The sequence below is a fragment of the Acipenser ruthenus genome, chromosome 9 (assembly GCF_902713425.1).
Source record: "Acipenser ruthenus chromosome 9, fAciRut3.2 maternal haplotype, whole genome shotgun sequence".
Classification (NCBI taxonomy): Eukaryota; Metazoa; Chordata; class Actinopteri; order Acipenseriformes; family Acipenseridae; genus Acipenser; species Acipenser ruthenus.
In genome coordinates, this window is record NC_081197.1 from 32,904,426 (window position 1) to 32,976,514 (window position 72,089).

Sequence of the window (72,089 nt, forward strand, 5' to 3'; positions counted from 1 at the left end):
GGTTACTATGGAACACATATAGGAACCCATATATGTGGTAATCAAAAATTGCTGTGACCTTTGACCTGTCCTTAAGGTCAAATGCAAAACTAGCTTATGACTCCTTACAGAGTGCAGGTAGTGTAATGGTTACTATGGAACACACATAGGAGCCCATGTATGCTCTATTCAAAAAATGCCTTGACTGTGACCTCTGACCTTAAGGTCAAATGCAAAACTAGCTTATAACTCCTTACAGAGTGCAGATAGGGTCACTGTTATTATGGAGCACATATATGAACCCACATGTGCTTTGTATAAATTGCCGTGACTTTTGACCTCTCCCTACGGTCAAATGGAAAACTAGCTTAAACTCTTTACAGAGTGCAGATAGGGTCATGATTACTATGGAACACATATAAGAACCCATACATGCTCCATCAAAAAATGTCTGACTTTGACCTTTGACCTCTCCATAAGGTCAAATGAAAAACTAGCTTATAACTCCTAAGAGAGTGCAGATAGGGTCATGGTTATTATGGAACACATATAAGAACGCATATATGCTCTATCAAAAAACGTCTTTGACTGTGACCTTTGACCTCTCCTTAAGGTAAAATGCAAAAGTGGCTTATAACTGCTTAGAGAGTGCAGGTAGGCTCATGGTTACTATGGAACACAGATAGGAACAAGAATGTCTTGGAAGCCATCAAGTTGATTGCAACTTCTAGTTATTATTATTATTGTAATATAGAGTGCCTTTCATGTTTTTGCACCTCAGTTAACTTAAACAGTAATTTGGATCCAGGTTTTTGTTATAAGATGTCAGTGTTTTTGCTTTTTAAAAGTCTGAAAGTTTTTAATAAAGTAGATTGAAGGGAATGGGGAGGATATGAAGGCTAAAGCTCAATGACCAGGTTAAAAAAAAAAAAAAAAAAAACAACATTATATTTCTGTTTGTGTCCACAATCTCTGTTCCACAGGACCTCTAAACTTCAAGAAGTCTGCAGCTATTCAGTGTTAAGTGGTCAGTGAATGGGCGAAAGAGAGCTGGTGTGCTAATTAAACAAACATGGGCTTGTTATTTAAACAAATAAACTGGAGACATGTTCACAATCCATGAGATAATCAGCAGTATTGGTTTCTAATCTATGTAGATTTATTTTAGATTTTATAACATGTTTCGAATTAGATGTACCCTTACTAGAGTTTATATGTTCTTTTCATTAAGCTTATCTTGCTTTAGATGTTAACAACTGTTTACCCTTAAGCTGTGCATTCTTGACAATTCATTTTTGTAGTTCTAAGAAGTTCTAAATTAAAGTTCTAAGGAAGTAGGGATTTAAAAAAAATATATATATGAATGAAATAAAAACTGACTGTTCAAAATGGTTGTGAAATGAGCCATGTATTTATATATGTCTGAAAATATACCTTTACAATTGGTTCATAATGTGAATTTACTTAAAATATGTGAAAACAGTAACACGACAAAATATATATTGTAGTTAGTTCATCCCTTCATTTAAACAACGGAGAAGAGATAACCCGTTTAAATAGCATCGTTTTAAATTTATTTACACACACACAAAGATTATACTTAACCACCCCATCGGTATAATGTAAACTTTTCTCATTTGCCAAAACAGCTTCACAATTTAAGACGTGATAGGATATACTACAATAATATATAGGGGTGTCTGTGTTACATACATGGTTGTGTTTTATTCTCAAGTTCTTTTTCTGGTTTTAAAAAGCAAATCAAAATATAAAAAATATACACAAATGATATGTACAGGACTTAAATTATATTCACAGTTTCCATACAGCACTGTATTTAACCTGTCCTCACACCGCTCCCACCCCTTTATAAAGTGGTGCATTCTTTTCTAAAACTAGATTGACAGTTGTGCTTTATTCCCGACGAAGAGAGGAGCGAGGAGAACAGTTAAGTGAGGAAAATGATTTCCCACTCTTGCTAAATGCAGACATTATGGGCTTGAAAATGGGGATTTTACTCGCCTGGTGGCTTGCTTCTCTGTGCTTAACAGGTACGTCGTTATTGTTTCTGTTTTCTTCTGGTACAGATTGCACATATTTGGTTTAGTTGTTATTATGTGTGTTTTATGTATAATTATAGCCAATGTGTTTTGTGTTGTGTTACACGTAATTTTATTTGTATTTGTTTTGATTAAGATCATATTCATATCTATTTTGTATTCACCTTCATCTTTTCAGCAGCGTGTGATGGTCTTTTGGAGTTTTGTGATTGCGCGTGTTAGTGATTATGCTTCAGCCTAAAGTTTGAAAACTTGCACTGTAGGGTAATGACTGTTCACGGAATTTAACGAAACAGGGCGAAACATAACTGAATTAGAACTGTGTTATGTGCATTGTTATTATTATGATAGTTGATAGGAAGCACATAACGTCAGTATCCATTCGAATAACCTGTTGCGGACATGAAACAGCACATTCATTTCTACAGTCTGAAGCAGGTTGACAACGGAGCCGTTAAGTTTTTCACAGCCTTGTATTTGTGTGACGTGCCGGAATATGATGGAAGCGACATTCCTACATTTGATACAGACATGCATTCTGATTCCTGCATTTTATCCAGTTAAAATATATGTAATCTAGATATGCAATACAGTGTGCATGTGAATAAGCGAATGTTAATGTCCACGATTACAGTAACTAATATATTTAAGCTATGAATACAATTCTACAATAATAAAATACACGTGTAGCGTATTTTTAAAAATCAGTTTTATGTTAAATTAATTTGCCGTGTATGCAGTTATGGAAGATAATTTGTGCCAAAAATAAATGCATAAATAAATGATAGATGTAATTTATTTCGATTTTTATTTATTTATTTATTTATTTATTTATTTATTTATTTATTTATTTATTTCGTTATGTATTTATTTATTTCGTTATTTATGTATTTATTGCGTTATTTCGTTATTTATTTATTTACTTCGTTATTTATTTATGTATTAATTTATTTTGTTTGTTATAATGTAATTAGTACATTTTTATATCGTAGTCTTCCTTCGCATAATTTTTACGTCTCGTGTCAAAAACTTGTGATTGGTTTGCGTACGTGTTCTTCTTCTTGCCGTCGACAAAAGTTGCCCGTGTGACCAGGCCTTAACAGTTCACAGTGACGCTTAATAAGAAAAGCGGGGAAATTCAGGTTTGGTGCAATATTCCTGCCCACCGACATATTTGTGGAGTTATCAAGATTAAATGAATTCTGTTACCTAGTACAATTTCCGGACATCCTTTGTCTAGACAACGAACAGTAACACTTGGACGAAGGCAGTGCTTTCAATACTATTTGCAATTGCTTCAAAGCGGGTTTTTTTTTTCTTATTCTTCAAGTGCATCATTTATTTTATCGATAAAATTGCGTAAATAGTTTTTAAAGCAGTATGAAGTTAGCAAATGTAAGGACGCTTCATTGTTTTTTTTAAGTTTAAACTTGCAATATTTTAATACTGTACTTGGTATTGTTATTCTTAGCATTAACATTCAAAAGATATTTATTTAAAAGTAACTGTGCCAGAGAAGCATTGTTGTATCCCTACTGCTTATTCAAAACTATTAAAAAAATAAATGCGACAGATACTAAGATTTCTCAGCTCTGTGGGTGGTGTAAACGAATATACCAGAAAGTCGAGTCAAAAGGGGAAATGCCACTCATTTGCTCGATGCAGCAGTCACCTTACACAGAGAGCTTTAATTGTAACTAATTAAAAGCATACCCCTAGGATACGTTTTAGTTAAAGCTCTGCCTTTGGCTTTTAGCTGTTCAGTTATCTAATGGTAACACTGGATACAGTACCAAAGCACATCAATAACGGTCAATACCCCAAGCCATCAATAGTATTAACGTTCCTTAAAAAAAATTGCCCTTTTTTGTGCACTTGCTTCAGAATCAAGCTTAGTCTTTTAAAAAAACAGATGTAACGCTTTGTACCGCTCAGTGATGTCAAAGCTGATCTCAAGTCTGTATCTGTTTTGTAAAAGGATGGTGTGAAACTAATAAGAAAATCTGAAAACCTGTAAAGTGTAATAAAAAGTGCATGCTTGTGAGCTCTACCGGTTCTTGTTTAGATTTCAAATAGCTGAACCCATCTGTCATGCTCCAAGGAGTCCTGCATTTCTAATCTCATTAGCAGGGAGGAGCTTCCATTGCCTTCATCTGGCTTGAATGGGTCCCACAGGCAGACGGTGTGCTGCCACCAGGACCCCAGCGGGGCGGGACAATCGCAAAACAATGTAGATTAAACTGAGGGACAAAGAGATCCTCAGTTTTGGCCTAAATCAGCTAGCAGTGGAAATCTCAAAGTGAAGGAATCACCAGGCTTCACCTGGTCTCAAGCCAAGCTCCTTGTGCCAGGACTTGGTTGTTTGTAAATACATTTTGTGTTTTAAAGAAGGAACCTTTAAAACACAAATATTCACATGTATTTTAAGCCTTTCAGTTTAGAAAGAAGCTTAAACAAGATAATAAAAATCAGAAACTATTGATATACACCTAGTAAAATACCGCAATCAAGACACACAAACGTTTTGATGATCGAAGCTTGTTACCTCAATGGCTGGTTATACAGTAGATTTCATTTTATAAAGATGAAAAGTTTCTTGGACCATTCTATCACTGACCTAACAAAGATGAGCCATGCCTGCTGTGAAGGTTTACAAGCCTGTGAACCTTTGTATTTAGTTTATGGGTTCCTCCTCCATCCTCTGGAAATGCTAACCAACCTCCATATTAGTTATGCACAAGCTGTGTGCTAAATGTATCTGAAGTTTTGTTCATAATGATAAAATACAATACAGCATTTACAAAACAAAAAAAAAATCAGGCATACACATAAATATTATAATGGAAGGACAAACAGTTGAATATAAGTCGTAGTTTTATTCAGGAACGTCATATAAATGTATATTCTTTTTTTTGCTACTGGGTTTATTTTACTCAAAGGTTATGGCACAGCGGGTAATAAAAGTACATCCTTGAAGAAGGTTGACCAGCTTTTAATTAAACATACAAATCAACTTGCTTTCAAAACATCTCATGCTCGGCTTTGCAAAAACAGCTCAGCAAGAGGGCTTTAAACAGCTAGATGTATTAAAAAAACAAGATGTGGAGAGAGCTAGGCAGAAGAAATGGCTTAGAAAGGGAATTTTACTGCGGATCGTGCGCGTGAACGAATTGGAGGATTCAGAAATGTAAGCCACTTACACACCCTTATGTGATTCATCTCAGCTGGAGACGTAATGTCACACATTCATCTTTTCTTACTAATTCTTATCATAATTGTGCTATCAAAGCATTGCTTTTCTATTTGACTGATTGCATTTTTTATTCAATTTTTGACTTTCTTTCCTCAAAAGTTTCACATCTTGTTATATAACAAAAATTGTGCAACAGAAGATGTGTGCTCAGCTTAGTGTCTTGTATCAGCTAGTAGCCAGCACCACTCCATCAGGAGTTCATTAGGCTGTCAGTGCACTGTGTGTTAAGTTTTTTTTGTGTTTTCTTTAAAAGTGTTTGATACCCTTTCATCTCCAGGGCAGCAGAGAATGGCAGTTGATGATAAATAATTGCAAAGTAAATTTCAGGAGTGATTCATTACCAGAGAATAGGGTGCTTCATTAAAGCCAGTCTTAGATATAGAAATGTCTTAAAAGTAATTTTGGGAGAATGCACTGTACTGTATTTGAACTGTATTATAAGGCATTATGATGATGTGTGAATTTTTTGTATTGTCAGAGTATCAGTGGTGAGGTTTCTTGCTGATTTGATTGGATGTTTTTCTAAACTGTGTAAAAAAAGGGGTAACATTTTGCTAATTAATGCTAGTTCAAGCGTTTGAGTAAGGACCTCCTTCCAATGTAGAGTGCCAGCAGTTGCTTTGAAGAAGTTTAATATCCCTGTTACCATCTCTCTATATATTCTTGTGAAGGTTTATGTGACCGAATTGAAAGTTCCTGAAATAAACCTGTAATTTATTCACAAGTTCAAATCGTGTGGTTTCCAGCTTTCATTCATTTTGGGGAAATTATAATTTCAGCTCAAATTCACACCACACCACAAGAAAATACACACAATTAAAAAAAAAAAAAAAAAAAAAAGTGAAACAGACAACAGCAGCACCCTGCTATTCATTTCACTGTCAAGGATTTATTTTTCATTCTCAAAGGAGGAGCACCTGATGATGATGATTATTATTATTATTATTAGGATGGTGTTTTATTAATTATTTTTTATAGGGTGGTCTGAAGGCATCCAGGTGACGGTTCCTGAGCAGAAGAAGTTTGCGATGTTGTTCCAGTCCGTGGTTCTTCGCTGTCAGTTTTCCACCTCCTCCAGTCAGCAGCCCGTGGTGCAGTGGTGGTACAAATCCTACTGCCACGACCGCACCAGGGAGTCGTTCAGCTTCACAGACTCCTTCACCCACCAGATCCCAGACCAGGGCTCCACTTCCCACCTGGATTGTAGGGACAGCAGCAGAACAGTCAGGCCTGTGGCGTCTCGCCAGGGTATTACATTCACGCTGGGGGAGAATTACAAGGGAAGAGACATCACCATTACCAACAGTAAGACCATTCTGAGATCTTTCTTTCTGTTATTGTAACAATAACCAGCAGTGTGGAAAGTCAGTTAAGAAGTTCTCCCATACAGATTTCAAAGAGCAGCTGAGTTTAGAAATGTACAGTACAAACGTGACCCTTTATTGATGTGATGAAAGAACAATAATATACTGTTGTTTGTTTTCATTTTTTTTTTTTTTTTTAAATAAATTAGGAATTTCTGTGGTGCCCATAGTAGGCAAATAAACAAGAAAAGCCGGCACGAATCAGTTGTTTCTTACACATTAATAAGGAGCTCCAGTTTACAGGAGGAATGTGTGAAAGGACTTGCCTATCTAAAACCACGCAGGACAAGGAAAGCAGTTCTGCAAAGAAAAGAAAAACAAAACAAAACATGTTCGTTGTGCAGAAAAAACACCGTTTACAGTAATTGTGTCACACGGATAATCATTTTAATTCATATTGGTTCTCAGTAAGAGTGCTTCCCTGAGTTAATTACGCTGAAAAACTATTTGAATTTTATGTCACATTTCCAGGATGGCTTACTCACCTATCCTCTCTCAGATACAACAGGAAATGCTGGAGATGGCTTCCTGCATAAAGTGTAAAGCAATTCCTATCTGTGTTAAAAAATATATAAATATATATATATATATATATATATATATATATGTAAATATAAAAATGATTCTAAAACAATTTTGAAAAAACTTATGACTGCTTACCAGCTCCGAAATTAAAAGGCTGTGACATCTATTTCTGGTTTGGGATCTTTATTGGCTTTAACTTTGTTCAAATTACCAGTAAAAAAGAAACATATGTTACAGTTGGACTGTTAAGTAAATTACCAATTTTTGAAAGTTGGCTGATATATTTCTTGTTTGATGCTTTAGAAGGCTTTTAAAAAGCTTATCCAATTAGTTTCACAGCAGCCTGTTAAACGTTACCTAATGCAGTGGTCCAGCTCATCCTTGAATACATTGGATCAGAAACAGGATCAGAAACATGCGCAGGTGATGCACATTTGTATTATTTAAGTCACTATAGAAATGGCAATATTACATTTTCTTCACGTTATATATGTATGAAAATAAGTCAGTGTAGGGAAACCAAGTCTTGTAAAACTGCTTGGACATCACTGACCTGTGTGACAGGGACCCAGCACACAAGGACATTTTGACAACATTTTGACTGCATGTGCTCAGGGTTTTCATTCGTTGCAATGAAACATTTTTAAACTTTTTTTTTTATTTGTGTAGTTTTTTACCTCACACAGTTTGACATTTTAGGTGTGTCTGTCTGCCTTGACGAAGCACAGAGAATCCAAAGTGTCCTGATTGTACACGGCAGGGGGTGACTGTTATAATGAAGATCTGGGTTGCTGTGTGGGGGGTGGCAGTGCTGTAGTCGAGGGTATACTCAGGTAAACAGTGTTTACCCACTTTCAATTTGGGCAATATAGTGTTTACCCACTTCTCATATAAGGGATACAGAGTTTACTCACTTCTACTCTCCTCTGATGTGCAAATCCTGGGTTAAAGACAAGATATTGTTCATGTTGTGTTATTAGGCACACTGGACCTACAGGACGGTGCTAGTAGCCTTCATCCTAGCCTGTGAAAGGACGCTCACAGAACTGATCAGTGAAGCGCAGCGTCGGCTCTGTGACTGTTCACGTGAACAGCATGTAAAAAGGTAAAGGACTGTATGGGCGGCATATAGTATATTCAAACGTATGAATATATAAAAATGTATATCAAATTGTAAAAATACACAACCTCCATTTCTCTCCTGCCTCTGATACAGCCTTAGAAAATGAGTAATATTAGTCAATTGTTAATTAGTTGTCAAAATGTTTTGTCTGTATTAAAACTACAGTTACATTTATATACAGATTTATGTGTCCTTTGTTTGCTTATTAGGATTAATTTTCTTGTATTTTATTTTTATGCCTGTGGCAAAGTGGTGATTGATTAAAGGTGCGTGCAGTGCAGTGTGGAGTAGTGGTTAGGGCTTTGGACTCTTGACCAGAGGGTTGTGGGTTCAATCCCAGGTGGAGAACACTGCTGCTGTACCCTTGAGCAAGGTACTTTACGTAGATTGCTCCAGAAAAAACCCAACTGTATAAATGGGTAATTGTATGTAAAAATAATGTGATATCTTGTAACAGTTGTACCTTGCCCTGGATAAGGGCGTCTGCTAAGAAATAAATAATAATACACAGACAATGATTTTTCAGGTGCAAGGGTGTTTATTGTTTTGTTATACAGTGTCCAGAGCCTTATGGCGAACACCTGTAAATAATGAATGATGGAAGTGATACAACGGCCAGACTACAGGGGTCGCTGGTGCGCTGTGAGCCAAGGACACCCTGGCCGACCTAATTCTCCCTCCCCCCAGGCGGCACTCGGCCAATTGAGTGCTGCTCCCTGGAAGCTCCCGTCCTCGGTTGGCAAAGGAATAGCCTGGACTCAAACTTGCGACATCCAGACTATAGGGCACATCCTGCACTCCACGCGGAGCGCCTTTACTGGGTGGGCCACTCAGCCCCTATAATCCTCGGGTTTGACCCAAAACCAAATAACAAAAAGTCCAAGTTCTTTCCTCACCCACACGTAACACAGAACACAAAGACAGTGTTTATTTAGTGTGTGAAACTAGTGCTTGTGGTGAAAAGTACATTTGTGAAACAGAAGTGCTGGTGTCCGGGTTTATTGCTGGCCTGTGGCTGCAGCTCCGGATAGTGTTTAGTAGTCTTGAAAAACAAAACAAAAACAGTTTTTACTCAACAGTACAAAACAAACACAACAGTCACGTTATTTCCCACAGCAGCCTCCTTCAAGGTTGTTCTAACCATTTACAAAGGAACAGATCACTTACACTATGTCCCCTATTTATACCCTCGCTCATGACCCCTCGGTTAACGAGCGCATCCGCTCCTCCAATCCTCAGATGCCACGCCGTTTACCGTCTGGGTCATTGAGTTTTGAGTACTGTAGCTTCGCCCCTTTCCTAAATGACCGACTTCCACCTACCCTAAGGAATAAATTGTCGTGCTATTTAGTTAAGGGTACTCTGTTCCTTTTACACAGTGCCCTCACAGGTCGAGAGGGAGATCTAACACCAAGAATCATTCGATCTCTGTCACAATGCCCAAGGAGACGTAATGTAATTTATGAACCATACATAGCAGACCTACAGTACTATGCAGCCTGGAATCTTCCAACATGTCAGCTTTGGTCTGCTATTAACATCTCCATATTAATTTATAGTACTGTAATACTAAAAGAAACTAGACTTCTGTGACATCTTTCTCAATGTCTTCAGACTTTCGACATTCTACATATTTCCTTTCTGTCAAATACAAATTTAATATTGAATGTTGTCAGCATACAAAAAAGATCAATGGTGGTTATGGCAAATAAACTGTTTATACATCGTGATAAGCTCTGCATATAGATAAACCAGCACAATAATTTAAGGTCAGTTATTAAATAAATACGGTTCATGGTCATACCATGTTACGTCTCTTAATTTTTATATAACGTTAATCTACAATTCCAATTAAAATGAAAATTAGCTTAGTTGCTTTGCTACTTCCTTTGGGAGTATGGGTTTTAATTGTATTTCCTATTCAGATAATCAGGACACCCCCCCCACTGGAATTTTCTATAAAAAAAAAAAATTGTCCTCCTAAGAAACTGATACTATGGTAGCAGAAAATGGAGTTGACTTTTTTAGACTTCTTTAGAGTTGCTGACTTTAGCCCCTTTAGTCTGTGCTTTGGATTTGCAAGGGCTTCTAAGTGGGTGGATAGAGCTAGACTGTGGTAAGGATATCCTATAAAAGTACATTGTGAATTGGACATGCTTTATGTTTTTTAACCACAGCTGGAAGCATTCCCTATTGTGAAATCCATTTCCTTTTCTGTAAATAGTGTTGTTGGTACGTGCATAACAATAGATTGGAACTAAAAGAAAGAGAAAAAACGCCTTCCTTTCCTGATGTAGGAATGTCTTAAAGTTGTAGGGTACCATCATTCTTATATTGGAATGGGATGTCAGCCAGAAAAATGGTTGTACGGGGCTCCCGAGTGGCGCATCCGGTAAAGGCGCTCCGCGTGGAGTGCAGGATGCACCCTATAGCCTGGACGTCGCCAATTCGAGTCCAGGCTATTCCACAGCCAACTGTGGACGGGAGCTCCCAGGGGGTGGTGCACAATTGGCTGAACGTCGCCCGGGGGGCGGGGGGGGAGTTTTAGGTCGGCCAGGGTGTCCTTGGCTCACCGCGCACCAGCGACCCCTGTAGTCTGGCTGGGCGCCTGCGGGCTTGCCTGTAAGCTGCCTGAGAGCTGCGTTGTCCTCCAACTCTGTAGCTCTTGGGTGGCTGCATGGTGAGTCCGCAGTGTGAAAAAAAGCATTCAACTGACGGCACACGCTTCGGAGGACAGCTTAAGCATACGGGATTGGAGTGTCATCAGCCAATCAGAATGAAAGAAATTACCAAGATTTTAAAAATGAGTATTTTACTTATAAATGTCCCTGCTAGACTTTCTAAGACATTACAGGAGTTTGTGACCGTGGCAAAAGAGTGGCATCACAAAAGGCCAAAAGCAGATAAACCTTCATTCACCCCCACCAATCATAGGCCACAAGCTGGATTCTGTTGGCCCTTACATCTGTTTCAGATTTTCCATTTACTCTTAACTTACATTTATTTTCATATTGAATATCCCTTAATCTGAGTTATAAATAACTTAAGTGAAGGGGAATTTCAGCACTCAATAAAGGAAAGTAGAAAGTTCCCTCAGAGGTTGCAAGCTCGATTTTAGGTTGGTAGGGGTCCACATCAGTATGCTGGGAGCAAAGTGAAGTGAGTTCTAGTGGTCTTAGTCTACTGTTTCAGCACAAACATCCCAATCAGATTTGCCTATTGACATGTTGGTAAAATGAAATCCAACCACTGTGTAATATGTGATTTGTTTCCTGTTCCAGATGGTGATCTCCGAATCGGAGAGCTTCAGTGGGGTGACAGTGGGGTGTATTACTGCAAGGTGGTTACTTCTGATGACTTAATGGGACAGAACGAGGACAGAATGGAGCTCTTAGTGTTGGGTGAGTAATAAAGAAGTTAAGAGACTAATCACTGAGCTGTATACAGAATGAGATCAGTTTTATTGTCGCCCTGTTTTTACCATTTTTTAAAATGGAAAAGCCTGTGACACATTTTCTGTAAACACAATTTAAACCAACAATGCAGTCACTTGCTACGTCACGCTTTTTGATTTTCCTGGTCACATAGCAAAGATTGTGCTAATGTGTGGCACAGAGTAAGCTAATTTATCCCATGACCAGGCACTAGCACAGTGATCGAGAGGCAACCCACTACTTTAAAGGTGTTCAGGTGTTCTAGTAATTGCCTGCAGCCACAGTAAAATATATGTCTTCAAACTGAGCTGTTAATAAATGTTGAGTGTATATATTCATGCCAAATATAAAGCACTTATTCGTCATGCAAGATCCATTTGGTGAATGACAGTGAACTGTGGTGTTGTGCTTTTGTTCTTGTATCACAATACAAATGGTACATATCTCTATTACGATACGATATATCAAGTAAACAAAGTATCATGATTCATTGATACACGTTTAATCGATACACCCCTAGTTTGGAGCCAGCTCTGTTTCTTGGCTGTGAAATTAAGCTATATATTTAATAGATATTTGAATAGATGTATATTTAAATGTGGCTAGTATGCCTACATTTAAGTTTTCACATAATGTATTGATGGCAAGGGTTTCTTACAATTGTAACAAGCTTTAAACTGTGACAATTTCCACAATTCAAACCTCAGCTACCAGCGCTGTCATGGCAACAGCCTTGTACAGAGCTAGGCCTTTGATCCTTTCTAAGCAGTTCCTTTGTTCTGCTTTCTGCTCTTCAGTAAGCTTGCAGCCAATAAAAAGAGAACATGAATGAATTAATTGGGTCTGCTGACTCCTTCAGTAAATTAAAGGCTGTTGTATATGTTTTGTTTGTTATATTTTAAAAAGTTTACACTGAAGGACTGTTGCACAAAAAAGAATGAGAAAATGCAGGCTTCCAATTAGTAGACCATGCTGTTGTCATGGGAACCACAAGACTATGGGAGGACCTGTATGAAACAAGTGTTGTCCTTAAAACTGTAGTATGCTATAGTGCAAACACATGTGATTCATTAAAGTAGTCTGTCAAAGAAAAATTACATTTTTGTCCTGCTTATGTTGCCATTTAAATGTAGTTTGGATGTAATCTCTTACATATTGAAGGGACTAACACACATTTGTTTATTTAGCAGACACCTTTATCCAAGGCAACTTACAGAGACTAGGGTGTGTGAACTATGCATCAGCTGCAAAGTCACTTACAATTACGTCTCACCTGAAAGACGGAGCGCAAGGAGGTTAAGTGACTTGCTCACGGTCACACAATGAGGCTGAAGTGGGATTTGAACCAGGGACGTGCTGGTTACAAGCCCTTTTCTTTAACCACTGGACCACACAGCCTCCACATATCTGATGTGAAATGAAAGTGGAAAAACCATTTGCAACAGTTGCATTGCATTGTCAAGTGTAAAAACGGAGACACCCTTTTACTGTGATTATTAGCACTGTCAGATTCCTCGTAATTCTTTTATGCTCTGAGCACACTCTTAAACTCAGGGGGGACATCTAAGGATGACACAGAGATGGTTTGGACTCCTGTAAGTGGATTGTTTGTGCACTGGCATACAATATATCCAGACAATTGAAAATCACACAGACCTATTCAAGTTTGAAGTTTTAACGAATCAGAGCAGCATTAGTACTCCTTCGGTTTCTTAAATGCTTAAAAATGGATTGAGTGGTTGCAGCTGATAGGCAATCTGGGCTATCCAGTGCCTTTACAAATTTAACAGCGTTAACACTTCAGTATAATTATGGTTATCACATATTTCGCCCTTAGGCCAGCCATGCATAATACTAAAGCGGCCACTGCTAAATCCTAAAGCATCCAATTTGTCACTCTCTAAAGCTAAAATATAATTCCAACCCTATAGCAATGCTTCAGTATAAGTGAGATATAAATTCAAGATTATGCTTCCCTTCCAATATATGGAAGTTTTGTGTAGAATGTAAGTAATGACAAGAGCTGTCTTCAAAGGCAGAGGCTTCTGAATACAACCAAATCCTCATAGAATGGACCAAACAGCTTGTGCTAGCAAGTTGAATGATACTTGACGGGTCTTCCCATGGCTTTTATAGAACTTTTCCTCTGCTTCATGTGTCAGAAGACTTAATTAAATCTAAACATTTGGTCTATTTTGGCAGCTGCTATCTTTAAATGAATAATATATTTAAAAAGTCCCAGCAATTCCTTTAAAATTAATTGTTTTCTACCTTTGTAATCTCTAAAATATATGAGGTAATCTTCAAACTGATAACATATTACCGGTACCAGAGAGAGAGAGAGATGTTTTTAATGTATAACACCAGCTCTGTTTAATTGCTCCAACCTAAAATATATTTCCCTCTAACAGCAAAGACATGCTTTTCAGTGTGTTCTAAACAGGCTGGCTTTATTTAATGTAAACATGTGCTATGTCTTATAGTCACATGCCCAGTTATTTTTATTTAAATCCAAGCTATAATGAACATGGTAAATGTAAAGATTTCATCAGAGCTCGTTATTATTGAGCTTTACAATTTTTAAACTTGGCTTCTCTACCTAAAAAAATCCCCTGCTTCAACAGTTTGTTAGCTGGAGTTCCGGTTTCATGCAAATTCATTGCATGAAATCATACCTTGGCCGGATTTAAGAAACTGCTCGAACCGGTATCTCCGAAGGTCTAGTACTGCCTTGCTCACACTTCTTGTTAGTAAAATATAACAGTTTATACACAGCCAAAAGCCTCGAATGGGAGACACGGCAGACCAGAAAACCAACTTTGAATGTCTAATACTGCTTTGTTCAGGCAAGCAGAGCTGAGGGGTACCCCTTTTTCAGTAAGTCCACTGTGTACTTAATGCAGACTTGTAGCTTCCAAGGTTATTCAATTTGATCACAGTTTGTACTGATTCTTTCACTTGTAAACGTTAACAGTTTCTGTAATAAATACTTCTGTTTCAATTAGATTGGAATACGTGTGTATTGCTTAAAGACTGCTTCCAAATCAAGGTTACCTCTTTTTCTAAATAAGAAACTTGACTGTGAACACACTCTCAAGCCAATTAAATTAGATGCTCGTTTTCTTCCTTTACATTTTTTCTGTTACAATAAAAGGTGCAACACTTCTTTTTTAGTTTCAAATGTAGTCCTGTCCAAAGGTTGCTTTTACAGACTTCTTCCCAATTAAAATCACTGCTTTTCTGATAAGAACTTTCACTGTGAACACTTTTCTAATTTAATTAAATTAAATGCATACTGCTTTTCTCCTCAATGTTATAAGCCTTGGCACGGGTAGTTCTCAGACAAGGACAGCTTAGCAGCTCATTTCACAGATGTTTTCTGGTTAGTGTGACCCTAGTCCGAATACACAGGATTATACAGACCTTACAAATAATTTCTTCTACTGTTTTACTAGAAAAAGGAATATACAATTAATTTTAACATAACTATAGGTTTATACAGAGTATATTATAACATTATCCTGAACAATGTATTTTAACAATTTGTTTACAACATCCAGTTCATGTCAAGCAGAACAGCTCTTCCAGCAATATTCAAATTCCCTTTCTGGACATCACAGGTGTGGGTGACAGTCTTTAAAAGCCTGATACCTGCAAGAAACGTAACCCTTGTTAGCAGGGCTCCCATCTTTGCATTCTCATCTCCATCATCAGTGGGGAAACTTCAAATAAATTAAGCTGGTTCTATCAAAGAGCCATGCATCTCTGCCACATACACCTTTCACTCAAAGGTGCTCACACCTTGTACAAGGGAGGAAGGGGTTTTTAGGGTCACATGTGACAGCACCAAAAGCAACAGGTCTGTATTGTTTTTTTATACTCATTCCTAAGGCTGTATTTTGTTCACGGTTATCACGGATTTCACGATTTCCTTGGAATATACACATTGTCGTGTAATATGTAGCTCCCCGTGAAAATTCCCATTTCTGAAAGTGTAAGTATACATATTTTATATCGCTTAAAAATAAACATAACAAACGTTTGCCTTATTGACGCACTACCTGTTACATCGCAGTTGGGAACCTAGCAGTTCCTGTAAATGACTGAACAAGATTTCTTTAAAATGTCTTTTAATGAAAAAGACACCAGCTGCATCAAAGATTGGAAATATTTCTGCTAAAGATCACTCTGTCCAGTACAAGCTGGGGACATTTCATGTGTCTGTTGTTATTTTTACATTTGTTTATGTTTTTATTTAGTTTGATAAGTCACTTATGTCTTTAAAAGGTGGACTAATCATTTACTGTTTTTCAGGTAAGCATTTACATATTTAGGAACTCTTGCTTTAATAAATATTATGTTTATTCATGAAATATACCAATTTTTTTTACTGTGAAATGCCGTGAATTTAGCAATTTTCTAGCGTGAAAAAAATACAGCCCTAATCATTTCTGTTACTTATTTTTGACACATACTTCTGTTCTGATGGAGCACAATTTTTTGTTATATATTTTTTCATCAAATGTATTCGCTGCAGGAATTTAAATGTAGATATTTTCACAAGAATTGGGTGAAAATGCACTCGGCACATCACTATTAAGATGTGTGTAATGGTTATTATGAATCACATGCTTCTTAACTCTTCTGAATTCTTCGGATTTCAGAGTAAGAATGTTTTTTCTTCTATAAAGTAATCTGAGACAGACTAGGCTTGATGCAGCAATCAGAGAACGAAGGTTTCAGGAAGTTGCTGGTAGTATAGAAGGCCTGCGGAATACAGCACCATTTTTTTAGGGATTGAAAGTTGACATTGATCTATCAGGGATCAATCAATCAATATGACATTCTTTGATATACTTTTGTTTTCTGTTGTTTTGCCCATTGTTTAAATAGATGCGTGTTGAGTGTTTAATGGATTAGAAGGTTGATTTAATTGTGGAAAGAAAGCAATTTTCGGGGTATTTGTTTTGTTTTTGCAGCATTTGGACTAATTCCCATGTGAAACATTTAAAACCATCTAAAAACAAAACACATTGAGAGTGATTAAGAGGGCTTCAAATATATAACTTAGTTGTTTGCTTCTAGTTTTACTGCTTTAAAAAATAGGAGTTAATTAACCACTTCAACTCCGGATGTAAAAATGAAACCCCTTCCCAGGTACCAGATTTTGAAAATAATAATAATGTTTTCAAACCTGTAATTGCTATAAAATGTTAACATATGATGAATAAAACACAAATAAATGACCTAAACTGTGTTTTTCATTAACCCTTTATGCTGCTGTGTACTACATACCCATATTCAATATATATTTAACAATGAAAACAAAAACGTTGCTAATAATGACAATAATAATCAGTAAACAGTAATTATCAAATAAAAATCAAACAACATCAAAACGTGTGCCATTATCGACTGGCTCTGTGCCATTTATTAAGACAACAGGGTTGCCTTCGCAGCCACTGCACATTTTTCTTGTGTCTTCTTTTGTTTTCATTTTCGTAGCAGACCCTGTACCTTTTTTACGGTGTCTGCTTCGCTTGTGTTGGAGGGATAGTCACAAATGCGTGTACACAGCTATTTTGCGCAGGCATTGTGATGGATCTGGCTGCCGCATTGCCTGTACCCAGTGCTGTGTTTTGATAGTATTTCATTGCAGCACTGCCATTTCAAACCAAACAGCATCCCGTTTGCAGCTGGCTTACCTGTAAAGTAGCTGCATGCTCTTCTGTTTGTACAGTTTGTACTGTTCTTGGCTCCACATCCTCTTCATCATCATCGCTTAGTGATAAGTCAGCATCACTGTCGCTGGTATCGAAATCCTCCCAACCAACTTCACTCCTGTTGCTCATTATATAAAGACCACGTACGTTGCCATGTTTAGCTTTCGCTAAAAACTATATCAACTAAAACTAAACAAGTAAAACTAATAATAAAACAAAAAATAATAATTTAAAACACTATATATATACTTATAAAAGTTGAATGGCTTCCTGCTATATATCTCAGTCTTCTAAACGCCCACAGCTAGATTGGAATCGCTACATGACACGCAATTGGATACAAATGTCACCTGACCCACCCCCGACTTTCATTGCACATTCCACAGTACTAGCACTGCTTTAGAGAATGAAACCTGAAACGCTAGACTGAGAAACCGATCATAGAATAGAATGGGAAACTTGACGTACGCAGGTACGGCATGGTACTGTAAGTGGGTTTTCATTTGATGTACGTGCGTACGTCATGGTGTTGAAGTGGTTAAGTAAACGCTGCAGTAAACGCTTTGAACATATGTCTCACTGGCCCAGAATTTGTTGGAGAGTTGTTTAGCTTTTTATAGAGCCATGTCTAACTATGCTACAAAATAAGCAAGCAATGGGAAGTAGACCTGAATCACGTTTACTAATGTATGGTACTTTTCATGACAAGGGATGGGCTGGGCCGCCAGATGTACAGATACGAATTCTTTATATAAGTGTTAGATAGCAGTTTAAAAAAAAAAAAAAAAAAGCTTTGAAGATGGATTTTATGCTCAGTTGTTTGTCCTTTAGTTGTTTGGCCATTTAGTTGTACAAATTCTGTATGTAAATGTGTGACAACATAACGGCACTGCGTAAACCCTACATCACATTACAGGTTACAGGTAAATATTTAATCTTAAAAACTAATATAGTTTGGTTCAGAAGAACATAACACTCCAGTGAAGCCAGCTTTCAGTGCAGGAAATGTTCTCTCACTCCTGAGCTCCCCCAAGTGTGTGTTTCACAAGACCGGAGGCTGGAGGGTGGGACTGGGTTGGTCAGTTCTTAGCAGTCTGCATGGTATCCAGATAAGGCTGATTTCAACACAAAACATGTTATATAACCACAGTCTCTCAAAACATCCATGTTTGTCTCAGTTTTACAGAAACAAACTTTAAATACGTGGGGGACTTTAACTGTGATAAAGGAACAGTAAATCAATTGATAACTACAAACACTCAATCAAGATTAAAAGGCAAAACGTGTCAAGTAGACAAACACTGACAAAGTTTTAACTTTAAATTTTCTTACAGATTTACTTATACATGACTATTTTTGAATACTATCAAGTAAAACATTTTGGAAATGTGCACTGATACTCAAGCTGAGGAATTATAAATGTCCCTTCCTTGGAAATAGATGCAGGATAGATACAACCCTGCAATTCTGGCCAAGAACATTGCTGGCAGTGCTTGTTTGTTTTCAGCAGGTTTCTTTCCTGTCGTCACCACATATTTTTAAATGTACACGTGATTTCTTAGTAACACTGTAGTTGGGCCCTGTGCTAAATGTACCTGTGATTTTGTGAGCTTTAGATTAAAACTTTCAAACTTAAAACTGCTCTTTGTACTGTAGCTTGGCAACTAGTGACAACTGTAATTGCTAACTGCTTCCCAAAAGCTTGCAAATAAATAAAGTATACCTTCTGTACAGTGGTGGTTTGCCTGTCTGATGATACACCTGACTATAATTATGTAAATGTCTATAATTACGTAACATTTCTGTTCAAAATAAATGTCTGAACTGAGTAATTTAAAGACCAAATAACATTTTAAAGTTTGTTTTAGTTGCACTTTTTTTGTAAGTACAGTGATTATAATGCAGTGTAGGTGGCTTTCATTACAATGCTTCTACAAAAACAAATCCTAACTAAATTAAAGGAAGGTCAGTTTGAGAAAAGCAACATCTTGAACAGTACAGTATGTGTGTCTCCTAGGTGTATTTTTGTTTTTAAAGGTAAGGGTGGCAGTATTTAGACAAGTCACTGTTTAGATCAACTGAGTAGAACCTTCTGTCAATGACTGCAATGTCTGCATTCTGATGATTTTATGGATAGCATCATTACACAAGACAAAAGTGTCTCATATTAGCAGTTTATACAATAGCATAGTCTGCTACAGGGCCCATGTGTGACCTATTGGTGGGCCTAGAATTACTTATTATCATTTGGTTCTTTAAACTGTCATTTGTTATTGCTCTGTGGTGGATAGATTTTCCAGAACAGCAGCTCAAAACTTTATGGTACCACCCCATTACACTATCGTTTCCTATAGTATACTGCAGGACAAACTACAGGAAACTATGGACCATATTTTCAAAGCATTTCCTCCATTCTTTAATTAATTCCTATTTTTTGAAAGGAGAAAGAAAATCATGTTAATGTTACAAAATGAAAAACAAAACCCTTTGAGAGATCTTAAGACGACTTGAAATATATAAACTTAGTTGTTAGGTTCTAGTTTTGTAAAATTAACAGGTGTTTTTACCTCTTTAAAAAATAGGAGTTCATTAAAACCTGGCGTAAACTCTTAGAAATCAAGGCCATATTTGTATGGGATAACCACACCATGGAATTCTGTTCAGATGCTTTTTGCACTAAAATATATAAACTTAGCATTATTGAGACCAACTTTGTTTTCTTTATAAAACTACAATACTGATGCATAGTAAATTCAAACAAAACTGCCTTAAATCATATCAGCCAGTGGAAACGAGGAGACTTGGCAGGTATGCTTTCTTTCATGCCATCCTCACTTTTGAAAGCATTTACTGATGAAGTATATCAGGGGGAGGATACAAATGTTTTGGACTGGTTGGTAATAGTGATAATGTGATAGTAACACCAGAATTGTCAAGACACAAGAAGACAGTAACAGAGCCAAACAAAATGAATCATTCCAAATGGTTCTTACCCTTGGAAACCAACCGAGTCAATGCAGCTACAATCTGGCAAAGAAGTTACAAGCTAAAACAATACAAACGGGACAGAGAAACTATAAACATCCTATTTTAACCCTGTTCATCTTACCAATGGAAACAGTTATTATGCGAAGGAGAGGGACATGCTGTACAGTATTTACTCTCCTTTCCCTGACGTTCCTAAATGTCTTGGAACCTTTCCCAGTCATACTAAAACTTGGGAGATTATCTATTTTATCCCCATTGCCCATGTTAGAGAAATGACTACAGTAAAAGGAAAGTAAATGGTCTCAAACTCTACACTGTAGGCCTACTGTATAGAACAGTTTAACTGCATGGAATCTATTTTGTTATCCAAAATAAATGGTTATTATAATTTTCACTGCATTTACAGTTGAACTAGTTACACAAACACTTATTTGCTGAAATGACTAATTTAGAAGAGAAACACTTTAATTTGATACGGTTTCTAAAAGTGGGAAACTTTAGAGCTACATTATCAGTTAACTTTGGTTAGATCCATACAATGGTGAGATTCATGATAAGGAATTTACCTTGAAGATGCTGATATGCTGTAACCTGTAGCCATGTCCATTTATTTGTATTGTTTTTATTTTTTAGTATACACTTGTCTTGGTGCTCTGCCTGACTCATTTGCAAATGAAACATTGGAATGTCCTTTTGCTCAGTGATCCCCAGTTCACTCCACGAGCTCTGGCAGAGTTCTGATTTTAGTTTCAGTAACAGCAGTGGCAGGGCCTCACCTGCAGTGACTGCATTGCAGAGTACACACTGTAACTTAACATTTTTCAACCATAAAATAAGTGTTCCTTTTGAACCATCAGCAGACTTTTTTGTTTTCAAACTTATTTTTATTTATATTTTATTTCATCAGGTTTTTGACACAGTACATGATCATTTTTCTGGGATGGAAATAAGACTTGCATGCGTAGTAGTTTGATTCATTCCTGGTTTTACTAGGAGTTTAATAAGACACACCTGAGCTTGTTACCTATAGACTGTGGCTAATCAAGCTTGTAATATTTACATATTAATCTGCATTCTGATGAGTAGTACCGCCCCCCCCCCCCCCCCCCCCAACCCCAACACCAACACCAAAGTGTTTCACTTGGACTGGCCCGTCGTGTCCCGGCTCTGACAGATCACTTGGAATGGTAAGGGGGTTCGGAGCAGACCAAACGAGCCAGCTAGATCGGGGGTGCCGGTACCATCGGGCCAGATGAACTCCAGCCGCTGCAGCAGAACGCTGAAGTAGACAAAGAGTTCCAAGCGAGCCAGCTGCTCCCCCGGACACACACGCAACCCTGGAACAAGCAGAAACATGACTGAGAAACACTGCAGGAGAACAGAGGACCAGGAGAGGAGGCCATTTCATACCCTCACCCCTCTCTGTGTGAAGAAGTGTCTCTGGCAGGACAAAAGCCCTGCTGCTGTAAATAGTGTGTGTGTGTTGGAATGTCAGGTTGGCAGGGATGGGGTTAAATCTGTCCCTGCCAGCAATCACAGGTGTGACCATTCCCCAATTAGGTAATTGATTCTAATTGGGGAGTGGCCAGATGTAAAACGGAAAAAATCCTTTATTTGAAGGAGTTTGGGGTTTGGTGTTTGTTGCTATGACTTTTGTAACGTTGTAGTGAAGGCTAATGCCCAGCCTGCATGTAGTTATTATTTAGTTTAAACAGTTTATTTTGGCCCTCGTGTGCTGTTTGTTTTGTGTACTTGTTAATGTACGTGTGCACCTGTGCTTAAACTGCAGCTTTCTGACTCTGGGTCACTTTCCTGCCGGTAACCAGCTTGGGCCATGACGCTATCCTGTTATAGTCTCCTACCCTCTGTCTTAAGTCTGTCTCCACCTAATTTCCAACTGTATGTCACCTGGTCCTGGTTTCTGTGATTTTTAGTTTTGAACATAAAATAACACTAAAAGAAACTTTGTAAAATTGTAAGGGAATGCATGTAGTCTCATTCTCTTTAAAGTTTTAGCACATCATAAAGTAATGGGGACCTTTTTAATTGGTTACAAAAAAAATGTTTAGGTTGAAATGGGTTTAATCCTAAAGTTTAGGGAAGTAACAGAATCCAACATCTCTATATTGGGGTTGCAGGATACCTGTGCCAAAGGGTATGAAGGTCTCACGCTTGCAGAAACGGCCCTGGTCATCCAGGAAGTTCACAGGCTTAAACTGATCAGGGAACTTCCAGTGGTCCTTGTCACACAGCATGGAGGACAGGTTGCAAAATACCTGGGTCCCCTGCAGCAGAAAAAAAATCTATTGATTAAAATCACAGTTATCTGGGGCTCTCTGGTAAAGGCACGGGTGAGATACAATCAGGGGAGTGGGGGTTCCAGATTGTCTCCCCTGGTTGGCTCTGGCACTCCCCGTAGGTTAGGGAGGCAAAACCTGCAGGGACCGTCTCTCCTTATTGTGCGACAGTGGCCCCTACGGACCAGGCACCTGGTGAGCTCGGGCAGACACCTGCACGGCTGGCCTTTATATTCCAAGGTCTGGTAGCTCACATCCACTGTGTAGCTCCTGGGTGTAAAGAAGCAATTGGCTTGGGAATCTAAATTAGGGAGAAAATTGAGGGTAAAATAATTAAGGCAGTTCAGTCTCCGTGGCCTCTTACCTTTGGTAGGGTGTATCCGCAGAGCTCCGTATCTTTTGTCACTTGTCTGGGCACGCATATGGGGGCAATGTTTCCCACTCGTTGGATCTCGCGGATCGTGGCCTCCACGTTTGGCAGCCTGTCCTTGTCTTTTAAGGACGGTGGCCGGTCATACCCAACCTCACGCACTATCTCCTGGTGACACCTCTCTGTAAGGAGTGGTAAAAAAAAACCCTTATGACAATTTACCCAGATTAAATTTGCAAGGTGCAGTTTACTGTGCTTTTCCATGTCACGTCTAACCATGGTTCACTAAAGTACAGCATGCTTTTGTCCGTGTTATTTGTCCCCATTCATGGAAAATCCTTTACTGTGCTTTACTACAGTTTGTAGTACAGTAAATAATAAAAGGAAGCTCAATGACACTTATAAAAGTATACATTAGTACATTTGCAGGTTGCCCATGCTTTCCCCACAATTACACTATGCATTTACCATAGTTTAAAAATACATTACCATACCTCTCTGGGTTTACATGGCTTACCTATGCTTTACCATGCTGTCACTGTGCTTTATTACACCTTGCAGTGCCTTTACTGTAGGAGACTTTTAAAAGCGAAGGAAAACCATTATTATTCAACTTAAAATGTATAAAAACTAAAAAAAGATGGATGTGCACAGCTTGTATGTTTTGTACATCTGAAAGACAAAGCTAAACACCAGTGCTTTTAAAAACAGCAATAAAGCAAGTAATACAAAAAATATAATTGAATTAAGTTTCTACCTTGCACCTCTGGATCCTGAGACAAGTAGAGCAGCCCCCACCTCAGCGTTGTGGCGGTCGTGTCAGTCCCCGCCAGGAACAAATCTGCAATGGTCATGAAGAGATTCTCTTCAAAGAACGTTGTCTCGGGATCTGACTTTTGCTGTGAAAAAAAAAACCCACAGTTTTGACTAGAGGTGTGCTGTTACTCGTTACTAGATACAGTACAACGTTGCATATCCGACCCCCTGTGGACTGGGGTATAGGCAGATAGATGAAAAAGTCGGATGTGCGAACATCTATAGAAAAAGCATTTATAAATCCATAAACAGGTTAGTGAACAAAAACAACATGCAAACTGCTTTAAACATGGGGACATTTTTTGCTTTAAAAGTAAGCAAAAAATTAGGCTAGAAATACAGAGTTGCTATGCGGTTTGCTATAAGACATCTCCACGCAAAGCTTTTAAAAAAAATAAAAATAAATACAAAACAAACGGTAAATGTACAGTAACCTGCAACTGATGGTTTCTTTCTTAACTCTAGAAGTCCCTGGCTCCCTGGTTCTGCTTTCTTTCACTCTTTCACAGTACTTTGCGCTCTTTCTTGATAACAGCTGATAAGCAGCTCGGTTTGAATATTGCTTCGGCTATTTTAAACAAACGACCGGTAAGCATTGCGTTTATGAAGCTTGCTTTGTTTAATTCAAATGCATTTAAAAGCTACAACACGCTACCAATATCTGCAAGCGTGCACTCCATCGTATAAACACATTGCACCAAAAAAAGCTTTCTCGACTGGTATATTGAAACGTCACTGCTACAAGCAGCTGACTGACACACGGACACAGCCCGCCTGTCAGAGGGGAACGCACCAAAAGGCTGATTGCTATAACACTTTCTTTCTGTTTCCATCGCGGAAGCTGCATTTGCTGCCAATGCCATTACTCTCGTAGCCTACTTTTAATATTTATTCATTTATTTAGTGGGGCGGTTAATTGATCAGGGCGGTTATGTGACGGTCAGATATGCAACGTTCCACTGTATTCGGTAAATCAGTTCATTAGCATATCGATCTCAAAACCCGAAAAGTTGTCCTTCTCTCATCTTTACAAAAGAGGACCAATCAATGGCAAGTCACTTCTGCAATGAGTGTTTTAAAAGCTGATTGGAAGATTACTTTTCGTTCATCCTGGGTGCTAAAATTTCAGCCTCGGTACAGCAATAAGAATGTTGGTGCCCTGGATTTTTTATGGAAAAGACTTCTGGTCGAAACATTTGTCATTGAATTTCAAGGATGGTATAGCAGTTTGCATAGCAGCTTCCCATTGCATAGCAGTTTGACCCATTTCTGGTTTTTCTAGTCTAATAAGACACACCTGAGGTTGTTACTTACACACTGGGATTAATCAAGCTCATACTAAAACCTGGAATGGGTGAAACTGCTATGCAATAGGAGTTATTTCCTTCCCTGAATTTACAAAACTTGGACGGAACCCCTAGCAGAGGTAGACTCCTATTGCACAGCAGTTTCACTCACTCTAAGTTTTACTACAAGCTTGATTAGCCACAGTGTATAGGTAACAAGCTCAGTTGTCTTGTTAAACTCATAACAAAACCAGGAGTGGATCAAACTGCTATGCAATAGGAGTCTTATTTCCATCCCTGCTGTACTGCATGTAAGACTGGATCAAGGTGGAAGAATAATGAACCCTCCTTTGAGCTTTCTGTATCGAGGTGCTCGTTTAACCCAGATCAAAAAACAAATTGAGCCTTTTGTATTGAGGTGCCCGTTTAACCCCAGTAAAAAAATAATTGTCCAAGCAAAAATGCCTGTTTGTAATCCCATGTCCCCATGGAGAAAACAAGCACAGCAGGTGAACAAAGCCAGTACAAGTGCGAGTATGAAAAGTGCTTTGATCTCACCCAAACCTGTCCCCAGCCACAGCTCTCAGAAACTGGAACTCCAGACAAACCAATCCCCAGCATGGAAATGAAGAGAACGAGCTTCTTTATTCTGAGATCCCACTGGCTTTCAGACTCGAGCCGCCCCGATAGGTGTCCACAATGGCATTTAACTGAAACGATCACTAACTCAGTTTAACACAGGTCTCAGTCCGAAATCTTGCATGTATTAATGTGGACTGCAAATACTCTGAACTCAAAACAATAAAACGAACCATAGATCATTTTCACTTAAACTGGTTTTATTTTCAGAGTTTCGTTGTGCAATGGTATCTTAGATACCGGAATGCACATAGGAAGTGGATAGCATGATGGGAAGAGTTGAAAGTAAACACCGTATCTTGTAACATTGGTCATGCTCTTCCTATTTCATACAATCAGACAACGGGTAAAAGACAATACTTTTATGGAACGATAGCCAGCACTCAGAATGGAAGAGCTACCAGGATATACAGTAGTCCTTGATTTGTAGCAGATGTTTCTTTTTTTTTCCTTCAATACAGCACTTTTATGGAAATATATTAAATTATTTATATATATATATATATATATATATATATATAATAAATGATTGGTATTTTAATGTAAAGACACGCACTTCTGTAGCTATGTATATCGTTGCATGCAAAATAAACAATGGTGGCTGAATATGCCAAGTCACCGTATTATTGAGATCCACAATCCTGCAGTTTTTATATTTATTGCTTTGTTACTAAATAACAGGAAGAAAAGGTCATTGTGACAATTAAGCCTAATTATGAATCCACTGCCACTTGTATATTATGTGAAAGAAACAAACTGAATCCGCTAGATTTTTTTTAATTGAATATTTTTATAATAAAAGTTGTATTATGTAGAAATAATTAGCATTCAATACTGATCCACTGCCATCTTGGCTAGCAGAGCATTCAGCTTTCTATTTATCTTTCGCGTGTGGGAGCGTCTACGGAGCTACGTAACCAAACTAGTAATGTGATACGAAAAGGCGTCCCTAAGTGCAGCAGGCAGCATGCTTCTTGTGCCTGGAGGAGAGATATATCTGTGCGCCTGATTCCACTGGAGAGCTTGATCCGAATAATTGAATAATCGGTTCATGCAATACTGTCTGAGCACGAATTCTGAACTGCTGCAGTAAATTAAAAAAAATCTATAATTCAGGCTGTTTCCATGTTTGTGAATTTGTGGTTTTTACCCAGTCCGTGAATGATCCAGTCGAACACAGGAACAGTGGGTCGCCCCGCGAACTCCACACCAGCGTGCACGAGCGCCTCTTTGATCACGCTGAATCTGCTGAGGACCACCGTGGGGGTTCGGCCAATGTAGACAAGGCTGATGTCGCCGAACTTCTCCCGCATCTGCAAAAAAAAAAAAAGTAACTTAAAAAAGAAGCATATATTGATGTGATAACGGCACTGCTGTGTCATGACATTTCGCAATAATAGAACTCCTGAGTCAATCTAGCACGGGACCAGAGGGAGGCTAATTTGGTTGAGTTAGACAGCTTAGCTGATGGACTCATGGTATAGAATAAGCTTACCTTATAAGCAAGTCCATGTTAAAAAAAAAAAAATCTGATTAGAGAGGGATACAATGTGGGGAAAGCCTGTGTCTCCTGCCAAAACTACCTTTAGTGAATGTAAACAAAGCGGTAAGCCAAAAAGGCCTGCTTGCTGATAAAAAGTTGACACGATAAATTTGCGATGTGGAAGTCTTCAATACCACTTACATTTTAATGTGAAGTATGTCACCTCCCCAGAGAGTGTAGATGAATGTTATTTTGCTGATGAGATGTAATTATGTTCTAACTAATTGCATATTCTTGTTAACTTAAAAAAGTGAAGCACATTTCTTATGAAAATGCGCATGCAGTAGCTTCCTGATAACTCCATATCCAATGTGCCTAACCTTTAATGCATTTAACCACATTATACAATTATAAGGAACATATATGTACAGTTTCATAAGAAATATGCTTAACAATTGTATGCAGTTATCAGGTATCCAATTAAATGTACCTGTAATACAGTGTATATGTTACTCATAATTGGTTAATAATGGCATAAAACATTTAGGCACACGGTCTATATGTAATTATCAAGAATCTAATGACGTAACATGATGTGCTTCGTATTGTTTGGTTTTGGATTTCACTGCTCCTTGCATGAATTGACTCTTAATTAAGCAGTAGACATTGAACATTTTACGAGCCTAATTGTGTGTTTACAATTACAAGTATTATATATATATATATATATATATATATATATATATATATATATATATATATATATATTCTTACTTCACTCGGCACACTAGAGGTATTATTAGGTGCAGTTCTAAAGGGTTTCTTGCATGAATTGACTCTTAATTAAGCAGTAGACATTGAACATTTTACGAGCCTAATTGTGTGTTTACAATTACAAGTATAATATATATATATATATATATATATATATATATATATATATATATATATATATTCTCACTTCGCTCGGCACACTAGAGGTATTATTAGGTGCAGTTCTAAAGGGTTTCTTGCATTCACCTAGAGCAGTGGTTTTCAACCTTTTTTAAAAACAAAATTCATTATTTTCTTAACTTTCATATTTAGTTTTGGCATTTCTGAGTTGGTTGAAAAGCCCTGATCCTGATCTAGTTCTTTTTCGGGGGATCTGGCACCGGCACCATGTTCTTTACAATGTTTACTATGCTTCACCATACTTTCTGTGATCTTTACACTGTTGTATTGTGACCGTGTTAAACTTTTATAAGAGTGTTTTTTTTTTTTTTTTTTAATTAAATCTTGGGTTCTAGTAATTTATATATATACACTACCGGTCAAAAGTTTTAGAACACCTCAATTTTTCCAGTTTTTATTGAAATTTACGCAGTTTAATGTCTCAATGTACTCTGAAATTAAAGCATAGAACAAATAAACAATTGGAGATAAAAAAGAAATCATGGAATCGTTTTGTTTAACAAAATGTAATCTAAATTTTTGACTCATCAAAGTAGCCACCTTTTGCAGATATAACAGCCGATCACACTCGTGGCATTCTTTCTAGAATGGAAATCAAATATTGTTCGGAAAGTTCTTCCCAACACTGTTGCAGAAGTTCCCACAAATGTGTTGCACTTGTAGGTTGCTTTGCTTTCACCCTTCTGTCCAGTTCATCCCAAACCAGCTCGATGGGGTTTAAGTCTGGAGACTGTGCTGGCCATTCCATGATTTGAAGCCTACCATCTTGTTCTTTTCTTCTAAGGTAGTTCTGACATAGCCTGGAGGTATGTTTTGGGTCATTATCTTGCTGTAGGACGAACCCCTGACCAACTAGGCGTATACCAGAGGGTATTGCATGGCGCTGCAAAATGCTGTGGTAGCAGGTGCCACACACTCTGTGCAAGTCGCCGACTCTGGATCCAGCAAAAGAGCCCCAGACCATCACGTTTCCTCCTCCATGTTTGACAGTTGGTTTCTACACACCGAGGAACCATCCTCTCGCCTACTCGACAGCGTACAAAAACCCTGCGTGATGAACCGAAGATTTCAAATTTTGATTCATTGGTCCATAAGACCTTCTTCCAGTCTTCAGTAGTCCACTGGCGGTGCTTCATGGCCCAGGCAAGCCTCTTTTTCTTATTTTGCCATCTAAGCAATGGCTTTCTTACTGCCACTCGACCTGTCAAACCTGCTGCTCGAAGTCTTCTCTTCACAGTTGAAACTGAGACTGGCTTACTTCGACCAGTGTTAAGCTGTGCTTGAAGCTGTTGTCCTGAGAGCCGCCTATCACGCAAGCTGTTGACTCTCAGAAACTTGTCTTCTGATTCTATTGTGGCTTTGGGTCTGCCAGACCTCTTCCTGTCAGAGTTTCCTCCAGTTTCCAAGTGCCTTTTGATGGTGTAGGAAACTGTACTCACTGACACCTTGGCTTTCTTTGCAATTTCTCTAAAGGAAAGACCTACACTTTTAAGGGTTATAATGGTCCTTTGTTAATTGCCTTTTTCTCGCCATTATGAGAGCAATATACTACTTCCTGCAGTACAATACTGTCCAAATAATGCTTAAGAAGGTGTAGTAACACAGTCTGTTCCATCACTGCTTTTATACAAACAGAGGGTTTGTAAGTAATCAACAAAAGTTGGGACACCTGTAGGAATTGTTAGCATCAACTTTCAAGGCTTAATTTACTTCCACTGCTGCAGAACAGCTGTAAGTTGTTAACCCATTACTTGTTCCCTGAAAAAGGCCTTTTTGTATAACTCTGAAATGTACATTATTTTTCAGTTTTTGGTAACCTAAACTTTTTTTTTTAACCTCTGGCAGTTTACCGCTTACCTTTGTACCATTTCAGGTTATTCACTGGACTTGAACTGCTTAAATTTCAATAAAAACTGGAAAAATGGGGGTGTTCTAAAACTTTTGACTGGTAGTGTATATATATATATATATATATATATATATATATATATATATATATATATATATATGTACATACACACACACACACACACACACATATTCCGCGTTTTCTATTAAATCTCGGATTATGCTATAGAGATACGGTATGCCAAAGGTGAAGTACACCCTTTGTGTGTCGGTAAAAAGACAAAGTGAGTACAAATGTAGGCTACTCAAATTTGGCTCGGGTTTTTCAATGTTACAAATGGCTACAGCTAAATATTTAAACATACATACACAGGCATATATGTGGTTTAATTATCATTATATATCGTAAGTAAACCATATTTTACTGTATAGGTTATGTATTTAATCACACAGATCAATTTAATGTAAAGCATTATTCAAATGCCTGGGGCACAGTAGAATATACAGATCAGTAACTTTTGGCTGGTATTAAATTTGGCATATTTGCTACCTTGGTAGATTTTGACGGTTTTTGAATTGGCATTCATCACTACCACGTTCACAAAGAAAAATGCAACACCGTTTTGTATTTCTACTTTAAATTAAAAACAAACAAAAAAAAACTTTTCTGTTAAAACTTTTCTTTTCCAAACTTTTCTGTTATACGGTATGTCAAAGAAAATGTTAAAGGAATGTTGGTGTTTCTTATGCGTTTTACGTAAAACCGGACATTAGGGCGTCCAGGCTTGTTAATTCCTGCCACCCGGACACATATGCCAATTCCCAGACTGTCCGGGTCAAACCCGGACAGGTGGCAAACCTACTTTGTGACCATGTCTAGTCCCCCTCCATTTGTTGACTTGCTTTTATTGTATTTTATTGTTATTTTTTTAATTGTATTTTATTGTTGTTTTAGTATTTTAAATTGTATTTTATTGTTGTTTTATTAGTCCCCCTCCCTGCTGATTTTTTTATTGTATTTTACTTTTGTTTTGTATGTTTTGTTTTATTTTTGGGACTATCGATGTAAATTAGCTTCGGTTAAACTGAATGTACAATGCATCGCATATTTAATCATGAATGTTTTTAATTGTACGTGGTCCCAACCAAATAAATAAAAATAAAAAAATAAAATAAATTGTGCAACTGAGGTGACACTTTTTTTGGTCAGGTCGTAATGTGTCCAGTAATTAACAAGGATTATGCCATATTCCCTAAAGAAAAAACAAAGCCACGTAAAAGCTGGACGAAACCGTTTAATTTTACCGCCGACATTTGACAGGATATGCAAGCCGTGCAGTCAGCATTATAGGAACCAATCAGAGTTCGCAAATTGCCACGTGATCGCCTATGTCTTCAGAAGTCGCTCAGGCGGTTGCTTGGAAAGTAGAGCCCAAACACTCATTATTATACTTTCTTCAAATTAGTGTTCAAACTATTTTCTTGTAGGGTTCAGCTGTGCACAAAATCTAACCTGGAGTTTGTGCTGCTAGTCCGACCTAGAGTTTATGCACATGTGCGATTGTTTTAAATGTGGCGCTGTAAGTTAGAAATCTACTTTTAAAGTTTGCCATCTGACTTCACAGTTAGCGAAAGCATCAAGTACAGTAACACTGGGCGCATTAAGTAACTGAGCGGCTCAGAGTGAGAATGTTCAGAAAGCACACTGAGCATAATTTGAATGATTTAACACTCCAATATATTAGAGCGGTTTGGAACTTTAAAAATGGCATCAAAAAATGCATTGCTTTCGGGTATTTATGATGTTTTTGTCGATGAAATGACCCGAGAAAAGGGGCTCATTGGCATGGAGTTGTTAAAAACAGCACCTTTGTTTGTCTTTGATAATGATTTCGAAGACATTTTACCAGTAGTCCTTACCGGGCGTGCTGGACCAGAAACAAGCAATGCAGCCCTCGAGAATTTTGTGGACCAAATTGTGCCTGCTTACACAGAATCTGATTTTAAATCTCATTTCCGTATGCGGAGAGTTTTGCATCACCCGATATAATTAACTAAATTTGCTTCATAAACTCGAATGAAACCTGCTGAATTATGTTACGTTAACATATTGAATTACATACCCAATTGTATTTTTCCATATACTTCACGAAAAACTGACAATTGAAAAATGACATTTTGAAATCTAACATGAAATACCATACTACTATTGGCTTCCAGTAGAATTTTGTGCTATCATTTTGTAGTTTTGTTTACTTACGTAATGTTAAGATCGAAATGATGCAAAACTTGTGGCCATAGCTGTAGGCTGGTTGGTTTTGAAGGTGCAGTTTGCAGCGTAGCACAGATTATTATTATTTTTCCCCCAACGTTTTATATGTTCAATCGTTCAATATAATGAGTGTGCGTGTGTGTGTTTGTGTGTGTACATTTTTCCCCAGTTTTGTGATATATCCCTGTGTTATCCAGTTTATGGATCCAGGGTTTTAGCATTCTCATCCCTGATCTCTGTACTTATAATTATCACAATTGATTGCTCTTAGTTTTGTTGTTTCTTGCTGGAACATGAGGTTTAGTAATGGTTCTCTGGGTTGGGGTGAATTGTAACACGTGTTACAATTGACCCCATACACCATTTGCTGAACTATATTTGGGCACATGAATCTTGCACTGTATGAAACAAAATGTTCATATATCACAATTGTGACTCAGAGTGACATATTCATGCTTGATAAGGCCTATAATTTTATGGATGTTAAAAAATTACCCAAGTGATAATGATTCGGGTCAACAAACAGGAACCTTTTTAGAAGGCAGAAAAGGATTGAATCAAAGAACCACACACGATCCAAAAAAGATGTGAAGGAGGGGCAAGAGGAAAAAAGGACGACTATCCAGGATACAGACCACAGACTCGCAAATACAGCAAGACACGGTAATTAACCTTTCCAAAAAGAAACTGACTAACTCCCAATCATCAGTATTGTCTAAAGGATTATCTTTTGCACCTACAACTAAAGAAAACTCCTTTGATGTAAAGGTTGACACTCTAGTGAGATTTCCAATTAAAGAAATAATTACCTGTACTTCAACTAATGTTATCTATATGATATGATGCCCCTGTGGTTTGGCATATATAGGAAAAACAACACGTATGTTCAAACAAAGAATTAGTGAACATAAAAGCTCTATACGTAGAACTGATCGGATTACCCCGTAGCAGTCCACTTTAACGATCATAGCTACAACATTTCTACGTTGAGATTTTATGGAATTGAAAAAATTAAAACCCCAATAAGAGGAGGAAATGTAGATGAATTATAAAGAGGAGAGAATTTTATTGGATCTTGTGGCAGGATGGCTTGCAGTGGTGATGTGTGGTGACGTCACGGACCAGGAAGTAACTGAATCAAAACAATGGATGGGCGGGTGAAACTGAACGCAACGGCGTTCAGCTGATTTATTAATAAACAAAACAAAAATAAAAGATTTAAACAAACAACAAAACAGAAACCAAAGGGCACGAGGGCCAAACGAATAAACAGACAAACAAGTTATTGGATGAGTAATTTTTTTGCAGGATTCATTACAAGGCCACTGAATACTGTTAGAGACTAATTCTCTGATACTACAGCCATTTAAATGGAGCTTCTATCTGGTCGCACAGCCGAGAAACACTTAAAAAGGTTCTGATCAAATGTGCTGCAATCTCTCGGTATGAGTCAATCTAAGGCAAGCTGCTGCATTTCAACCAAAAGCCCCATAAACCTGTGCTTCTACATTTATTATCTGCATATAATACAGGTACTCTGTAGCAATTTTCAGCCACCTACCACATTCGCTGATTCTTTGAGAGCCTGCCAAAGCTGTTACAAATGCCCCATAGGCTTAAAGCAGCGGTCGCCTTAGTTGAATGGGAAAAAAGCTGAATTGTGCAGGAATCGCTCTAAAAACACTGGGCTCAGTTACAGGCTGTTAGTCTGATACTACAGCCCTTGGAATGGTGTTTCTACCTGCTTGCACGGCTTCAAAACTCTTCCAAATGTACTTTTTCAAGGGGCCTGCAGTGCACTTAGAAGTGGCATTTAAGGACAGGGGCAGCGTCGGAACCGAAAGGCCCAGCAACCTGTGCTTTTCAACCACTTATCTGCATGTCCTACAGGTACTCTGTAGCAATTTTCAGCCACCTACCACATTCGCTGATTCTTTGAGAGCCTGCCAAAATTGGCTTCAAAACTCATCCAAATGTTTGGATCTTGTGGCAGGATGGCTTGCAGTGGTGATGTGTGGTGACGTCACGGACCAGGAAGTAACTGAATCAAAACAATGGATGGGCGGGTGAAACTGAACGCAACAGCGTTCAGCTGATTTATTAATAAACAAAACAAAAATAAAAGATTTAAACAAACAACAAAACAGAAACCAAAGGGCACGAGGGCCAAACGAATAAACAGACAAACAAGTAAGTGTCGTGCTGGCTAATCCAGCACGTTTTAGCAATTGTTTATTTTAAAGTCTGTCTCCTCTCCATCTCCCCGTACCTCCTCTCTGTACACCGAACCCCACAGCACGGATAGCTGCAGGTTCTTATATTCTGGCCGAGGGATTAACTAGTTGTTAATTATCTTATTACCCCTCGGCCACAGTCTGCACGCGTTTGGTAAGGATGCGTGACTGTCAGCTAGTTAAATAATCAGTAGCTGATCAGTCATGCATCCTCACAGGGTTTTAAATTATAAATAATAAGAAATACGTGGCGCTGTTATCTGCGCCGCAAACAATAATACAAATAATAATAAGGGGCGGGACACTCCGCCACAGATCTACACCTTACAAACTTTAAAACCGAAAGGTCTTTATGAGGATTTTGATCTGCGATCTGTGCTATAACAACTTTTTGATACAAGTAATGTGATTGGACTTGCCGGTATCATTTTGATTGTATTGCGGACATTTGATCGCACATAATGAACATTATTGAACAGTTTTATTTATGTATTAGTAATTAATTCCGGAAGTGTTGCATTGGTTAGGAGGCTGTGTGGTCCAGTGGTTAAAGAAAGAAGGCTTGTAACCAGGAGGTCCCCGGTTCAAATCCCACCTCAGCCACTGACTCATTTTGTGACCCTGAGCAAGTCACTTAACCTCCTTGTGCTCCGTCTTTCGGGTGAGACGTAATTGTAAGTGACTCTGCAGCTGATGCATAGTTCACACACCCTAGTCTCTGTAAGTCGCCTTGGATAAAGATGTCTGCTAAATAAACAATAATAATAATTGGTTAAATTGTTAAGCTTTTGTGACATCTAAATATGTTATATGATATATTATGTATAATGTTACGACTTATGGTCTAGAGATGCCCTCTAACAGGTGTAATTCTGTTTAACAGTATGAAATTCGATGGCTCTTAGATAATTGATATCCGGTTGAAGATTATTCAATTGAACTGTGATTGCTAATTGGTGACAAGTGTGCTCTCTTTTCAAATGGGTTGACATTTCCAAGATGATTATGCTCTGACGAAGGTCTGACGACCGAAACGTTGGCTCTTTTCTGTTTTATTTCTTTTAAACAATAAAGTGAGATTTTCCAAAATGCAGTGTGCAGAATTTTTTTATTACTAATTTGCTTTGCGATCTGCGACTCACCTACGGCTACACTTATCGGGAGTGCAGGCGTTTGATTTATTTTGAACATTTTTATTTTTCAATATTTAATTATTATTCACAGAATTTTACATCTAACCACCCCCCCACCTCCCCCCGTTACAACTGACCCTGGCCATGGGGTCAATTGTAACATCGGACACCTCCAAGCCCTCTTGCCATATGTACATCAGCTCTTAAAACAGGATAACTGTGGGGATTGGTAGAGGACAGACCTAAGTTGTTTGTATCAAACCTTGGCCAAACTAGCTCAAATCATTTGTGCATAATGGAGAGAAAGGTAAAAAATGTTACTGTCACTGGTCTCTCAATGTATTGCATTGTTACCATTAATTTCTATCATTTTTCATACTTTTAATTTAGCATAGTACCTATATGAAAAATATATTCTGGAACTATGAGTATGATTGTTTACGTAATTAATGAGTGCTGTCTGCCTCGCTACTTTTTAAAAGTCCATATCTCACATATTAAATCATTTTTTAGCTTTGGGATCGTAATTGGTTTACTTTCACAATGAGCAAGAAATTAAATCTCCATGATCGATTTTTGAGCACTGAGAGATGTAAAACTATCAATAATTCCGGAAAATACTGACAACGCAACGATGATGCACGATGTTGGCGTCAGAAGGGGAACAAACACCAGGAACAGATGAGACAGGACAGCAGGAGTGTGGTGTGTAATGAAAGAAACTGTGGGGAGGAAGAATAAGTGGTTTGAGGCCCGATTCTGAACCGTTTTGAACCTCCAGCAAGAGAAAATAACCACACTGGCACGAGGAATGCGAGCGACACGCCCCCTTGTGTGCAGGTCCGCAATTCTGAATTTTGTTCTTGTATACAGTTAACACCGGCTATCAGTTCATTTAAGGCATTAAAAAATGTGTATTTCTACATTTGGTTTGTTGTACCATTTATATCTTGCAAATAGTGTTTACGTTTCCCATCCACTTCAATAATAAAGCACTGTTTATATTACAGGTCCGAGATGACTTGCATGGTCACGTACAGCTCTTCAACTTCATTCATGAAATACACACTTATGCTTTCCCTGATTTAGGGGAAACCTCCTTGTGAACTGCACGTAATTATTATTATTTCTTGGCAGACGCCCTTACCCAGTAATGTGCATATGAACATTACCTTAAAGATAAAATTGAAAACCAAAAGCTTACCTAAAAAAGCTGGATGAGTGGATTCATTCTTTTGATTTCTGCATCAGAAATCTTGAGTATTGTCTTACCGCACGACTATGACATCATAGACCAACTTAACAAGGTCGGGTTCAGCTAGAATTCTATTGTGCTCACCACGGACGGGAAGACTGGGCAAACTGGCAATGTTTAATGTAATGTTTACAGCAAATAAAAAAAGTTCAAAATATATCTTACAATCTTACAATCTTCAGGGACTGTTTTTTCTCAGTGGAAGGATAAATAATATATTTCTTATTTTGTTCCTTAAAAAAGCTAGTGTAATTATTTAAGTGTAATTATTAAAAAAAAAAAAAATGTAGCCATTTTATAAGCGAAGTAAGGTGGTTGAATTGTCTTACCGCACACCCTGTCGCGGGTTATTTCTTATGTCATACTGTCAGTATGTGACTGACTCGCTCAGAGTGTTCCACAACAGCAGCACAAGGTTTCCTTCCTCCCCCACCTACATTATTAGGTGGGGTGCTCTGAAACATGACTTCTTGTGTGGTGGGTGACTGTTGTATGCAAACAGTTTTTTGATTGAGAAAGTGGAGTGGGATGCTATGGGCACTATCTCAAGCAAGTACTGTGTAGATAACGGCCAATTCATGGAATGCACAACTTTGCTATTATACATTTGTAATGTGCTCTGCTGCTTGTAAGATAGCTTTTATGAAAGGTTTCAGTGTTCACGAATGAATCACAACCTCCACTATGTGAAACTGATACACAATTCAAAAGATTATTTCAGAAGTAATTCATGCTTACTTCAAATGTGGTTGAAGAGACATTTATCATTAAGGTAGATTCTGAATTCGAATGGTTTTTTTCTTTTTTATTTGCCGGTGACATTTTTAAAAGGAGTCGAAGCAGATCTGAGGCAGTTGAGCTGCATTTTGTGTACTTCATCCACTTATTTTAATACTTTTATTGAACAAGATGAATAGCAGTTTGTGAAACTTTTCCAGTACACAAGATTTTTCTCTCATGCTTGCATTGGGCCAAAAACCTGCCTCACTTTCCTATACTTTGTCTTTTCCTTTCTTCTCTTTCTAGGTAAGACAGGGCTGCTTGGTGATCTCTTGCCCAATTTTGATGTGAAGATTATGCCAGGTACCAGTAACTTTCACCAGTCATTCCGCTGTCTGTGTGTCCGGCCTTCCAAAATTTTGCCGTTAAGATGCACTTTTTTTTTTTTTTAGTTTTTTATTCTTTTTTTTTTTTAATCAGATTTAACTGCGATGGCTTCCTGGTTTTGAGCAATATTTGTAAACAAATATTGTTTAAATTTTAAAGGCACAGCTTTGCATTGGGAGCAGCTATGGATGGGACCAGCTCTTGCTTTACCTTTTTGTATTATAAAATGATAGTCTGGGTAGATCACTCGCCAGAATCAATTAATTACACTTGCAGTGCTTGCTTGTAGTTATACATTTTCAGATCTTTTACTGTTTTCTTATCTACAGCATATCTGCTATCTTAATAGTGTACAAATGGTCAGATTATTCTAAGGGGTAATAATCAAGACTTAAAAGAACATTTTCTGATCAGTTTGAATGTTATCCTGCAACCACAATATAGATATACTTCCTGTGTAGCAGGTATCAGCTCTCCACCTGAGCGTTCCACACACTCAAATAATGAAGGATTTTCAAGAAAGTTGCTATGCTAATGAAGGGTGCGAAAAGGTTATTCCCCTTATAGCACTGTACTAGGGTTTTAGCAGCTATCTCATGGTTTGAGCAACTTGCTATATTTGTATTATTATTTCATTTATTTCTTAGCAAGCTAATTAAAATACTGAATGTAACTTAAATCTATTGTGATGTCATCCACAAAACAAAATGCTACATGTTTAAAAAAAAACAAAACGCATTGCTCTTCACCTACTGTAGGATTTTAAAACAGAAATACTGTCTATATTTTGGATTGTATATTAAAAATACAACAGCAGGTGATAGGAAGAAAACAACAAGCATGATGCATATCCTTTCAGTGGAAAAGGTTGAGTTAAGTGCCTGTGGCAATGTGCCCCGCCCCTGTGTGCATTTGTGTGTTATATGTTGCATGTAGTGTGTAGATGTTGGTGTATTGTAGTTGGTACACAGGATATAATGTGGGTAATGAGCACGAGTGTTTAAAATGTATAATTGTATTTAGGCACAGGGATTGCACTTCACATGCATTTAAAGTATTTAATATGTGAGCATGAGGTTGCACATAATTAGTTCACGTGCTGGGATTCAAGTAAATTATTAATTAGTAATTGAATCCCGGCACAACAGTATATATAGATGCACGTTTTACTCACTCGGGGTTGTGTGTTCGTGAGTGGAGAACGGATGTGGAGAGGAGGTAAAAACTAAAAAGAAACAAAATAACAATTGCTCTTGCGCGCCGGAAGCACCAGCGCAGTACTTGTTTGTCTTTTCGTCCACTTTGTTTGTCTGTCTATTTACTTTGGCCAACACGCCGTTTTGTTTGTTCAGTCTGTTTTCTGTTTTGTACAACCTTTGTATTTGAAATAAACCGGCGCAAGCAAGCACCTTCATCATTTCAACGTCCTGTGTATGTTTCCTTTCCTGGGTCTGACGTCATCACTCAGCCAGCCTTGTCACAGTGCCTCATTAGTATTGAAATCACGACTCACTTATTTGTGTATCAGTGCTTGTTGACATAGAAATGGTTAGTCTGCTCATAACAGTATCAAATAGTATGTCTCTGTTCAGGGACTTCATACTAAAATGTACCCAGGGAAGTATTCACTCCTATTGGTTTTGCAAAACAAATGCTGTACACTGTGGGACTTATCTCTTACTCACTGGGGTCTAACTAAAACAGTATAAAGGATATGATGTGAACTAATAGAGCTCCTAAGTGAACAGACATTTGAAAGTCTGGCTTAAACAATTGAACAGGGGCTCCCAAGTGGTGCATCCAGTAAAGGCGCTCCGCACGGACTGCAGGATGCGCCCTATAGCCTGGAGATTGCAGGTTCGAATCCAGGCTATGTCATTGCCGACCGTGACCCGGAGTTCCCAGAGGGCGGCACACAATTGGCCGAGTGCCGCCTGGGTAGGGAGGGCTTAGGTCGGCAAGGCAATCCATGGTACACCGCGCACCAGTGACCCCTGTGGCTGATAGGGCGCCTGCCTGTCTGCAGTGGAGCCATTCAGATCTGTGTTGTTCTCCGGCATTATAGGTCTGGTGGCTTCGCTGTGGATCCGCAGTGCGAAAAATGATGGCTTGGCAGGAACACATTTCGGAGGACGCGTGTGTCAGCCGCCGTTTCCTGATTCGCCAGGGGGTTGCAGCGGTGAGGCTGAAACACGTGTCCTCCGAAACGTGATCCTGCCAAGCCGTCATTTTTCACACTGCGGCTCCACAGCGACGCCACCAGACCTATAGTGCCGGAGGACAACAAAGATCTGGCGGCTCCACTGCAGAACCACAGGCGCCCTGTCGGCCACAGGGGTCGCTGATGCACGGTGAGCCGTGGATTCCCCTGCCGACCTAAGCCCTCCCTACCTGGGCAGCGCTCAGCCAATTGTGTGCCGCCCCCTAGGAACTCCTGGTCATGCTCAGCTGTGACATAGCCTGGATTTGAACTTGCGATCTCCAGGCTATAGGGCACATCCTGCACTCCACACGGAGCGCCTTTACTAGATGCGCCACTCGGGAGCCCCTCCAAGGCCCTTCTCAATTAAATCTCAGCCTGTATAGCATGGCAGACAGCAGAGCCACTCAGTGTGGGTATGAAGAGAGTGAGGTTTTAATTGGCTGATAGCATCACTTGGTTTACGTTACGACTGATCTATCACCAGGCATTCCGGATAAAAGTTAACTTTAGTTGGAGAGGAAGGACTGCCCCCACACTCATTACGTCATCTCCTAAACAATCAGGAGATTATAAATAAACCAGACACACCCGTCCTTATGAGCAATTGATTCATATCCCCACCTACTCTTGGTTAAATCATGTGGGGATCTATCACCTCGTCCAGCTGGCCAGGCGATGACCCTCAAACCAAGCGGGTTAGCAGCCAAATTCCTCATCTGTATCATACTCCATAATCATTAATAAAATATATCACTATTCTCAAATTCTGTGTCTTTGGGGTTTGTCCTGTACTACTGAAATATGTTTATACTGGTACGTTCTATAGCAAACAGCAGTAACATAGAGTTATTTTATGTATAAACTTTGTGTGTATAGTCCCTGATGGTCCCAATGTTTCTGTGTGTGTATAGTCCCTGATGGTCCCTATGTTTCTGTGTGTGTGTATAGTCCCTGATGGTCCCTATGTTTCTGTATGTGTATAGTCCCTGATGGTCCCTATGTTTCTGTATGTGTATAGTCCCTGATGGTCCCTATGTTTCTGTGTGTGTATAGTCCCTGATGGTCCCTATGTTTCTGTGTGTGTATAGTCCCTGATGGTCCTTATGTTTCTGTGTATGTTTTCCAGAGTGGGTGTTTGTGGGTGTGGTGATCCTGGGGGCCGTCACGTTCATTCTGTTTCTGGGTATCTGCTGGTGCCAGTGCTGTCCTCACAGCTGCTGCTGCTATGTGCAGTGCCCCTGCTGCCCCGAGTCATGCTGCTGCCCGCGACACTGTGAGTAAGCTGCGGGAATCTCGTTCTCATTCTTACCACTGAGTCAAAGCTATAACAGACCCGCCTCTTCCATTTACACAGCTAACACAGTCACAGCAGATTAAACACATTATTCATATTTAATTCGGAAGTTACGAATCTTCATTCTGGTCGAATCAGATATTGCCGGGAAGAAAAGTACTCTTAGTACAGATAGTGGTGGGCTGTATTGCACATAACTTTAAATACTCAATCAAAAAATACAGGACTTGTGTGAAGATAGAGAATTGGGCTACAATATTCCCTGTCACTTTAGAATGGGTTCATGGCACAAAAAAATACATATATATATATATATATATTAATTTAACAAATTTAAACTTGCAATGGCAGGATAATTCTGATCTAAATTCTAGTATTGTAAGTTATTTTTTATTGAGAAAATCCAAAGAAAACAGTATAGAAAAACGAGCAAAGAAATAAATATATTATGGTACCTGTAGGATTATGGTACAAAAGGTCTTTCAGTATGTTTTTCGTTATTTTACTTCTTAGACCCACACCTGTTTTGTAACTTGCTGATGTTTTTCTTCTATGTTGTTGTTAGTGTATGAAGCTGGTAAAGCAGTGAAGACATGTGCAACCCCTCATATTGCACCAGTCTACCCTCCCTACTATGTGCCTAATGTCCCCATGGCTGCCATTGGACCTCCAGGAATGATGGGTCCAACGACACAGCCTCCAGTAATGGAGAACATTGTCACAGGGGGTAGGTATAGGAATGTCTTTTATTTTCTATCCCAATAGGAAGTACATTCAAACTTACATTTTGTAAGGAATCATGCTTCATTCACATTGAAATTGAAGAACATAACTTCAGTATATTTAACTTTAACCTTGAGCCTAGTTATTAAAAAATGGACACATTTTAAAAGGCAGCATCTGTGTTAGTGGTAAGCTAGCTCTTTGTTAATAAACCTTGGTAAACTTGCAACCTGCTTGATCTCAGTCTTCACAAGCTGGTGGGAAAATCAAAGGTTATCTCATACTAGTTAATAAATAGGATTTTATTATTATTATTTATTTCTTAGCAGACGCCCTTATCCAGGGCCACTTACAATTGTTACAAGATATCACTTTTTTTTTTACATACAATTACCAATTTATACAGTTGGGTTTTTACTGGAGCAATCTAGGTAAAGTACCTTGCTCAAGGGTACAGCAACAGTGTCCCCCACCTGGGATTGAACCCACGACCCTCCGGTTAAGAGTCCAGAGCCTTAACTACTACTCCACACTGCTGCCCCTAGTTGGGAATTAATTTCAGTTGGGAAATTAATTTTAGTTGAGAATTAATTTCCACAGGCATTGACATTGAAGGTTCGCTAAATTAGGTGAAGTCAAGGTCTTTAAAATATCTTCTATTTCACTTCAAAGTATTCTAAGAAAACTTGAGATGTCTAAACCTTCCATTGAACAAAAACGAATGTAACAAAATTGCTTACTTTATCTAAAATCATTTGCCATGCATTAAATAGAAAATTTCGCAATACAAAATTCTTTTTTTTACATTCTGCTAAATCCTTGTTTATTGCATCTGAACATACTAATAAGGCAGTGCAAAACTAACTCTGACGAATTCAAAGTAACGTTTCAAAATCTAAAACTGCAGGTGGCATGGTTGGACAAGCTGGGCCATCATAAAATGTATATTTATGACTCTCCTTGTACAGATGCTACTTAGATTTTAAACACCCACAAGACTTCCCAAACATCCTATTTCAGGAGCACTCCTTCAAAGAACTTGTATAAATGTACATAGCCATGCACTTCCTAACAATAGCCCAGGCTGAGTACAATGGTACCAAGCCAGGCTTTGCTTAAAAGACAAACAAATCCCCACCCTGCATTGTGTGTTGCATTCTTGTGTGAGGCCCTCCTCAACTGTGAACCACATGTGCATAAATACAACAAACTAGTCTAAAATGCTCTTATGTGACCATTGTCTTTAACTTAAATTAAAACTTACAACTAAATAAAATAAAATAAATACTAAATCTAATCTATTTAGTAACGTAAAGGGTTATGCAGTTTGGAGGAGAGGTTGACTTAACTTGACCTTGTTTCTTAGAAACCTGCGTGTTTTCATAGCTAATGCTCAGGCCCGTGTGTGAAGTGTGGAATAGAAGGTGGGACGGAAATCTCCCAGTCCAGAATATTGGTTTATGGGCTGCTGTGAGATACTGCAGTTACAACAGCAGAGACCTTATTTTGTGTTGTAATCTCTTATAATTAAGGGTCATCAATAAATATGTGTAAATTATGTGTACTTACAAAGTACAGTGGTGAAAAACCTGTTTTCACAGCTAACTTAGCTTTGGTTTCTATAAAAGCTCAACTACAATAGTATAGTGAGACACCTAATTGTGCGCATATTAGATCCTCCAATTATTCTTGAACTGTATTCTGTTGTTTATTGTGTCATCGCTGATTTATTTTGATTATTTTCTTTGAGATAAGCAGTAACTCACGCCCAGATGATTCATGCTGGGGATGTGTTCGCTGTTGTAGCAGCATGTACAGCAAAAGGACTTTGTGATTCTGTTTTGATTGGAGGCTGATTAGCTGAAACATAGCGCTTTGCCCATGTGAGCAATGTTTGAACTTTGTTGAATATATTGATATTAGTCAAGTAACTGCGTTCTGTGGAATTTGAAGAATGTGTGAAAGGTATGCAGGGGGATCTTGTGTTCCATTTAGAATGTAGGTTGCATGCTTTCAAGGGGTATACTAGTCACTGCTGTCTGATGTTTTATAAGTAGTACAGTAGATAACTGGTCTGCATTGGTAACTAGTAAATGGACATTTTATGAGTAATATCTAGTCAGCCTAAAGGATGCCTCCAGCAAGGGAAAGGCGTGGGGCATGTTGTGTTTTGTGAAATGCAATATGAATATTTTTTGTACATATCTTTTACATAAAAAACAGAGGAGTCCAACTATAATAGCTTACTATGTATGTTGGTTAATTAAATGTGAAATGAAGAATTAACGTTCTTGTTTGTCTTTACAAATTTAAAGAGGGCTAAAAAAGTCTGCTGCCTAATTTATGAATTAGAGAAAACTATTATTCTATATCTATTTTTTAATCGTGTCAGCTGCCATTAGCTAATGCCTTCAACCGCGCTATATCATTTGTCAGAATGACGTGTAGTCCTCCTAAATGCCTAAATGACAGTCACTTTCTACAGGCTAAAGGGGTTAAAATGCCATGACCATCAATGAATTTGACCTGACCAGTGCATATAGAAAACAGTACAGGGCTTGAGATAAAACATTTCATTCAAGTTTACCATCACTTTCCAGGTGTTGTGGGATGAATATGACAGATGTGTCAGGTCTAAAAGGAAACCCAGGGTACAGCAGGCCCTGCAGGTGTTGCATCTTCTTGTGTTGCTGTCTGGACTCACTACCTCTGGGTATCCAGGAAAAACAGATTGCTGTATTCACCAGGATTTCCGTTATCGTGCACTGCGTCAGAACCTGTTGCAAGGAAACAGCAATGCCATAATAATGCTTTGTGACAGAGATCAAATGATTCTTGGTGTTTGGTCTCCCTTCCGACCTGCAAGGCAGCTGCATAAAGGGAAAAGAATACCCTGCACTAAATGGCACGACAGTTTATTCCCAGGGTTAGGTTAGGGTTAGGTGTTAGGTACCACTGTAACTGGGGGAGGAACATGCCTATTGTGGTAATATATAATAAGTGTTGCTAATTGAAAAGTAATTATGCCTAAATAAAGACATTCCACGCCATCCCAACCATTAACTTGTTTTGAACACTTATTTTGAAGTGTGGCTGCCATAATTCAGTAGCTGACAGAAACATGGGTTGTGTTGCTATGTTCTGTAACCTAATTTATGGGAGTCGGAAAAACCTTTAAAGTTTATTCCCTTTAAATGAGGAAGACATTTTTTTTATCACATGTCCGCATTGTTTATTGTTCTGTCCCCAGTTCGCAGTGGCTACCGAATCCAGGCCAATAAGGAACAGGAGTGTATGAAGGTTCTGTACTACGTAGAAAAGGAGCTTGCTCAGTCTGATCCTGCCAAGAGAACGTATGAGAAATGTAAGGCACACTTTGACTTTACATTCAAGATATTCATCAACACGAGCATGTGAAATGATCTGACTCACACAACAAGGCTCCACGGGTTAGTGATTCACAAGAACTCGAGGAAAACATAGTCTACTTGAAATCTAACCGTAAAACTATCCGTAAATGCATGCCAGCCATGTACTGTTTGTAAGTGCTTCCGAAATCAATGAAGGCTTACAAGTCAAGCATTGTAAAGTGTTGATTGCTTTATGTGGCCCTGGTGCATTAGGGCACTGATGTCATGCGTGCCAAACCTGAATAGGTTTCCACATTTTATTTATTTATTTTTTTACAGCAAAAACCAATTCACTGCCTGTAAAGGAAGAGATTAAACACTAGTATATAAAAAAACACTGCAGCTATGTAGCTTCCATTCATTGTAAATCAATAGCATACTGCAAACTATAGCTTGTTAAAACATAACATGAACCAAGAGCTGCGCAGAACTTCGAGTCAGTACATTGAAGTCACTAACATGAGGCTGACCTTGCTTCGTAAAAAACGATACACCACTTCTCCTGCCTGTGACTGTGTAATGTCTTTCTTGTTTCAACTTTTGATAAGACATATTGTATATGGGATATGCTGTTATCCATTAAAATATCCATTAACATGCCAAGCTCAGACCTACTGCACACCTTAATGTAGGCCAGTTTGTCTGACCGTACCTAACGGATGGCTGTGTACTGTATGTCTTGTGTCTTGACAGCCAGCACCATGTCGGAGCTGAGCTCTCTTCACGAAGGGGACGCGGATTTCCGTCAGTCCTACCGGCGGGTTCAGAAAAAGGCTCTTCCACCAATCGGTGACCGAGATGACGACCCTTCCTTCACCTCCACTGCAGCCGCCCACATGAGGAAGTCGGCCCGGCACCCCCAGCACATGAACAGGTCTGAAGAGCAGTACCACAGCAGGTAGCATTCACCTTTCATTCCTACTCACCTGGATTTAAGCACTGTGTACTGCTGGGCAGTCCACAGCTAGTGGGCAATCCCCTTTAATCGTTGTAGATGATTTAACCTCTTACAGGGTCCACTTTAACTAATTCCACATATTTTGATAACATTGTTGTGTAAAACTGCAAGGCAGGGCTGGGTCTTCATGAGGATTTTACCAGACGACAAGTGATCCTGTCTGGATATCTACAATCTTATACAATGTAGGGGTGTCTCAATGCCTAGGGAGAGCACTCTGCACTTCATTTTCATATCTTTATATTGTGCGATGTGCCATTTCGGGCTATGTAGGTATCCACTAGAGAGGGAAGGGAAGAAGCAAGTAGTGATTATGGTTAAGGGGTAAAGTTTGAATTAAGACAGCCCCTTTTTAACCTGGTGGAGTTACAAGCAGTTACACCCGACTTTGAGGACCTAGTGTTATATAATAGACTATTGGAGGCCTCTTTTGTCATTGTCAGCAATGAGGATGTGCAAAAGAAATCATATCTGCTTCCATTGGGAGTTCCAGTACAAAACAGCACCACCTACACCAACATTTTTTAACTGTGGTTTCCAAAACCTCTGAGACACACTGCAGTTAAATCTTTAATAGTTGTTACAGTTTGATATGCATAAATAAAAATAATGTGCAAATAAAATACATACACATTGTCGACTAACTTAGTGATACCAAAATACAAAAAAAAAACCCACATATTTGTAAAACAGAATAGTTAGCTAAACACATAGTTTCCCAAGACCTTAGGCTCTCATCTATATTTAATCACAGTAGATTCTCTTTAATAAAACCTCCTTATCACCACTCTCACTGCCTTACTCACAGAACAATCACATTTGAATTTGATATTGAGTCTTTTACATACAGTGGAGGAGTGGGACTTAACAGGTTAACCTGAATTCCAAATGCCCCAGGTACTACATGGGGGAGTTATACAGTACAGTAGTTCATTCCAAAACAAATTGCTTTCTTCTGGAATATGTCCTTCTTTGTATTGTTCCAAAAGAGAAATTGCTTCACTGTATACAGAAATAATTTAACAGCAGCTTTTAAGAGCCTTTTTTCATAGGATGCCCCCATTGATGATAGAAGGTTACATACAGTATTATTGGCATACAATGTATTATTAATATGCTATATGCAAGTAATGGACAGTTATAGTAATATGCATATCCCCAAATCTCAAGGTATTGAAGGAGGACTGGGTGTAGCAGGCCTGTTCTTCACTGATAAAATGTTTGTGTCCCAAACAGGCACATGTTTAATTAAAATAGTAATTCTGATTGTGGATTTAAATATGGATAATAGCAGATTAGAAATAATGAAAGTGAAAGTATAAATGCTAATTTAGACAGACAGCATTTTGATATATACAAACTTAAGTTGAGTAAAATTAATCAAGTATACTTTACTGAAGAGCAATATGATAGGAATGTAACCTGTAATTGTGTGTGTGTGTGTGTGTGTGTGTGTGTGTGTGTGTCTGTATATAATAAGTACTGTAAACCACGCAGTCAGTAATGCACTTGAAACATGTCCACTGAGAATATCACTTAATTACTGAAAAGGCTTAATTGGCTTTAGCACTCACTTCAAAATACTGAGGCTAATCACAAAATCATTCACAGAGAAGCTCTTTCTTATCTTTGTAATTTGGTGCCTGAATACACACCCTCGTGCTCTGTGGGTGCGGTCCATTAAACCTGTCAAAAATCCACCTGAAAACTAGGTGGAAGGCTTCTTTTACTTATGATTAGGGCTTCTGACTTTTGGTTTTAACCGATAAAACCCGATAAAACACCCCTGATACAAAAAAAAAAAAAATGAAAACGGTGGATATCCATTAAACACCGGAAAATACCGGAAAAACTGTGGAAATGGTTAATCAATTCACGTTGACTTTAACCTTTTCTCATTAAAAAATAAAACCTGCTACAAAAATAATAATAAATACATTTCCCAGTGCTGGTGGGCAATGTCCCGCCTTCCTGACTTGTATCTATCATTGATTTGTTCTGAATACTTTAAACCCGCCCCAGCTACTGAGTGACAGCACATTCCTATTGGAGACTCTGCTTGCGAGATTTAAAACAACAGTCAGGAATGGAGGCTTGTTAGCAGGATTTAAAGCTGTATTATAGTTAAGATACAGAGGATCTGAAACAGAATTGTGGCAAAATGTAAATGCCTACACACAAAACCCCCGAAGAACGTGCCCATGACCATAGGGATTTCGTTGTGGAAGACAGCAAAGGAAAGAAGGTACAACTTAAGTGTGCAAGTACTGTCGAATTACTATACATATTTTGACAGAAAAAAAAGCATTTTGGAAAGTAACCGAAAACACTAATTTCATACAGTATATCAAAAACGAAAGCCCCCGAAAAAAAAAACGATTTACATAAAACTCGAAAATAGCTAAAAATAAGCACCGAAAAATACAATTAATAAAACCCGAAAAAACAGAAGCCCTACTTATGATGCACTTTACCTATAGGAGTCTGTATTGTATGGGATTGTATGATGTCAGAGTATAGGACTGATGTTTCTCAAGTAAAGTAGGCAGCAGTGTAGAGTAGTGGTTAGGGCTCTGGACTCTTGACCAGAGGGTCGTGGGTTCAATCCCAGGTGGGGGACACTGCTGCTGTACCCTTGAGCAAGGTACTTTACCTAGATTGCTCCAGTAATAACCCAACTGTATAAATGGATAATTGTATGTAAAAATAATGTGATAACTTGTAACAATTGTAAGTGGCCCTGGATAAGGGCGTCTGCTAAGAAATAAATAATAATAATAATAATAAACCATGATAGTTACCTCAAATAAGCAGCTTAACCTACAGTGAAGCTTGTATAACCTACAGTTACTGCCCAAAGAAATTGAGAATGTAAGTAAAATTAGAAAAAAAATTCTGCCACATATGGAAATGTTGTCATGTGTGAAAACAGCAATTGGAAGGTGCACTGCCTTGCACTGGTTTTAATACAACCAGGTTATCAAAATATGAAGAATTAGTTCAATATGTGGACCAAAATTATTAGAATTTTGGTTATTAAAATGTTATTTTGGGATACAAAAATATATATATATATATATATATATATATATATATATATATATATATATATATATATATATATATATATATATATTTAGTCTTAATAAAAATTATTCATTGTCGAACCGTGTTTAAATAGGAAGCCTGTCTAAACATTGGCGTGGAACATGAAGAATGAGGAGTACTGTTTTCTTCCTATAAAAGCAGGTGGAACCCCAGATCTGAGCACCTTCAGAGAAAAATGTTCCCAGCCAGTGGACGCACAGGGTCTCTGGATGAGCTGGAGGGGTTAGCAGAATCCGACCATCAAAAAGGGAGGCACTCTGAGTACAGGGACTTAGAGCCGGATTACAGACAGGACTGCGAGACCAAGAAACACTATCCACCCCCCTTCAGAGACCAACACCATTACCGTGACGACAAGCCATCCAGAATGGATCGGCACCAGTACCAGGAGTCCTTCCTTGATGAGTACTACAGCAAGCGAGACCGGAGTCGGGAGGGCTTTTACGAGTCGGACAGGGGGCGCCCGTACAGCCCTCCTTCTCCCAAGAGGAGAGACCTCAGCGACTGTTACCCACCTCGGTACCCTACTGTAAACAGGACCTACGACAACATGTACCTAACAAGCGTTCTGGAGAAGAAAGCCAGGGACAGACCACCGGAGGGGAGCTTCAACTGTGAGACTCCCTGCAAATCCAGCTCCAAAAAGAGCAGCTGTATTTATTACAACCGATCTCCCAATTACAGACGTGAAGAGGAAGATTCGTTGCCACCTTACTCAGAGAGAGACGCCGAGTGGCACAGGCCACTGGAGTCCTCAGCAAGGCCTTTTTCCTACACAAGGGATGGCACACATGAAATCAATATGCACGCCGCGCATGAGAGGAGAGAAAGGGAAAAGCTCAGGAAGACGGTGGGTTACTTGTAGGTTTGCAATAGGAAGTTGTACACCTCATCGGGTAAATATAAGTACCCCTCTGTGAGGCAATTAAATACTCAGTTGCAGGCCCGACATTATTGGTGGGCCTTAGGTGGCCTGGCCCGTACAGTTTAGGTCCAGTGGCCCCCCAGTTTCAGATTCTAAATTGATTCAGTACTGTCAGCTTCCAGTTCTAGCAGTAGATGGTAGGAATGCTGGAATGTCTCAGCACCAACTGTGAATCAAATTTAAAATCAATCCGCGTAAGTGCTGGCTTTTTCTTTTTGATTTGCTGTATTTTTAAGCGTAGTTCACTATTGGACAGTAAGTATTAAAAGACACAATTGGTCCAAATTAATTTTATTATCCACCAAAACCAGCCAATCAATACTTTGCATCAACGAAAGCAACCAATCCTGTACCTGCAGCTGCCAAGAGCCAATCATAGACTGTCAGCTTGACTGGAGCGCAGACGCAGCATCTTTCAACAACAACAAAGCGAGACGCGGACAGTTCCATAATATTGCTCCATCCATATGTAGATTCAGGAGAGAGGTTTTGGCTGAAGGTAGAAACATGTTGAGTTAGGAGGCATTTTAGAGTGGTATTGAATAAGAGATTGTATTGGCAGTTCAGACTCCCATCATACACGGACTGTCCAGTAATTGCTCAGTTCAAGCAATGTCCTGATTATAAATAGGGGTTTAAAACCCTAACAAGTTAATAAAACATTTAAATCGATTTACTAATTTAAAATGCATTGTTTTTCTCTTTATATGTATGTCACCCTTGTTTTTTATTTTGAAAAAATAATGTTCAGGACTATTTTCTTAGACTTTACTCAGTGAAAATGTACCCGATGAATTAGTACAACGTAAATTTAGATTTAAAGTAAAGCAAAGCACAATACTACTACTACTACTACTACTACTACTACTACTACTACTACTACGACTACTACTACTAATAATAATAATAATAATAATAATAATAATAATTAAAAAATGTCTAGTTGCTTCTGGTGTTTGGAAACCTCTTTGTAGGGCCACCGTGTCGGATTGTTTACAAGAGGATATGCTTTTTATATTTAGTATTGAATAGTCAGTTGAAAGTAAGCATTATATTTGTTACTTTACAGTAATTTGGTGTGTGTGGGAATCTGTTTATTGCAATCTCTGTAGAGGGCCTGCTCACTGTATGATTGTAGTTGTTTCAAGTATTATTGCTCAGACACCCCGTTGTTGCTAATGCGGTAATAATAATAATTTAAAAGAAAAAATAAACTTTTCCAGAAAGAGCTGTGGTAATTCATGCTGTATGGATAGTTCATAATATGATTTATTTATTTATTTATTTATTTGTTTGTTTATTGTCATCACAGTGAAGTAAAATAGTAGAGAATACGAGCTAATTGATTTGTCTTTTCCAAAATGAGCCCGCCCTAAATAAGAGGATGCCCGTCCACAGCGTTCATGCTGCCACCGGGCCTACTCAGTAAAGTGATATGTTGTGTTATTAGCTTGACTTTTTGTTTATTGTAGCACATTTAACAAACAAAAAGATAATTGCCATCCAATTATAGGCACAAAATAGAGCTTGCAAAGATGGGCAATCTAGTTTTAATTTAGTAGTGATTGAGTGAGAGTATAATTACAGTGCTCCCTCGCTATAAGGCTCTCGATTATAACGCGCCTCGGATATAACTCTCTTACAGCATGTCCCCCAATTCCCTATACTAGTGATTCATGCAGTATTTCTACAGTAAATACAGTACCGATATTGTTCGAACTGTGAACAATTTCTCAGACTAACTTCTGTTTCTGTCTCTCCCTGTTGATAGAGTATCTGAACTGAAGAAAAGCTGCGCTGGCACTTTATAACACAGACATCTTATTCAGCATTCGTTTTATAACTAAATAAATATTAGGCCTATTATATGGTTATCTTTCCTAATGTATTTACTTTTTTGCTGCGAGAGGAGCTGCAGCTTTCTCTGGGAGACAAGACTCTTCAGCTTCATTTCAGCCCTGCTCCGGCAGCTGAACCTGGGGCAAGCCCATTCCCTCTTTCCCTCACCCGACCCACTCTCCTTCTCGTACTTGGTTTGCTTGTCTGTCACATCGAACTGAACTCCCAACTGCCGTTTAGCCAGGCTATTTATAGTTTAAAAACTGCTAATTAAAATGTTACCTTTTTGTAAAAAATATAGCATTGATTACATAGTGCTTTATGCATGGTTAATTAATGGAAAGTTACATGTTTGCTTCACTATATGTGCATTATAGAGGGAGTTATTTTATTTTGTATTTGTCAGATGTGTGTTATGTGTCCTGCGGCGCCCCCCACCCCCTCCCCGTTTATAACGCCTATGTTGTGTGTCCCCCGAGACCTGCGTTATAGCGAGGGAGCACTGTATATGAATTATATTGAGACTAATACAGTGCTGTCATCCAGAGGAATAAAATATGAAATATATTTTTCATTTGTGGACCTTTTAAGTTTAATTTGTGCATATGTATGCATGATAACTCACTGAAGTGTTTTTGAATATTAATCAAGAGATATTTAATTTGGTGTACAATACATTTGACTGCACATTTCTAATTCTCTGATAATGCCATAGGTTGTATGGTTTATTTTTTACAGCCTGAACTAACTGAGCTATTGATTTTTCTGTGTAGTTTTGTTTGGTAATCACTTGCATGTGTATGTGAGGTTTTGAAAAGTTCTTTATTTAACCTCAAGTTTTTGGTGTTTTACAGAACACTCTACTCAGCAGAGATTCCCTTATAGTGTGAAACTGAAAAAGAAGATGAATCTGTTTTTTTCAAAAGAGAAGGGAACACCAGAGTCCAGTGGTACTCTTAGGTTTCACTCTCCTGGCGTTGTTTGATGGAGATGTACCACGTGGATTAGAGGCCCCTGTATACTGACCGACTGGTTACCTACAGATTTCAGAGCCAGGACTGGAACTCCACCTCAATACTATCAATGTCACAGTGTTCTTAGAATATTCATCTGTAAGTCACTGTGCAGCTTTCAGACTTTCAGACTTACAAAACAACTTCAGTGTGTCTGGCTATTTCTACCATACTACTTGAAGAAGACCGAAGTTGAAACGTTGTAGCTAATTATTCAAATTTTTGAGATTTTTATTTTAAAATTCAGAGTTGTAGGATTGTCTACAATGTGGAAAGGTGCTATGTGGAAAAAGATCAGAGCCCGGAGCCAGACTGCCACTATTAATTATATATCTGCTGTATGAATGAAGCGACAGTCTGACTATGGGGGTGCAATATTATTTTCAAGCTGTATTAAAGAGATGCATTTTAAACACAGATACACTCAGCTAATAAACAGGTACATCATCTGATAGCTCCACTCACAAGTTCACTTGCTCTACCAGTGCAGTGTCTGGGTGATGTTTTAACCACCCTGTATGATTAAAAGAAGAAAATAGCATGCACTTAATATCCATGGTCAGTGCTCGGATATATTGTGAGAAGTGTTGAATTTAAATCAAGGGAAGTAATGTTAAAACTTTACAATGCATTAGAAAGACCTCACCTAGAATATTGTGTTCAGTTCTGTTCACCTCGTTACAAAAAGGATATTGCTGCTCTAGAAAGAGTGCAAAGAAGAGCAACCAGAATTATCCCGGGTTTAAAAGGCATGTCGTATGCAGACAGGCTAAAAGAATTGAATCTATTCAGTCTTGAACAAAGAAGACTATGCGGTTGTCTGATTCAAGCATTCAAAATCCTAAAAGGTATACACAGTGTCGACCCAGTGGACTTTTTTGACCTGAAAAAAGAAACAAGGACCAGGGGTCACAAATGGAGATTAGATAAAGGGGCATTCAGAACAGAAAATAGGAGGCACTTTTTTACACAGTGAATTGTGAGGGTATGGAACCAACTCCCCAGTAATGTTGTTGAAGCTGACACCCTGGGATCCTTCAAGAAGCTGCTTGATGAGATTCTGGGATCAATAAGCTACTAACAACCAAACGATCAAGATGGGCTGAATGGCCTCCTCTCTTTTGTAAACTTTCTTATTATGTTCTTATGTTCTAAAAAACTGTATTTCAAAATGGTGATCTGTTGATCAGCTTCCAGTAAGGGTCTGAAGTGACTTAGGGTTAGGGTCCTGTGTCTTTGAATAATGTTACAGATGACAGGGAGGTACAGTTGCACAGAAAGATTCATCGACTTGGCCAAGATTCAGATTCAGACTCCCCGGCTCTACTGACTGTAAAAGAAAAAGTTCTATCAGAAGGATATAGTCACAGAAGTTAATGGTGTGCTGCTACCTGTCTAAATATTCAGTGTTTTCGATATAGAGAGAGTGAGCCTAACTGCTTTATAATGTCTGTTGAGCTTGATAACTGCAACATGTTGAGTGTCAGGAATAAAATATTGATACTCTAAAACAAGTTTACAAGACGGGGCCTTCCCGTCTCAAGCCAAATATTTTCCACATGGCACCTTCTTTTTATTATGTGTGTAACAAGCAATACTTCATTACACAGCCATTATGTAGCTGCCTTGAATTGCAAAACAACAGGGAGCTCACATGTTGTACTCTGTTTTTTTCTTAGTAAAAGTGACCCTTGTGCCATGGGAAGAGCAGTTACATCCAGCTACTTGATTAGCCGTTTGACTGCAGTGACCACATGTGCCTTTCAGTGGCTCATGTGCTCACTTCAGCCTTATTCTTAATTTTAAACACATTATGAAGAACATAAATATAAATCTTGATCAGAATTGCAATTTGGTAACTCAGAATTTTTATTCCTTGACCACACTCCAGGGTGTACGTGTAGTTTGAGTGAGGTGTAAGTGGATGGTAAGCATGTTACCAGCTCTAGGTATGTAGTAAGAATGACATTCTAGTGTATATTGCACTACACAGTGTACATGTTGTATATAAGTAACGCACAGGGGTAAACTCTTGTTGCAGATTATATGCAGCAGTTTGGAGTAGTGGTTAGGGCTCTGGACTCCTGACCGGAGGGTTGTGGGTTCAATCCCCAGTGGGGGACACTGCTGTTGTACCCTTGAGCAAGGTACTTTACCTAGATTGCTCCAGTAAAAACCCAGCTGTATAAATGGGTAATTGTATGTAAAATAATGTGATATCTGTATAATGTATATAAAATAATGTGAATCTGTATAATGTGAAATAATGTAAAATGTGATATCTTGTAACAATTGTAAGTCGCCCTGGATAAGGAAATAAATAAATAATAATAATAATAATATGTTTGTGTACATTAGATACATATTTCTATACCTACACTATAGTAGTTTAGTTAGCAACAAGCCAATGTAATATTTGTCATACTCAAGATTACTTATCCACATAAACCACAAAACAAACTGACACAGCAAGCAGTTATTAGTTTAAAATACGATAGAGTGCTTTATCTGCACACATCAAGATAAGAAAAACATTTACAAATAAAACATTAAGCATAATTTAAAGGCTGTTATATGACGTCTTTTCTCTGACTAGCTTTTTAAAAATAATTGGTCCCTCTTTTATTGTGCTGAGAAAGTCGTGGTTCTTGGTTTTTCACATTCATTCAGGATATGCAATCATTCAAACACTGTAGAGAAACTGCTGTATCTGGCTACCTTAGCAGTTGGCAGCAACAAACAGCAACTTCGTCTTCATCAGGTGACACTAATAATAAGAACATGAGAAGGTGTTCCCCAACAAGATCAGTGTTACAGAAGGAGCCTCCACTGCAATGACTGCAGAAGAGTTTCTCCCCGCCATTCCTTTAGAAAAGTTTCCCATAGTAAAAGCATAGCAAAGTGTAATAAAGCACAGTGAAAGAATGGTAAAGCACTGGTAAGCATTGTAAATTAAGGTAACAAGTAACCTTACATAGTATTGTGAATGGCTGACCAAGCTACCTACCATTACCTCTGTTGTTTCTCATTGTGGAACACACTTCACCATATACTCAGGGTTTATCGGGATCTTTGACAGACCTCGATAAACACATTACAAGCTGACACTTTCTAGTTGTCATTGTGTTTAAAGACAGGTGATTGATTCTGCCCGAGACAGAACCTTAACATTGAAGCTTAATGGTATTTGTGAGTAGACTGAAAAAAGGGTGTGAAACATAGTATTAATATCACCTAGCTTCCCATCCCAGTGCAATCAAAGAAGGTGTCAAGTGTGTTTCATTATGCTTACTCAGTGCACAAGGTGGTTACAGTATGTGGTTAGTGTGACAGACAGCTGAGGCATCTCTGTGTAGGAACCAGGCACCAATCCTGTCTTGGGGAGTGTTCGTGCTAAGCTTTTTCACAGTAACCCACAGTTTTATAACTACTAAGTTTCTGTTGTGTGAATCTGTTACCACTGCTGCACACATAACCTTGATATGTAAGGCTGTAATTGTTTTCAAATATACATTATTTATATGTTAAAGAAGGGCCACATTTATTTTTACGCCAAAATGTATTTTACACCATTTTTTTGTGAATTAAAAATACAGCTGTTATTGTCATAAAACTGGTAAACAAACAACCCAGAAGATTCATTTAGTTTGTCTAAGTGTGCCTAAGTTGTTTGCCAATAGTTTTGTAATGTTTTATTTGTCTGTTCATTACGGTGTATAAAAAAAGACTTACTCAAAGGCAAGAGGAAAGAAAGAATTAGGTAAGAATGATCCATCTGACAAAGCAAGTCTGGTCTAACAGTATTATTATCCCTGCAGTGGGTACACACACGTATGGCACACTTTAGAATTAGTGTCACTTATCCCATTGTGATGAAACTTTGACATTCTTTAGCACAAGTTAGTGACAGAATGTGGAGAAATGGCTCGGTTTGACATGTTTACAGGTACACAATATGGATGTAGTCATGGTGATCTACATGGTCATGATACTGATGGTTCTGTTTTTGTATTTACAACTCTTGGCAGTGGGGATATATGCAAAAAGATGGCTACCGCATATAAGTAAGTATTTGCAAAGCGTTGACAAAAGCCATCTGCAGATAGCAGGGATGGAAATAAGACTCCCATTACATAGCACTTTGGTCTGTTCCTGTTTTTACCGTGAGTTTAATAAGACTCACCTGAGCTTTTTACCTATACACTGGCATGGTGTTAAAACTGCTATGCAATGAGTCTTATTTCCATCCCTGAGACAAAGTAGTATTGTAGAAACACATCACAGTAAACTCAGGGGAATTGGACTGTATGTGAACTAAAGACAAGGTGGGGATTTACTTGGGGGTTCAGGGGGGATTCTGGTGCAAAAGGTGAGACATTTGATTAATTTCGCAACACTGAGATTTTTCCCAACTAGGAGAAAACCAGGGGACATGTTTTTAAAGTGTGAATCTTTTCAGCACTATCAAGTTGTTTGTTTCTCATTTTGTAACATTCTTTCAAAAATAGGAGTAACCTTTCAGACTGGTATAAATGCTTTTGAAATGTGTCCCACATGTTTATTGTCTTTGTGCAATTTATATCATATTTTGTTTAACCTGAACAGTCTTACTTTATACAGCATCTTGATACGATCTATCACTATCTTGTTTTATCTATTTTTTTTATTGGTGTGAAATAACATAACAAATGTCATTTTATTATTATGACTTTTATATTCCACATATTGTGTCTTTTAACACCTTGTGTAGTTTACTTTTGGTTCATCTGACATAGGATGAAAGAAAAGTCTTTATTTGCTAACCAGTTGTGTCTAAATGCTAAAATGAAAACCCTTCCTAACATTGTACATTACAGAATAACATTTGAACAGTGAACCAAGTTGTTATTATTATTATTATTATTATTATTATTATTATTATTATTATTATTATTATGTGAAATTAATAAGAATTTACTTTAGTAAATACATGAAGCTTTTGACTGGGAGAACAAGACAAGAGCCTTGCTGTTTCAGTAAATCTAATTAAATATCTAAATCAAGATGACCTCTGTTAGGGTATCAGTTATGGTTTCAAGGGGAGAACCCCACAAAGCCAGGTCTATAGGCTGCACAAAACCACCATCAATGTTTGTACTGCGATATGATAAATGTAAGTAGTAAGCAAATACCACTACCTTAATACTGTACAATACACCTTACCTCTCATTTGTATTCATATATTCAGATGGAAATATCAAGCTCTATTTTAGAAAACTGGGTGAATTAGAGCAGTCCAAAAACAGTTTAACCAGCCACTCCAACACAGTTGTCTGATATGCAGGGTAACTGGTGTCAGAGGAAGCTTACTAGGTGTTTAGCAAAGCTCCCAGACCGAAACTTCAATACCAGGAAGCTGTTGGCCTGAGAATTAAGCAGATGTTTCTGCCTCAGAACTGTAGTTAATGGAAGCGTAACAGGATTTAAATAGGCCAGTCTCCCCCACTGGAAAACAGAAGCCTGACGCTGTTCCTGTGTGTGAGCAGGATGAAAGGCAAACTGCTGCCTTCAGATGGGAAATAATTGGGGCCCGTCGTCGTCTTTTTTCAGACTGCTGTCTGACAGGTCACACTGCAGACTAAACCCCAGGCCAAATGAAAAAAAATGCTTTTATCAACTAGTGAAAAGGCTTTCTTGCATCACCCAAATAGTTTTAGCTGCTCAAGGATGCATGCTTCCTTCTGCCTGCCTCTTAGCAGAGGTCCCAAGTTTCATCAGCTGGAATGCTGGCCCTGACTATTTGTGCCGGGTAGACCCCCTTCCTCACGAAAATGTTGGGCAATGATTAATCTGAACTAAATGATTACAATTACAGTTCCAAGCAATAAAAAAAGAAAACAACAGTTCATTTAAAATGATACAATTTGCAATTGGAATTGAGAACCCATCAATAATGGAGTGTACATACAATCATATGTTGACAAACATCAAAAACAGTTTAATCCTGTTTCTACATTCATATGCTTATTCACACTGTAGTCTTGTGCTGCGACCTGAGGCCGAGAAGCAGCCAAGTTTGACCTTAAACGAGTCTTACATCTTGTTGCTGGTTGTACAATGCCTGTCATGGGTTTGTGGGTTTAAATGTAAATTTGCGGGTCACTTGGGTGCTCTGCTTAGTCATTGCAAACATTCAAGACTTTTACTAATGGTACTTCAGCAGCAGTAAGAAGATTACTTATTATATCCACATGGCTTGTTGTGATGTTATTTCACATATTTTAAATATTACGTTGTTTTAAATATATCTGACAGTATAATTCAATAAATCATCTGACCACACAGGCTACAAATGTGTGCTCTAGTTTCCTGAACTTTCACTGCTGCTTTAGATGCATTATGGGATTCGTTGGGTAGCTTGTGTTACCCCCTCCCCCCTCTTAGAGATAGGAAAGTAAAGACTGCCGGGTGATTGATCAGTAAGCTGTAGGAGTTAGTGACACCAAGTGGTGATCTGCCAAATGTACGAGTTGCATTTATCAATGGTAGTACATTTAAATATACTGATGGACTTTGTTATTTCAGCGTGAGAAACATGGGGTAAATGTTATTTATGTATTTATTTATTGCAAATACCGGTAGGGAACAACCCGTGTTTAAGTTGTGGAAGTTATTTGATACATAAACCACATCTGCAGCATAATGGTTGTCAGGGTAAACTATTTTACCTCAATTTTAATATCGTAGCGTGGAATTATAGTATAAACCGACATTTTGAAGTTTAAATACGTCTACAGACTGAACAACATATATTTATGTTACGAGTCATTTTACATGACAATACGCAGTACCAACCTGCGCTGTTGAAGGGCACGTGATTCACCTGTGTCTGGGAGGGGTCATACAACAAGCGCAAACAGAAAGAGGAGGGCATACTTTTATTATGAAGAGATGTCTACTGAAACCGGTTTTTTGGAAAACATGATACCACCAGACGCATACAGATCTCAACAGGTGCAAAGTAAAAACACAAAATTAAGGAATATACGTGCTGACAAAAAAAGATAAAATTCATTTTGGAAACGTCGATCTTTTATTATAATGTGATTATTAAAAAACGAAACTAAATCGGATAAATACGGTAACCTTTGCGACTGAGAATCAAATACAATGAGGAAACTGATACTGGCTGGGTTTCTGCTTGGTTGCCTTTCAACAGGTAAGTTTAAAACCAACATTTCTATGTACTATCACACATTAAGGTCGATACAACATATTGAACCAATTAACATGCTTACACAATTATCTTTTACCCTTTTAACCAACAAAGTAATTCAAAAGTTGACTTTTGGTGTGCTGGGGAAATGGCGCATGCGCTCAGGGTTAATGCCCGACAGGTGAAACTGGTGCTGTTAACTCATCAACAACAAAACAGTATTTGGGACATTATTGTGCTATTCATGTTATTTATTTGAATGTGTATGGAGTGTGTTTCATTGTGTGCTTGTATTCATTCTGCTGCTGCTGCTGTTGTTGATGATAATAATAATAATAATAATAATAATAATAATAATAATAATAATAATGTGTTTGTAGTGATAGTGTATTGGGGTAACAGCGGAACTTGTGAGGTGGTGTTTGTAGGATCAGCTGTCATTATTATGTGGCAGTAGTTTTTTCAGTTTACATTTGAGAATTCAGTGTGTTGGGAAGTGACCACTGGTGACTTTGTTTCGGTTATAACAAATATATAAAAAATCTTGCTATACAGTAAAGAAGAAAAGTAAACCAAAAATGTTACTGGGGAATCCCCAAGCTTTCAGATGGAAACTAAAACTAGTTGAACAAGGAGAAATGGTAATAGTGGAGTGGGACTGCAGTTCTAATAATAGAAAATAAAAACACAATACATTTTGTGAAGTAAAAGTGAATGTAGCTTTAGTATAAATTGTGGGTTATGTGCAAGACAAGGCTCACACAGAGATACAGTGTAGTACACAAAGTATGTACTTCCAGACTTTGAGAATACACATACTATTCTATTTTTAAAAGGGTAGGGAATGTATCTAATCAAATTCGTAGCCATGTTTGAAGAAAATGTAAGACCTGGACTGCCCCGACCTTTCAATATTACAGTAGTTTCTTTTTTCAGCTGGATTAATTGATCTACCAGTATTTCTGGTTTGTCCCATACACACAAGTAGGACAGGAAGTCATACATGCCATCAGTTCCTTCGTATTGGTGGGACAATCACGATTTCCCAGTAGATGTCCATCGTCCTGATGTTCAGAAGCAAAATCCTGATATTTCTCTTGCTGTCTCACAGCTCTCTTGCGCATGTTGTTAATTAACTAAGAAGCAGAGAAATTGTGGTGCCCATTTCGGCTTGCTGTGGACTAACAATATTGTGTCTGTTTACAGGAACAGTTAGTAACAAAACATCAATCAGACCCAGTCACATTGGAGAAGTATATACTGTAGTTTCACCTCTGCAGGTCTAATACGATTGGATGTGTAGAATGTTAGTAAAGGTGAGGGAGCCAATGAGATATTTAGTTTGTAGATTCAGTAAAAACAACCTCTTGTTGGCTTACCAAACTATTGTATAGAAGTCCAGTTTTATGGTTGAGAATTAAATGTGCCCACCTGCTTGTTTGATTTTGATTTGAAAATTATTTCATATGTCAAATTTTACAAACAAGTCATCCCCCACCCATCCTGTCATTTTGCTTATACCAAAAACATACAGCGACTGAAAACAAAACCACCTAGCATTACACATAGCATGTAGGACAACAACAGGCAGTCAAAATGATAGTAATGCAACATGACAAGTCCACTGTCAGGATACAGGAATGGAAATTAGACTCCCATGGCATAGCAGTTCGATCCGTTCCTGGTTATACTACGAGTTTAATAAGACCTGAGCTTGTTACCTGTACACTGTGGAAAAATTGGAATGGGTGAAACAACTATGCATTTGGAGTCTTATTTTAATCCCTGGGGTACTTGACCATCACTCAAATCGAGCCTCTACCATTGACTATCATAGTGTTAGATCAAGTGTTCATGACTGCCCTTGCAACAGGGATATTAATACAACACAAGAATGCAAGTGACCTCCAAGTCAGTAGGTACGCCTGCATTTCCTGTTCCGAGAGAGCTACATGCCACTGATGCTTCGGGCTGTCTGTCTGTCTGTCCGTCTGTCTGTCAACTTTATCATGGGCCAAGCCAAAGTAGCTATTTTAAAACCGCACAATTCAGAGAGGGGGGTTGAGCGTTCACAATGTGTTGTGTTTTTTAAGGCTGCTGATAGTCACTAAGCTTAAAATTGATTTTACATTTTACAAAATGACCCACGACCGGGATAATTTTAAAATAAAATGGTGTTTTAACAATGCTGTTTTATGAGGGTGATAAATTAAGGGCTAATTTGTCTAAAATGTGTTGTGTTGCTATTGATTAATCCTGTTCCTTTTGTTTTTATGACAATGTAATTGTTTATTTTTTTTATAATTGATTTATTAAATAGCTTTTAAAAAGTTTTTCTTTCTTTCTTTCTTTTTCTTCTCTCTCTCTCTCTCTCTCTCTCTCTCTTTCTCTAGGATGTGTTTCTATCCTGGTGATTGTGCCTGAGACTGAGCGCTACACTTCACTCTTTGCCACTGTTAGACTAAGATGTGACTACTCCACCTCCAGCAACCTTCAGGATGTTTTGGTCACCTGGCGTTACAAGTCGTTTTGCAAGGACCCCATCCTTGACTACTATTCTGCAGGTAAGCAATGAAAGTCGTTTGTAGTCCGTTTGGGTGTAGGAAGAGTGGGTGAAACAGACCTGCAAGAATACAAGATGTGTTGATTGGAAAAAGCAATACCTCCTAGACAGAAGCAAAGAATGCACAAAACAAAACACTATTCTCTATGGCTTGCCTATTTATTTTTCCAAAAAAAAAACACATACAACCATAAAAAAAAAAAAATCTGAGCCTTGAATTTGTGTACTGGTTTGCACGTTATAAATCATGTATGAAAAATCAACCCAAATTTGTCAAAAATTTCCAATACGTCTTACTCGGCAGGCGTTCTCCAAAACCAAAAACAGCAGTATGTTTAATAGCAGGACAAAACACTTAGGAATTTGTAATTGCTAATGTAAATGTATTGTATTTTCCAGGGTATCAGGCTTCCTTGCAGTTGGGCCAGGACCCTGCCAATGATTGCTCGGACAGCATGCGAGAGGTGAGGGTAGTGATCCAGAAACGAGGGGGGAATGAGCCTGTCCTGGGAATGGAATACAGGCAGCGGAAAATCACCATTCAAGACAGTAAGTGTTTGAAACACCTGGTATGTAAACACAGCCCCAAGCCCACTAATAACATTGCTGTAGTTACCACCTGTCCTATCTGTTTCAGCCTTAGCGTAAGACATTTTTCCAGCTGCTTTAAAAATTAGCATTCCTAAATCCTGCTCAGCTTTATACTAAAGTAGAATTCTTGGGTAATGATTTGCTGCATTCCTTCCTAGGTTTAACAATAAGTAAGGCTGCAATCAAGGTTTAAACCTTTCATTTCAATGATCAATTACTGTTTGGTCAATCATATATTGTCAATTAAAAAAAAAAAAGGATTTATGAATTTGACATAAACTATTGTACAATGTAACAAAAACTTACGGATGATTACAAGGTCTGGGTTTGAGGCGGTAGGCTGATTTATGTAATACTTGAAAGTGGTGGTATACTGTAGGACCTGACTATGATCACTGCATTTCTCATCTTTCCCAGAGGCTGACCTGGTGATTAGTGAAGTGATGTGGTGGGATCATGGGGTCTATTTTTGTTCCATTGAAGCATCAGGCGACACCACAGGCGACTCTGATAAAGAGATCAAATTGGTAGTTTACAGTAAGTAACTGGAGAAGTACCTTTTACCAGTTTCACGTTCAAAGACAGTATGATTTTCATGGTAAATGATGGGGAGGGTGGGGGAGTGAAAGCTGTTATTTTTTTAATAAATTCTAGTCCCCTGATATTAAATGAGTTAATTAGAAACGCTAACACTAAAGTAATAAATGCCCAGAGCCTTGAGAAGAAGTACACTAAAGAAGGCACCGGACAAAATGTTTGTCTGCTTGACTCAAGTTTCTTTTAAGGCTACTTTTGACTTGACTTCCTTGCAGAAGGCATTGGGCCACCACCTCACGTACTATTAGAAGGAAAGTGAGTCTTTAACTCAGGTGGGGCTTTAATATCTGCTGTACAGGAAGAGAATCTATGTGGTTGCAAAATGTATTCGGCAAGCTAACCCGTTACGATCGTTTATCACGTCATCATGATCACACTGTCCTCCTCCTCTGATCTCCTCTTCTAGACTGGCTGGTAGTGATCTTCATCATCCTGGGCATCCTGCTTCTGATTCTGCTGCTCGGGGTTTGCTGGTGCCAGTGCTGCCCACACCGCTGCTGCTGTTACGTGCGCTGTGCCTGCTGCCCTACCAGGTGCTGCTGCCCAGAGAAGGGTAAGGAGAAGGCTGAAGAATGCGGAATGCATTGTGTTTTTGTACTGTCAATATATACTAAACCTTTTGGGATTCAGACTACATTAATGTTTAGATGTTTATAATCCAGTAAATGATGCCACGTAGTTGTTAAACATAGAATTAGTTGTGTTGTACTTGAATAGCTAAACAGTAATGACCTTCTGTTTTTCTTTTTAGTATATGTATATACAATAGTGTGCACATATACTGGAACACCCCACTGTTGTGTTGATTTGTTGTGAATATGAAATCAAACCACTGGAACTGAAAATATTGGAAAATTGTCAAAATAGGCAAATGAGTGATTGTCTAATTTAATTGATGACTTTAATAAGCCATACATGCAATTCATTAAAAATAGTAAGGGAAAAGGAACACATAGCCACAAATTGTAAATGCATGAGACTGTTTAGAAGTTTAAGATGCATAATTAAAGCATAAAGTGGTCTAACATTTTCATACAAGTGCCTATTGTCTATATATCACTGATTACTGACTGCAAATTGAAATTCTCACACCCTGAGGTTTTCATGGAGGTATATAAAGACTATCAAGCTGTTTGGTGTTTTTGAAGTGTGTGTGTGTGTGTGTATATATATATATATATATATATATATATATATATACACACACACACACTTATTTTGTTAATTCATGTAGGGTAAACAGAAAAAGTGATAAAGTGATTTTCAACTTTAAAATGATTTTTATGTGAAACATTTGCTTGTTTTTTTTTTTTTTTTGGTATTTTATGCCTCATGATATGTGGTAATACATTCTCAATACCTAATGTATCCATCTCCTGTATTCTTTTCAGCTGTGATGCGCTACAAGATGATAAAAGAAGCACAAAAGGCTCTTATGCCCTGGGCTGTGGGACAACCTATTTATGCACCGGTGGGTTCTGGATCTTCAGCCTACCACTCAAACCCACAGCTTAGAGGTACAGTACAGCACTGCCTTTTCAACTTGTGTATTGTGCATCTTCAGTGCATTTGTTACATGGTGAACATGCATAAGATATCTTCAATGTTTCTGCTTTTTGTTTAGTCCATGCACCGCTACAGTTCTGATGAACTTTTCACACTCAATCATAATATATTAAGGGTCACCTGGTAAAAGCACAGCCGTGTGGTGTGCAGGGTGAGTCATACAGTGAGAGAAGTGCAGGTTTATGTCCTGGCTGTGCAAAGTCGCCAGACTTTGCTGTGGATTCCGAAGGCAGTGTCCCATTGGCTCTGGCTCTTACGTGGATTAGGGAGGCAGGGATTTTTTCTTCTCATCGCACTACAGCACACCCTACTGGCCAGGCACCGTGTGAGCTCAGGTGGACACCTGCAGGACTGGCTTTTGTCCTCCAGAGGCCGGTAGCTCTCTGACATTCGCTTTCGAGTTTGAGTGTAAAAAAGGAAGCTGGCTTGGTTGTGGGATCGGAGGACACCCACTGAACCTTCAGTTCCGAGCTGTGTGGAGAACCGCTGTGGTGAGGGGGTCTGAGGTGTGTGGGGAACCGCTGTGGTGAGGGGGTCTGTGCTGTGTGGAGAACCTATGTGGTGAGGGGGTCTGAGCTGTGTGGGGAACCGCTGTGGTGAGGGGGTCTGAGCTGTGTGGGGAACCGCTGTGGTGAGGGGGTCTGTGCTGTGTGGGGAACCGCTGTGGTGAGGGGGTCTGTGCTGTGTGGGGAACCGCTGTGGTGAGGGGGTCTGAGCTGTGTGGGGAACCGCTGTGGTGAGGGGGTCTGTGCTGTGTGGGGAACCGCTGTGGTGAGGGGGTCTGAGCTGTGTGGGGAACCGCTGTGGTGAGGGGGTCTGTGCTGTGTGGGGAACCGCTGTGGCGAGGGGGTCTGTGCTGTGTGGGGAACCGCTGTGGTGAGGGGAAAACAACTGGACATTCCATGTTGGGGAGAAAATCAGGGGGTAAAATAATTGGACACACTAAATCAAAAAAATGTAAAATAAAATACTATTATATATTCAGTACTACTAAAAACTCGGGTTTTATTAATTGTATTTTTCTGTGCTTATTTTTAGCTATTTTCGAGTTTTATATAAATCGTTTTTTTCGGGGCTTTCGTTTTTGATATACTGTATAAAATTAGTGTTTTTGGTTACTTTCCAAAATGCTTGAGCGTTTTTTTTTTCTGTCAAAATATTTATTGTAGTAACTCGACAGTACTTGCACACTTAAGTTGTACCTTCTTTCCTTTGCTGTCTTCCACAACGAAATCCCTATGGTCACGGGCACATTCTTCTGGGGTTTTTGTGCGTAGGCATTTTTGTACATTTCACCACAATTCTGTTTTAAGTCCTCTGTATCTTAACTGTAATACAGCTTGAAATCCCGCTACCAAGCCTCCATCCTGTTTGTAATCTCGTTTTAGATCTGGCAAGCGGAGTCTCCAATAGAAATGTAGGAATGTGCTGTCATTCAGTAGTTGGGGTGGGTTTAAAGTATTGAGAACAAATCAATGATATATGCAAGTCTGGAAGGCGGGACATTGCCCAGCAGCACTGGGATATGTATTTATTATTATTTTTGTAGAAGGTTTTATTTTTTAATGGGAATAGGGTAAAGTCAACGTGAATTGAATAACCATTTCCACAGCTTTTCCGGTGTTTATTGGCTATCCAACGATTTCATTTTTTTTGTATTGGGGGGTGTTTTATCGGTTAAAACTGAAAATCAGAAGCCCTAATTTATGATAAAGATTCCTCATGGAGCATGTGTCTAATTGACTTTTAGTTATTTTTTGCTGGACTTCTTGCTGCCAGTAGATGGCAGTAAAGCAAAGCAATACAGCCTACAGCCTGCAGTACTGACAACCTAGATATATCTTTAGCAAGTTCAGTGGTTGTAAAAAACATTTAAATAAGTCAAACATAGAAGCATATTGTGTTTACAGTTTAAAAACATGAGTCACTTTAAATTGTATTTTTCTGCTTTTAGATTGATCTGGGTTGAACAATATTACAGCTGAAACTAACTTTTTACAGTCATGTTGGTTTGAAAAATGTAATCTGATGAGCCCTGAAGCCACAGTGGATTAGCCATATGCAGATTTTCACCCAGTTAGTAAAGATATCAAATCAACATCTATCTGTAAGCAACAGTCTTGCTTTTCTGATGATTATTTTCTGTTTCACTTGCTTATTGATGATGATTTGCTTTATTTCAGACTATGCATTCAAGCAGAACATCCCAATGATGCCGCTGCCTCCCCCGACAGTTCAACACCCTGCCAATAACTCTGTCCTGGACTACATTGAGAATCAGATGAGGACCCTGGACTCAAACCACCCATTGCAGCAGCTGCCACCGCCACCGCACCGCGGAGCAAACAACATCCAGTTCCGGGGAGGCCCGCCCAGCATTCTGTCATCACTGAACGACATTGAGGTGCGGGAGATTGACAGGCGCGTTATCCACCTACCGCCCATTGTTGAGGGCCTGTCCCGTGACAACTCATCGCAGGGCAACAGGGGTTACTATTCAGGAAGCGATAGGGGTGCCAGAGGGCCCCGCAACCAGGGAGGATCCAGATCCAGTCAGGACTCCAGCCTTCTCAACCGACAACAGCCTCCGGACGCCAGGAGGAGGAGAGATGATGTACAGAGCAACAGACGGAGCCCCAGGAGGGAGTTCTCCCCTTCCCGCCGGGAGGACTTGCGCAGCTACAGCGACGAGTCAGAATACGATGGCCACAGGAGGCCTGCCGCGGGGAGGAGGGGACGGGGCGACACTGGAGGCAGCGGTGGCAGCAGGTATGCAGGCCGTCGGAGATCGAGGAGCAGGGACGGTCTCTCCAATGAACCACGGCGCCCGCAGGGCAGGAAGAGGAGCTTCTCCCCGCCAGGCAGGCGCTCCTGGAGCTCTGACGAAGACCTCAGCCGGAGGGGAGGCAACGGCAGGAGTCGCAACAGAGACCGGGAAGGAGACTGGCCGGAAAAGCCTCCTAGCTACAGCTCAGTAGATATCATGCAAGGAAGAGCCAACAACCGTGCACACCGCAACAATGAAGTATATTCAGTAAGTACCAAACTACAAATGCTCATGTTAAAACAGTAAATAAATTGAGGAGGGGAGGCTTTATGGATTTTAAAATCCAATGAGATTAAAATGTACAGCATATTGTTTATAATGTGTTAGCTCTGGCAGGAGGAAATTGCACAGAACAAATCCATCCTGTTTTTTCTACATCTTTCTACATCCTGTTTTTTCTACATTTTTCCTTTTTTTTTGCTGCAGGAAAGAAGTTCCCGGAGTGGAAGAAGTATGGTGATATGAAGCAAGGCACCTTTTTTAGCATTTCTGTAAATATAGTATTTTTTTTTTTTTTTTAGTTGAACCATTACATTTTTTTGTATTTTTTTTTTTTTCATATTTACTCATAGCTTCTTCAGTGTATTTGTGATAAGATGCTTATTGTAGTGCTGCATGGAGTAGTAGTATTCGATTATTTGAATGAAGAACTTCACAGGTGAGGTGTCATTGGTGTTGATTAGCCTACTTTAGCATTCAAAGTGAAACAAGTGAAGAAGCAGCTGCTTGGGTTTGTGTGGATCACTGTTCTCCACAGAATCTAAGAAAAGCAGCAATCATCACAAACCCAAGCAGCTGTTACTTTACTTGTTTCACTTGGAATGGTAAACCAGCCCTATCAATGCCACTGACCCTCACCTGATCGTCAGCACCTGTTTTCTGTGGAGAGCTCACTCCGAATAATCCAATAATCGGTTCATGCAGCACTAGCTTATTGTTAGTTTTGTTTCTGTCCAAATTCTGTCTGTAAATGAAATACCACAAGTGACTCTGTGGACAAGACCTTGTTCCATCTTCATCCACCATTTATAATTCCAGCCCAACTTGATAGGAACTAGAGTGAATGGGACCAAAGGGCATGCTGGTGGGTCTGAGCCTTGATCGTGGGGATTGGATTTCCGCTGAAGATGCTGGGTATCACCTTATGTATGCAGTCTATATAAACAACTGCAGGGGTGTCGAATCACAGTGCTGGAGGGCTATTCCACTCCAGGTTTAACAGGTAAAATGATATAATTAACTACTTCAGGGACTGGATGGAGGTTTAATTAAACAATTTAGAACAGGATTGGAACAAGGACCAGAAGTGGAAGGGTCAACTTTGGACACCCCTGAATAACTGGATGGACATAGAAGCTGGACTCTCCAGGGCACAATGGCTTACCTTTTCTGTACCTGCTGTGTGGACACATGGAGGAGTTCAGTGTGTCATGCTGTCCTGACACAGTAATTGTAATGTATTACAATCACTGCATTAATGTGAATTATAAAAGACATTGTTACAGAGAGTCATATAGGAGAGGACTGCATTTCCACTAGTTCAGAGTCATGGTCTTTAAACTGTGTGACTTAGCAGGTAGAGGATCATTGCATCTTGCGTGCATGTATCATTTGGTAAATCTTTTTATAATGCTGAAATTAATGTTGTTGGTTTTTATATCAAGCTGAGTTAATTGGTAGTTTGGTAAATGATGTAAATGATTTCATGGACTTTTGTCATCCAATTTGTCTTATGCTGCGTAGTTAATGTTTATTACATTTGGCTAAGAATTATTTTTATAACTATTATTAGTACCATACTCTTCTCGGAGAGTTTATCACATGTACTTTTCATCTTGACCGTATTCATTTGTATCATTTTCAGTTTCAGTCATCACATCTTGGTGAGATCTGGTTCACCACAGTGTAACCATCAATAAGAAATACCAAGTGGAACAAATGTGGAATTTCTTACATCCACTTTGGGCAAGAGTGTAACTGGTTACACTCTGGTGAGCCAGATGTATTTAGAGTTTTTTCTATAGTGAGGACACAGGGCTGCTTTTTAAAACAAACAAACAAAAAAACACTCTCAAACAAAATCACACAGATTACATTAGTTAAAATAACTACCAAGTTGCTACTTATGGAGGGATGGATAAAGCAAAATGAACTGCATGTATTTGAGATTTGGAATATGAAACATGGAAATGGGCACAGATGAATTAATGTGTTTGTGGTGTTTTTAAATTCTGTATCTGGATTTGAATTCACTACTGTAAACTTTAAACAAATATTATTATGGAAAAAAAGAAATATTTGACAACTCAAATAATTCAGGATAGAACTTGTGAGATTAATATTGAATTACCAAACAATGTATATATTTCAGAACATTATGCAGGGTTGCAATTCTCTTATCATGGGGAACATGACATACATAATGTGGGCATCTAACATATTGTTTGTGTGCAGTACAATGTTGAACCTCTCTTCATGCCTGTCACCAACTCTGTCCAGTTTGTTTTGATACTGTCATTGTGTAAGGATTTCTTTGTTTAAATATTTGTTTTAACTTTCACACTCTTTGTATTTTGTGTGTTAACAAGGTGTCGATTATCTGTTGACATGTTGCTTTTCTTCCCTATCCAGGAATTTAAATGTGAAGTTAAACTTGATGTATTTAGTACAGTTTGCATTATTATTTCTGTCTTTAAACTATGTTTTTCCTAAAATAGTTATTGTATTATTTTAAACAGTAAATGCTATTCACATGTCTGGTGGAGTCAAGTGAATATTACCCCACAGATGCCTGGACTTGAGCTTAATTCACTACTAATGCTGAGTCCTGATTGCCCAGTCTTTTGATTACCTCATTATAGGCAATGTGATGCTGTGATGTTTTGACTGTTAGCTGTTGAGAGGTCCCATTATCCCATTACATTTGGGAAAGCGAAAATGAAAGACCAAGCCATCTACAGCCAGAAACTACTTTTATAGTTCTCTGATTTACACAAAAAGGGAAATAACAAGGAATAAAAAGTAGAAACACTTTTTATTGCCTCGAGAAACCAGGAAATGATGGTTATGTTGCCGTGTTTGCATTTGCATAATCTATCCACTATGAATACTTTGTATTAACAGACACATGGGGG

The 72,089-nt window shown here is 38.6% G+C and overlaps 2 protein-coding genes across 5 annotated transcripts; both read left to right on the top strand.

Moving 5' to 3' along the window:
• The first annotated feature begins 1,913 nt into the window (after positions 1 to 1,913).
• Positions 1,914 to 56,350, top strand: LOC117406207 (immunoglobulin-like domain-containing receptor 2). 4 transcript variants are annotated; one of them, XM_034010140.3, is made up of 10 exons: positions 1,914 to 2,030; positions 6,271 to 6,597; positions 11,586 to 11,705; positions 38,063 to 38,119; positions 41,473 to 41,619; positions 42,206 to 42,367; positions 45,614 to 45,727; positions 46,467 to 46,671; positions 49,978 to 50,689; positions 53,458 to 56,350. In XM_034010140.3, exons 1-10 carry the CDS (start codon positions 1,973 to 1,975, stop codon positions 53,491 to 53,493), a joined length of 1,938 nt encoding a protein of 645 aa, XP_033866031.3. In that variant the 5' UTR covers positions 1,914 to 1,972; the 3' UTR covers positions 53,494 to 56,350. The 4 variants fall into 4 exon arrangements, with proteins under 4 accessions (XP_033866031.3, XP_058886512.1, XP_033866032.3 ...); XM_059030529.1 differs by lacking the exon at positions 45,614 to 45,727; XM_034010141.3 differs by lacking the exon at positions 38,063 to 38,119.
• Positions 56,351 to 60,036: 3,686 nt separating this feature from the next.
• Positions 60,037 to 71,515, top strand: LOC117405421 (immunoglobulin-like domain-containing receptor 1). Its single transcript, XM_034008471.3, has 8 exons — positions 60,037 to 60,814; positions 63,205 to 63,375; positions 63,774 to 63,923; positions 64,383 to 64,502; positions 64,969 to 65,115; positions 65,954 to 66,079; positions 68,312 to 69,162; positions 69,382 to 71,515. The coding sequence occupies exons 1-8, from the start codon at positions 60,766 to 60,768 to the stop codon at positions 69,418 to 69,420; spliced, it is 1,653 nt and encodes a 550-aa protein (XP_033864362.3). The 5' UTR covers positions 60,037 to 60,765; the 3' UTR covers positions 69,421 to 71,515.
• The last annotated feature ends 574 nt before the right edge of the window (positions 71,516 to 72,089 follow it).

What these genes read in the sequence shown, in the direction of transcription:
- LOC117405421 (XM_034008471.3), top strand. Translation starts at nt 60,766, where the DNA reads ATGAGGAAACTGATACTGGCTGGGTTTCTGCTTGGTTGCCTTTCAACA. An exon ending in GAAAATCACCATTCAAGACA is followed by an intron (nt 63,924 to 64,382) that starts GTAAGTGTTTGA and finishes CATCTTTCCCAG; the next exon opens with AGGCTGACCTGGTGATTAGT. An exon ending in GATCAAATTGGTAGTTTACA is followed by an intron (nt 64,503 to 64,968) that starts GTAAGTAACTGG and finishes CTCCTCTTCTAG; the next exon opens with ACTGGCTGGTAGTGATCTTC.
- LOC117406207 (XM_034010140.3), top strand. Translation starts at nt 1,973, where the DNA reads ATGGGCTTGAAAATGGGGATTTTACTCGCCTGGTGGCTTGCTTCTCTG. An exon ending in TGCTTCTCTGTGCTTAACAG is followed by an intron (nt 2,031 to 6,270) that starts GTACGTCGTTAT and finishes TATTTTTTATAG; the next exon opens with GGTGGTCTGAAGGCATCCAG. An exon ending in AATGGAGCTCTTAGTGTTGG is followed by an intron (nt 11,706 to 38,062) that starts GTGAGTAATAAA and finishes TTCTCTTTCTAG; the next exon opens with GTAAGACAGGGCTGCTTGGT.